At 39.6% G+C, this 72089-nt stretch overlaps 1 protein-coding gene and 2 pseudogenes across 3 annotated transcripts; all 3 read right to left on the minus strand.

Moving 5' to 3' along the window:
• Positions 1-1421: 1421 nt before the first annotated feature.
• PI4K2B (phosphatidylinositol 4-kinase type 2 beta) lies at positions 1422-39013 on the minus strand. Of its 3 annotated transcripts, none has more exons than XM_035293943.3 (10): positions 38603-39013; positions 28011-28165; positions 25534-25734; positions 24287-24418; positions 21474-21612; positions 20030-20097; positions 16900-16999; positions 12244-12377; positions 11603-11662; positions 1422-3789 (listed from the first exon to the last, which is right to left on the minus strand). In XM_035293943.3, the coding sequence occupies exons 1-10, from the start codon at positions 38862-38864 to the stop codon at positions 3616-3618; spliced, it is 1425 nt and encodes a 474-aa protein (XP_035149834.3). In that variant the 5' UTR covers positions 38865-39013; the 3' UTR covers positions 1422-3615. The 3 variants fall into 3 exon arrangements, with proteins under 3 accessions (XP_035149834.3, XP_002745984.3, XP_008991768.3); XM_002745938.6 differs by having other exon boundaries at positions 21474-21627; XM_008993520.6 differs by having other exon boundaries at positions 21474-21627; positions 38170-39013.
• Positions 30092-30185, minus strand: LOC118152423 (U2 spliceosomal RNA; annotated as a pseudogene).
• On the minus strand, positions 31340-31434 carry LOC118152422 (U2 spliceosomal RNA; annotated as a pseudogene).
• Positions 39014-72089: the final 33076 nt, after the last annotated feature.

The raw sequence follows: 72089 nt of genomic DNA on the forward strand, positions 1-72089 counted from the left end.
CAAATTCTCGGTTCTTTGGCTCTTAGGACCATCACAAATCCCCCTTCCCTTCTCTCTGCTTGATCCTCTAAAGCTGCTATTACCACGTAATCTTGTTGGTATTGATTTTATCATTTTTAAGAGATGAGGTCTCACTACGTTGCTCAGACTAGTCACAAACTCCTGAGCTCAAGGGGATCCTCCGTTTCGGCCCCCCAAAATGCTGGGATTACGGGCATGAGCTGCTGTGCCTGGCTAAGTATTGATGGTTTTAACCCAAACGATTCATATTCTGGAATTCAAAAAGATAATCTTTCACCCAGCTTTAGTGAAGAAATGTCAGGGTTGGTTTTTGAATTTGTATTTAAAACTGATTGGTATTTTTCTATTCACATCCTAATGTCAGGGATAGGACAGCCTAAGCTATAGTAGTAATTAAAAGTGTAGTGACTCAACACAGCACTTCTTTCTTGCCCATGTCACAGTCCAGTGCAGTCAGGAGGTTCTCCTGGTAGCTTTCCCCAGCAGTGCCTCCTGTGCCCTGGCTGCTTCCATTTTGCAAATTCTTTGCTCATAGCCAAGTGGAAAGATAAGAGAGTGGTCAATCATGACAGTTTTCCTGCCAGGCCTGGAAGCTGCATATATCAGTCACAAGGCCCCAAACTAATTGCGTGAGAGATCTGGAAACACAGCACAGTACTAAGAATCTCTGCCACAACTCTGCACAGTTGCCCAAGCAAGTTGGTGAAAGAAGGTAGACTATAACACCTAGGATGCTGCCTGTTCTTCAAACAGCTGTACAAGGATTTAAGATGTAATCTGATCAAAGAACATGGCACCATCGTTTTTAAAAAAGGTTTTAATTCCATATAGTACAGTACTTCAACTTTTTTTTTTTTTTCTTGAGACAGAGTCTCACTCTGTCACCCAGGCTGGAAGGCAGTGGTGGGATTTCAGCTGACTGCAACCTCCGCCCTCCCAGGTTCAAGCAATTCCATACCTCAGCCTCCTGAGTAGCTGGGATTATAGGTGTGTGTCACCATGCCTGATTAATTTTTGTATTTTTATTAGAGATGGGGTTTTACCATGTTGGCCAGGCTCATCTCGAACTCCCGACCTCAGGTGATCCACCTGACTCAGCTGTCTAAAGTACTTCAAATTTTTGAAAAGTTTTGTGAGTCAAATTTCTTCAAGTATGAAAAGTCTATATTTCCACAAAAAGTCTTCAATTGCTGATAAATTTGGGGATATAAGGTGGCATATTTAATTAAGCAAAATTAAAATGTCTCCAATTATAAAGTTTTCAGTTAAATATCTTTTGGAATTATAAAGAATTAAACCATACCCTGAATATATAAAGAAAATGGTAGTTTGGCATCATTTATAGTAAATGTGTTCACAAACATTCTAAATATTCAAAATACATACAGAAGAACATAATCTTAAGACAATGATTTTTATTACTTATAGTCTACCATGTTTAACACTATAAATATACTTATTGAAAAAAACCACAATATTTAAATAAGAATTCAGTTCATGAAAGTTTACAAAATACAACCAATGTACTCTCACTTGTGATTGTATCTTAACTATCCCAACTTTACTTTTCTGGTATGGTCAGACTTTTCATGAGTATTTCCAGAGTATTTTAATTTTATGATATAAAACAGTAACAATTTATTAAGTTTTCCATTATAAAAATTAATATGGCAATTCTCAAAATACTGAAAAAACTGTTTATGAAAGCAGTACCTACATGACTGCAACTTATTTCCTTTCTCTTAGAAAACATCTTCAAAAGGCACATTTTAATTACTAGTGTTTATCTAAAGATAGTAGTCTGAGTTTTGAATTTCCAGTAACTTTTCCATTATCTCAAAATCGAGCTAATGGAGGGTTGGAAGAGGTCAGAGAACCCAGGTTTCCAGTGAACACCCTCAAGGTAAGGCAGCAGAATCCTCATTCATCTCATCCACGAAGACCAAAAGAAAGATGTAGCGGCTGGGCACGGTGGCTCACGCCTATAATCCTAGCACTTTGGGAGGCCGAGGCGGGTGGATCATGAGGTCAAGAGATCGAGACCATCCTGGTCAACAAGGTGAAACCCCGTCTCTACTAAAAATACAAAAAATTAGCTGGGCATGGTGGCGCGTGCCTGTAGTCCCAGCTACTCGGGAGGCTGAGGCAGGAGAATTGCTTGAACCCAGGAGGCGGAGGTTGTGGTGAGCCGAGATCGCGCCATTGCACTCCAGCCTGAATAACAAGAGCAAAACTCCATCTCAAAAAAAAAAAAAGAAAAAAAGAAAGATGTAATGGAAGAGGGAATGGCAGATTTGTTTTGCATCCTAATTTAACCTTCAGGAAATACCTTCTACACAAAATACTTCATTAAAACCAAAACAAACACAAGACAGTAAGCTCAGAAAACAAAAGGCCAAGACCACAAATTGCCTGGTTAAGCCTGAGTGATGAGATTGGTTTTAAGCTTCAAGAAAATGAAACTTCTGCTTCTGTAAAATCACACCTTCATCAGTTCAATTTAAATCACTTACTGCATTAACAATGTTACAAATTTCAAGAATGTCAGACATACTGATGATATTCAAAACAAAGTACAAAAATAAATTTCAAAATCAAATATAAATAACTTTATGATTATCTGCCATGCTCCCCTTTAATTTGACCCTACAGTCTACAGTGGACTATAATTATAATAACATCTGCAACTTCAAGTACAATAGTACAATAATAATAATTATTATTTTGAAGAACTTATGACCTAGGACCCCAAAATGCAATCCAATATATAGTTCGGAGTATGGCTTACTCCAGCAAGTTTAATACTAACTGAAGTACTAAATTGAACAAGGCCAGTACTCTGAACTATTAATCTCAAGTACTTGATCTCATGTAAGAAACAAAAGGGAATTTTTACGGCAATTTTGGCTTCTAAAATATTGGGGATCTACCTTAACTTTCTATTATTCCCCTCAAGTCTCAATTGAGTGTTTCCATTTTTTTTTTTTTTTTTAGATTTTTCTCCTCACTACAACAAAGTAATTCACCAAAGATACTCTGAAGTACAAAAACCAGAATGGTCCTCTATTACTTAGTCAACATAGGATTTTCTGGTCCCTAATCACAGTCACTTTAGGAGTACTTACTCAAATTCTAAAATAGCAGCTTTTAAAATTAAGGCAACATTGCTTTATTCTTACCTGTTTTTCTATTAGCTAAGTATTTTATTAAAGTTCATAAGAGCAATTTCAGACTTGGGCATCCTCAAAGGCCTTTGCAAGGTAAGAAGAGTTAACATGAACATTCTTCTCAATATTAAGTTATTGTGTTCTACTTGGAATTCTAGAGCAATTACAGTCATTCCAGCACGTGTAAAATTACCTTTTAAACTAACAACAATATAAAATACAAGTTTTCTACAAAAATGCAATATAGGAGATACAGCACTTCTTCCCTGAAACAGAAATTTAATATTTGGACAAAAAACTGTAAACTTTTGGTTACATCTAAAATATAACCTTTTAAAGACTTAAATTATTTGAGGTTTTAGCAACTGGAGTTCCTAATAACAACACAATAATTCTAAACAGTTTGTTTATCTTACTCTTACATTTACTACCAGGAGGAAAAAAATGGCTTCCTGCAATGGAAAGTCTGAGTAAAGGAATTGCTCAGGTGGACAATCCGACCCTGACTTCCACCTTGACTGCGTTCCACAATCACACAAGGCATCTGTACTAGCTGGAAAGGACTTTTCCCGTCTCTCAATGCTTGAGTAAGATTTAAGATCTGTAGGAAGAAGAGAAATTTTCACCAATTTATAAAGATAAAAAGCTTTACTTCACTGACATTTTTTAAACCATTTATTCATTATAATTTTTATTTTATCCATTTATGAACAACAGAGACTGTGATGATGAGTACTTGCTATATATATGACTGTATGTATGTTTATACACACACACACACACACACACACACACACACACACACACACAATTAGCATTAAGTAACTTTTGCCAGAAGCTAAGTTTAAAATATTCTAGAATGTGCCTATGTCCAGGAGCAATGGAATCAAAGAATAAGTGAAGAGGTCCACATACATATTCAATTTGACATTAAACCTCAATAAATATTGGTTTAAACAGTCTGGTTTCTAAATACTTGCCTTATCCATTCATTCGACAATTTTGTTGCATGCCTACTATGTGTGAGGTTCTGCTCTAAGTGCTAGGGGTACAATGGTTAAAAAAAACAAGCAAAATTGCTGCCTTTATAGAGCTTATACTTTAGCAGGGTGAGGAGTCAATAAACATAAATATGTAAATTAAACCATGTATTAGAAGGTGAAATTGCTATGGGAAAGCATGAAGCAGGGTAAACAGGTTAGATAATCTGAGAAAGTAGCCTTTCAAATAAAGGTGCATTTAAGAGTTTACTCTTAATAGGAAAAATAAAATTAGGGAAAGTAAAATACATTACATATCATGTTCAAAGATGCTCTGAGAATTTCTACTTGAGCATACAAATAAGGTTGTGAAACGCAATACATACATTAGAGCTTATTCCATTCTCTGTTCCAGTAAAATAAAATTATAGCAATTCATTTTCTTTTCTCCCTGTATATTAGGAAGATTTCCTTTATTGTATATTTTAGGAATTTTAATATATATATCTTCTGCATTTCACTGGTTCTTGTAAAGACAAGTCAATAGTGATAAGCATAAACATTTCAACATCAAGTCATACTAATAAATAAACTTCATAATACTTTAAATAGTATAAACTACACGATTTATTTATTTATTGTAGAGATAGGGTCTTGCTATGTTGCCAGGGCTGATCTTGAGATCCTGGGCTCATGCGATCTTCCCACCTCGGCCTCTTAAAGTGCTGGGATTACAGGCAGGAGCCACCACACCTGGCCAAACTAGCTGGCTTTAGTTTGTAGAATATTTGGAGTATTTACCACATCAGGAAAACAGATCTTTACTAGTAACAGTGTTATAGATTATATTTATGTTTTAAGATCACTTTTAAGTTCTTCCTTTAAATTTTTTTTTTTTTTAAGACAGGGTCTTGCTCTGTCAGCCAGGCTGGAGTGCAATGCGTGACCACAGTTCACTGCAGCCTCCATCTCGTGGACTCAAGCAATCCTCCCACCCCAGACTCCAGAGTAGCTGGGACTACAGGCACATGCCACCTCAGCTAATTTTTGTTCTTTTTGTAGAGACAGGGTTTCGCCTTGTTGCCCAGACTGGTCTTGAACTTGTAGACCGGAGAGATCCACCCACCTCAGCCTCCCAAAGTGCTGGGATTACAGGCATGAGCCATCACACTCAGCCTCCCCTTAAAATTTTCTAAATTGGCTATATCTGGATAACAAGGAAAAAAGAATTTATGAAAATTGAGTATATTATAAGCATTGCTCCTACCATGAAAATAAAAGTGTGCACCAGCACGGTTACGGAAGGAGATGTTTTGGTTAGTTTCTTCCTTGGGTTTTAAAAATTCTATTGCAAAATGTTAGTCTAAACATATCAATTTAAGTAACATCTAGTATTTTCCTGACTCTAAGAACAATATGTGACTCTTGCAGAGAACATGGAAAACAGAAACCCTGGCCACATGTGGTGATTCACGCCCATAATCCCAGCACTTTGGGAGGCCAAGGTAGGTGAATCACTGGAGACCAGCAGTTTAAGACCAGCCTGACCAACATGGTGAAACCCCATCTCTACAAAAATATACAAAAAATAAAAATCAGTCAGGTGTGGTGGCACACCCCTGTACTCCCTGCTCTCCGGGAGGCTGAGGCATGAGGATCACTTGAACCTGGTGGCAGAGGTTGCAATGAGCTGAGATTGTACCACTGCATTCCAGCCTGGGTGACAGAGGAAAACTCTGTCTTAAAAAAAAAGTATAGGAAAACGAAAGTAGCTCTACAAATTATCAATTTTCAAATCGTTACATAATTTGCAAAAATTAAATCCTGAAATTAACCTGTTAATATTTCTCCGGGAATTCAGAAGACACTTGATAATCCTGCATTTATTTACTAAGGAAACACTTACTGAGCACTCACTGTGTTGGGGAGAAGGGACCAAACGAGGGAAAAGCCAGGTAAGTCCCTTAAAGAACTCAAATTCTAGAAGCAGCCACATAAACAAATAATTGCAATACAGTGTGATGAACACTCTAACTACAAAGGACCTCTGCCCTGACTTTAAAATCTGATTCCCTCCCTCACATACCACCTATTTTTTCATTTCTCAAACAATAACAAATCTATTACTATAAGTTTAAAATCAGAGAGGATTATTTAAAAAAAAAGAATGGAACAAATTCTGCTGGCCAGGGGAGACACTAGATTTTTCCACCCATACCATATTGACAGCTTGATAGGGATGTGATGGCTGTGGTCCAGGCAGATGGTATCAACCTGTGGGCTTCTACATGTCGACTTTGCTTTCCTTTAGATTAGTTTGCTGTTCTTAAATTCCAGTGGGCCTGAGAATTACTGCACTACATACATCAAACCACATATATTCTACTTTACTACAGATTTTAAGCTATCTTTCGATAGCAAGGTACCCCATATGCTGATTTAAAAACTAAATTTCTGAGTAAAATGTGACACCAGCATATTCCCAGAGAGTGCTGCAAAAATCAGAACAACTCCCTGTTGGCAGGAGGATTTTAGGAAGACTGACATGGAGGTTGAAAGAAAAACTTCTCTAGATGAAGAGGGACAGGCATCGAGGATGGAGAATTGCATGCAAAAGGGCACCACTGGGAAAGGGGAAGGAAGGGCAATTCCGATTTGCCATGCCCAGGGGAAGGGGCACAATGGCAAGAAATAAAGACAGAGGCACTGTTTGGAGCCCGACTGTGAAGGGTGTTGTCAACTGTGCTGAAAGCCTGGACTTGAGCCTGTATGTATGGACAAATCATAGGAGTTTGAAATAACAGAAGACATGCTCAGATTTGTTTTTAGAGATTGTTCTTGTTTCAGTGTGGAAGAGGAATGGGAGAAGAGGTGAGGTCAACTTAGAATGTCAATAAATCCAGAGAAGAGATGATAAGGGCCCCAGGCAGAAACAGTGCCTAATTGTTGCCAGTGGGCCAGGCTAGCAGTCCCCCTTATTTCACAGACACATGTTACTAAAGACCTTTGAGCCAAACTGATTCCACCTCAAATGTAAACTACTCTGTGGAGGTGTTGTGAGGATAAACAATAATAAGCATCATCAAAGTATCCAGGAAGGAGTCAAGTACCAGGAGGCACTAAAAGGTTAGTTTCACTTTCTTTAACAAGTATTATTAAATCTGTAAATGAGATTCTGGTATATAAATCACTGCATATAAGTTCACTGTATTTTCAGAAAACGTTTTAGTTATTATTTCTGCATTTTTTTCAGTTCACATTTCTTATATATTGTGAGTTTCAGTGTTTCAACTTAGAATATAACATGAATTTTACCCTGATCATGACCTATTGCTATTTAAGATACAATTCAAAACATGGTTTATCTTTAACTTTCAGAAACATTACTACCAGCTCTGATGTTTTTTTTAAAAAAAACCCTTCATATTTGTTTCAGTCCACATCTTTATGTGAAGAATGAGAGCATGTCATTGATTACATGTGTAAAATTAAAGGCTTACTACAAACTAGGGCAAAAGGCTTGGTTGTAGAAAGCATAATCCATTAAGTTAATAAGCAAAACTGGAAGGGAAAGGGATTTAAATTATATTTATAAATGACGAAAATAACACAAGTATTTTGACTCAAGGAATTTGCTGAAGTAACTATTCTGTCTTTTGAATATAGGTGACTGCTATTTGTTTGTTAAGCCTCATTTCATGAGTGCTGATTTACTTTAGAATACAGAATAATTTTTTTTTTTTCTTTTTAGAGACAAGGTCTTGCTCCGTTGCTCAGGCTGGAGTGTAATGGTGCAATCATAGCTCATTACAACCTTGAACTCCTGGGCTCAAGCCATCCTCCTACTTTGGCCTCCCAAAGTGGGATTACAGGCATGAGCAACCACGCCTGGCCAAATACCTGATTTATTTAGAACTTCGTTTTTTTTTTTCTTAAGAGATGAGGTCTTGATCTGTTGCCCAGGCTGCAGTGTAGTGGCTACACACAGGTGTCATCACGGTGTACTACAGCCTCTAACTCTTCAGCTTAAACAATCCTCCTGCCTCAGCCTCCCAAGCAGCTCGGACTGCAGCCGTGAGCTACCACACGTGGCCTTTGACCAACTTTTTTAAAAAAGCAAAAAACAGTCAAAACCAGAGAGCTACATAATCATGTACATGGTCAGGGCATATTATCTTTTTGGCTATCAGAAAGTTCAAAATCAAATTAAAATTAAAAACCAAAAAAAAAAAAAAAAAGAAAAAAGAAAACAAGTAATAACCAAAGTATCATCATTTCATTTCTTTCTCTCCTAAGATCCTGACCCCGTCATCTTAATATTTTATTACATTCACTTCTATAATACCTTATTCTTTTGTGCATGAGATAGGATATGAGTAAATAAACCTAAAACAGAAGACAACCACAGATACTTCTTTGTAACAGACCTTAGAACTGGAACATTCCCACACTTTCTTAGATGAGCTTTTTTTTCTTTTTTTTTTTTTTGAGACAGGGTCTTGCTGTGCTGCCCTGGCTGGTGTGCAGTGGTGCAAACTCAGCTCACTGCAACCTCCACTTCTGGGCTCAAATCATCCTCCTGCCTCAGCCTCCCAGCAGCTGGAACTACCTGCCACCACGCCTAGTTAATTTTTGTATTTTTTTGTAGAGATGGGGTTTCACCATGTTGCCCAGGCTGATCTTGAACTCTTGAGCTCAAGCAGTCTGCCCTCCTCTGCCTCTCAAAGCACTGGAATTACAGGGAGGAGCCACTGTACCCAGATGGGCTTTAAAAAAAAATTTAAATTTAAATCCACAGGTGCTAACTTTAAAACACAATTAAAGCTTACAAAATTATTTACAGCTTTTATTTACCTCTTTATTTTAAATCAGATTCCTAAAATAAAAATAAACCTTTAGGAATAAGAAAGTTCGAGAAGATAAAACATATTGATATGTCAAGTCAAATTGTTTCAGGCAAAAAGGTCAAATCAAGGCATAATTACCTTTGCTTAAAAATTTAGCTCAAATAAGTTTTGGGATGGCAAAACGTTGCGACATAATTACAATCACTGATCACTGAATCCTTTCATTATGGCCTGAATTACCAGAAAAAGCCTCATAGTGAAGCTCCTTGGCTGTCATCTCCTCATCTACTGAGCAAAGCTGCACCCCACTGTCCAGCCCGGCCCTCTGCAGTAGTCCTTAACCTTTTGGGCAGACATAAATATTTTTGCTGAGATGTAAATCCGATCTTCTCCCACACTCAGAAGGTACATATTAACAAAATTTTACACATAATTTCAAGGAGTTCATAGAAGAAACCCAGAATAAGATCTCATTTTCAAAAATGTCTGTCTTATCACAGCCCTTCTTTGATGCCTAATTTCTAACTGCTCCAATCCCTTCCTTGTGGAATGTATGCTCTGGTGTTTAAGGCCCTCTATACTCTGGCTCCATCCTATTTCTCCAGGCTTTGCTTACTACTTAAAACGCATGACTGAGCAAAGCAGTGCATACATGTGATGGAGCAGAGAGATGCACGAGTTAATCACGACCTGTCCCTTTTCACCGAGCCCTGGCCTCCTCTGCAGAGCAACACTCCATGAGAGCAGAAACTTGGTTTTGCTTACTGCTTTATCTCCAGCACTAGTTCTTTCAATAAATATTTGGTGAATGAATGAGTCTCTGACTTAATTATATATACATGTTAAAGTTATATAATATAATAATCAGTGCAAAAACTTGATCCATCTTCTTTGCTACAGATATTGTGGCAAACCTACCTTAAATTAAATGTATATTTTATGAAGAGAATGTTAATTTATAGGACACTAACAGACAATGTTTACAGTATAATTTATTTCTGTTTCAAGCTTTCGTTTTGGAATACAAATACTATTCACAAAGTCCAAGAAGCAGAAGTTATCTGAGAGTGAGTCCAGCCTGCAGCCCCACATCAGCAGACTTCATGCCTTGCACTTCTAATCTTTAACTAAAGGTGAGGAGGAGGTGGGTCAGAGAGAGGATTGAGTTACAATTAGTTTTTTCATGTCACAATTGACACTCAATCTTGGTGACATGGTTATTTACTGACTGCTCTAGCAAAGGCCAAAGAGGTTCTGCAAAAATAATAATAATAATCATCATCATCATCATCTATTGGCAACAGAACGTGGTACAGAAATATCTAAGTGAGTGGATCTGAGGAAGAAATAGGTAGTGTTACCCAAGAAAATAGCTATCAGAATGGGAACAAACAATTCGCAGCAGGGGAAACAATGGGCTCAATAAACAGTATAGAACAAGGTCAGAAATACCTAATTTATAAGATAATAGAGGGAAGAAACTATTTCAATCAACTTCATTTCTTCTTTTTTTTTTTTTTTTTTTTGGGGGGGGAGGAAGGCAGGAAGGGAGGGAAGAAGGACGGTAGGGATGAAGGAAGGAAGGGAGGAAGCAGGGAGGGAGGGAAGAAGGACGGTAGGGAGGAAGGAAGGGATGAAGGAAGGAAGGAAGGAAGGAAGGAAGGAAGGAAGGGAGAAAGCGGGGAGGGAGGGAGGGAGGGAGGGAGGGAAGGGAAGGAAGGAAATCAAGCAATGAGAGAGACATTGCCGACCTGGATCTAGAGGTTTACAAGTTGATTTCTTTTTTTTTGAGAGAAGGAAAGAAAAAAAAAAATAAGTAAAGGAGAGGAAGAAAGAGGAAGAGAAAGAGGGAGAGTAAATGAAAATATTGCTTTATTTTGAAAAAAATTGAGTATTAATAATGGCCAATCAATGTTTCATTTAAACTTATGGGTAGGTGTGATGTGGTATTGAAAAGAATGTATATTTTGTGTATTTGAAGTGGAGAGCTCTATGAATATTTATTAAGTTTACTTGTTCCGGATCTGAGTTCGAGTCCTTGATATCCTTATTAATTTTCTGTCTCATTGAATCTAAGTCTCGTATCTGGGTGTTAGGATCGTTAGCTCTTGTTGTTGCATTGATTCTTCTTTTTTTTTTTTTTTTGAGATGGAGTTTCACTCTTGTTACCCAGGCTGGAGTGCAATGGTGTGATCTCGGCTCAATGCAACCTCCACCTTCTGAGCTCAAGTGATTCTCCTGCCTCAGCCTCCCAAGTAGCTGGGATTATAGGTGGCTGCCACCATGCCCAGCTAATTTTTTTTTTTTTGTAGTTTTAGTAGAGATGGGGTTTCACCATGTTGGCCAAGCTGGTCTCAAACTCCCGACCTCAGATGATCTGCCTGCCTTGGCCTCCCAAAGTGCTGGGATTACAGACATGAACCACCATTCCCGGCTGAATCAACTTCATTTCTTATCATCTGAGCTATTTTGGTGCAGCTTAAGAAGTAGTATTAAAAATTCTGTCTCTAGGTCACAGTGGTGAAAACAGTTGACTACTGTTTCAAAGAGATTTTTTTCATTATGAACAAATAAAAAGGTAACTTACCTGACCCCTCATCACAGACATCTGACTTTCAAAAGTGGCTTTGTCAAATCCTTTGTCAGTCTATCACAGCAAGAAAAAAACATTATAATTGCCAAAATAAAGACTTCAATATACATATTTGAAAACAAATGAACTCTTCAACCCAGCAAATAAGGCTATTAAAAAGCTTTCCTAATTGATAGAATAAAACAAAAAGGGTATTTGTACCTGAGGTATTTTTGCATACTCCCAGAATGACACAATTAGACTTATTTACTTGTACCCCAACTTGCTCCAGAAAGGATTTAAGATGACTTTGAAGCCAATGAATTTAGGCTTTTTAAGAGAACGAAATCACAGCAAGTCACCAAATATGTATTAGAATTTATAGTTTTCTTGTAAAAATTCAACTTTTGAATAAAATAGCTAATAAAGTTTTAATGTAGTCTCACTTCAAAGAATGCTCATACTAAGTACAACTTTATGAATTCGTGCTCCTGGAAAGTAAGACTGCTAATTCCTCTCTGTCACGTCAGGTTCTACGGCAAGCAGCAATACAAGAAGCAGTAAACTGCAAATTAGATCTATTAAGCAAAGTCTCTTCTATTTTAAGGTTTCATTTTTTTTTTTTTTTACAATAATCAAACTAAGCATTAACTTACCTTAAAAAGTTCATAGAGATCTTCACATAAATCTTGCACAAAGTTCATGTCGGAAATATATGGTAGAATCAAGTTTCTTATTTCTTCAGAAAAAGGAACTTTTGCTTGAGGAAGCCAAGCCCAGTGAAATGGATCTAACAGAGAAAAGCATTCTCCTAATCAGTGGGAGGAAACGGTTTATTTAGACTCACATTTATCCTGGTTCTTTCCTACAACTTCTAGGTTCTCCCCCACAAAAAAAGACAGGAGAAAGAACTTAATCAGAGTAAAACTACCCATTGCAATCCAAATTACTCAGATTTGGACAGCCAATTCAGATAGTAAACTAGTAATGTCTCTGAGTTTTAGAGAGTAAAGAGTAAGAGTCTGGATAATGAATCTACTTCAAATAGCTCTATGTCAAAAATCTATCTGGTTCCTGAGTTCAGAAACTGATGAATAGCTATACTTCATACACAGCCTTGTATTTTTTTTTATTATATATATTACTCTGTCACCCAGGCTGGAGTACAATGGTAAGATCTTGGTTCATCGAAATCTCCATCTCCCAAATTCAAGCGATTCTCCTGCTTCAGCCTCCCAAGTAGCTGGGATTACAGACATGTGGCACCATGCCTGGCTAATTTTTGTATTTTTAGTAGAGATAGGGTTTCACCATGGTGGCCAGGCTGGTCTCAAACTCCTGACCTCAAGTGATCTACCCATCTCAGCCTCTCAAAGGGCTGAGATAATAGGCGTGAGCCACTGGCCTGGCCTTATTATATTTCTTTAAGAGATTGAGTCTTGCTGTGTCACCCAGGCTAGAGTGCAGTGGCATGATTATAGCTCACTGCAGCCTCGAACTTCTGGGCTCAAGGGATTCTCCCACATCAGCTTTAGAAGTAGTTGGAAATACAGGCGCGTATCACCACACTCAGGCACAGATTGAATACCATGGCTGAGGTCTCCCTGCTCTGCACAGCTACAAATCATCAGGAATGACCACTTAGAATGACCACTTACTTGTATACAGAAGGTGTTCTGAACTTTAAAATCATTAGGAGGTAAATAGGTGAGTCACTTTAAGAGATAAAGGATTCCATGACTCTGAGCTAACTCTAGTTGTCCCCCAAAAAGACCATTAAAATTTACACTGTGCCAGGACTAGAAAGATTTGTACAGGTATAATCTTCTAGAGAGGGTGCATATGCAGATTCCTACAAGAGTGGAAGTTTTTTGATATTATGATCATCCACAGAGCTACTGTGAGCATATCCAATGAGAATCCCCAGCTTTGGTGGATCCTACCACTTTGAAAGCCCTGAAGAAGAAACCTGCCTTTGGAGTCATTCTTCCTCAGTCACCCAGGCTGGGGTTCAGTGGTGCAATCACAGTTCGCTATAACCTCAATCTCCTGGGCTCAAGCAATTCTCTCGCCTCGGCCTCCCATGTAGCTAGGACTACAGGAGCGCACCTCAACGCCTGGCTCTCACTGCTTGATCTATCTCACTGCACACAGTAGGAGGGTCACTTTTCATTCTAAAGAAAGCCTTTCCCCTAGCTCACATCTCTTTGTAGATATGTCCAATTTTCTTTTTAGTTTTCCCTGAATAATTTCATAGAAGGCCCTTATTTTTCACCTGCCTCTACATTTAATCCCTACACTCAACTTCTAGTACCACCATCTAAACTCCCTCTCCTAAGATCCCCAATCACCAGACCTAAGGGTCTGTCCAAAGGCTCCCTTGCAGTTGTCATGCTACTTAATCTCTCTGTAGCAAGTAGCACTGTCTTCTATCATCTCCTTTACAAAATTCTCTCCTCTGTGGCGTTGGAGATGCCACTCTACGTCTACTTTCTGTCTTGTAAGCTATCCTTCTCTTTTTTGCTAGTTTTCCCTCCCCTCTTTCAATGTTGTTGTTACCCCTGATTCCATACTTAGTCCTTTCTATTCTCTATTTATTTAAGCATTCATAAAACATTTATTGAATACTTATGTGCCTGGCATTGTACTGGGCAATAGTGTTTGTTCTCTGTGATTTTCCTGGGTGATAGCAAACACTACCTTGGCTTCCACCAACAAGATGACAGTTTAAAAGCTATTTTCCCTCTCTCATATCCCAGGAATCCAAAAAAAGAAAAGAAAAAGAAAAGAAATAAAAACTATATGCCCACTACCAATTCCTTTTCAAGCCCCAACTTTCCTTTAATCCCCAACTGCATGTTTGATAAAATTTCCTAGATGTACCCTTTAAAAATGCAGTTTGCATAAAGGTTCCAAACCATTAGGAGGAAATAATAAAATGGAACAAAGACATTTCAGATCAGTTCAACAAAAGATAGGAATTCATGCTTAATAGGAAAAAAAATAAGACGGCAGGAAAAGCTTAAGCATATCAGTAGTTTGATGAGACTTAAACTACAAAGTACACCTATTAAAACACTCAGACTGGGTTAAAAAAACAGTGAAGTATTCTTCATAAGTCACATATCTAAAACAAAATGATAAAAGTTAAAAATAAAAGATTAGCTAAGTGTGATGGTGTGTGCCTGTAGTCTCCGCTACTCGAGAGGCTGAGGCAGGAAGACTGCTTGAGCCTAGGAGTTTGAGGCTGCAGTGAGCTATAATCATGCTACTGCAATCTACCCTAGGTGACAGAGGGGGGCATGCCATTCATTCATAAATTCATATATACATATATGCAGAGAATAATACCAGGTATATGCTAACAAAATGAAAGGAGGTATAACAATGCTACAGAATGCCAAATAAGAAAAGCAAAAACCACTGAGGTATACATAAAGTGGGATATATTTCACATTAAAAAAAAAAAAGACACCAGGAAGATAAACCACTAGACCTCTACATATGTTAAATACAAAGCAAAAATTGCATAGAAATGGAAGAAGAAACTGACAAAATCACAATCACAGTGATCACTAATTTCCTCTGAAAATGAACAGATTAAATAGAAAATAACTCAAAGATATATGACCAGCAGCCTTTAGGTTAGCAGACAGAATTTTGTGCTCAAACATTCTTTTCAAATACAGTCCTCGAAATAGGCCATATACAGGATCATAGAGAATGGCTAACAAATTTCAAAACAGAATTTATACAGGCCATACTCACAAATCACAAAGAATAATACTAGAAAATAACAATGAACAGTTTCTTAGAAATAGCAATAATGGACAGTTAAAATAAACTGACATAGACATTTTAAGATCAAACAAAATACTTCTAAATTATTCCAGTCAAAAAGAAAATCAGAAAATATGTGTACATAAAGCAGAGCAATAGAGCAGCACCTGTGCCATCCATGGTTTAGCCAAAATGACATCCAGAGGACAGTATGAGGCCTAATATGGATTTACAGGAAAGCAATATAGCATGAACATAATAGAAGAAAAGAATAAACATAAATCTGTAAAAGAAAAAGCAAACTAACTAAAAGCCTGATTTTTAAAATAAAAAGACAATTATCGGGGACAAAATATAAATAATGAACTAAATGGAAGGACCAATGCTTAATAACAGACGAGTCTTTGGCAAGCCTAATGAGTAAAAGGTTCATTAATAAATAGGAGAAATTTTAAAAAGATACATTATGGATACAATGATATTTTTAAAGTTTTATTTTATTTATTTTATTTTATTTTACTTTATTTTTGAGACAGGGCCTTAGTCTAGTGGTGTAATCTTGGCTCACTGTGACCTCCACCACCTCCCAGGCTCAAGCAATCCTCTCACCTCCGCCTCCCAAGTAGCTAAGCCTACAGGCATGGGCCACCATAACTAGCTCATTCTTGCATCTTTTGTAGAGATGGCGTTTCACCATGTTGCCCAGGCTGGTCTTGAACTCCTGAGCTCAAGGGATCTGCCAGCCTCAATCCCCAGAGTATTGGGACTACAGGCGTGAGCCACCATGCCTGGCCCATATATTTTAAACACATTCAAATATCAGAAAACTACTATAATAAACTCCCATATTAATTCAATTATTTTTTTCTTTGCAAAATTCGCTTTTTTTATTCCTCTGGCTCCACAATACCACAAGTATTTTAAGGCAAATTACAGGCATCATTTCATTTCACTCCCTAAATACTTAGTATGCACAGAGGAAATTTTTTTTAATTATAAGAGAATTCTAATAAAATGCTACACCAATAAATTTAAAACTCAAGAAATTATGGACAATTTTAAGCAAAATAAAGGTGTCTAAAACTGGTTCAAGAAGATGCAGAAAATGTAATCATTTACCACAAGAGAGACTGGGAAGGAAATGAAAGTACTCACTAAAAATGAGGTCAGGTGGAGGGAGGCCTAAATTGTTTTAAAAGTTAATACAACCAAAAATTTAAAATATAGTTCTACCAAAATATTAAAATAATTTGAATGTATATAAATTTTGAAAACTGGAACACTACTAAACTCATTTTCCAAGGATAACACAAAGCCTAAAAATCAAAACCCAGTCATCCAAAAATAAGCAAATAATTCATAGCAAGACCCTGTAGTATATATGTGCATCCCTAATGCCTAGAACTACGCCTTAATGAATAATCATATTTCATCCAGTTTTTCTTCTGCTATAGTATCTGTAAATTTTTTTTCCCTTCTCATTCTGGAAAAATAGGTAATTATAGAATCTACAGAAGGTTCTAAATACTCACATGCTCTCCATTCATCAGGATGTTTAAAAGGAAATGCTAGACCATTATCAATTGCAGCTATTTTAATAAGGAATTCTTTATCATTGATCCATTTTGATTCCTGTAGAGGAGAAAAATGATACGTTGCTAAAAGAACCTTTATAAATATTCCCAAAAGAAAAATTATTTTTAATAATTATTGAGGTTTAAGAACATGTTCTCTCTGAAGAGCCTATAAAAATTAAATGTTACCAGAAAAAAATGCAAATTCACACAAGTATGGAAGACACTGTCTGAAAAAAGTATATTGCCTAATCACTATTTTTTAAAATTTGATATTATACATTTACTCAGTAATGGTTTCAATTTTTTTCGCTTTAAAGGGCTTGGAAATATTGAGACTTTAAAAAATGATGTTCTAGATAATTTACTGCTGGATTCATTGCTTAAATGTGTGATGCAAAATATTACTGATTTTTTTAAACACCTTAATAAAATCACCTTATTAATACCTAGTCTTTCTTAGGGTCCCAAAGAAATAAGTCAAATATAAAATGTTTCTAAATGAAACTCCTTCAAAGACCATAATTAAATATAATAAGATCTAGTAGAAAGAACCTCAAGATATTCTTGAATGTTGGTGATACTGTTTGGCTGTGTCCCTACTAAAAATCTCATCTTGAATTGTAATCCCTGTAATCCCCATGTGTCAAAGGTGGGACCAGGTAGAGGTAATCAGATCATGGGGACAGTTTCCTCCTTGCTGTTCTTGTGATAGTGAGGTCTCATGAGATTTGATGGTTTTATAAGCGTCTGGCATTTCCCCTGCTGGCACTCATTCTCCTGCCGTCCTGTGAAGAGGTGCCTTCTGCCATGATTATAAGTTTTCTGCTAATTTAAAAGCACTACAGCGAAGTCTGATGTGATGTATGCCAACTTTCTTTATTTTTTTTAGTTTATATCAAATGTCTTACACCTTAATGAAAGTACACAAAATACTCAGAGCAAAAGAATTCTCAGCAAAATCTAACTGCTCAAGATACACAAATAAAATAAATTCGGGAGCTTATGTTTATTTATTTATCTTTAATTATTTTATTTTATTTTTTTGAGACAGGGTCTTGCTCTGTCACCCAAGCTGGAGTGCAGAGGCACAATCACAACTCACTGCAGCCTTGACTTCCTGTGCTCAATCAATCCTCCCACCTCAGCCTCCCAAGTAGCTGGGACCACAGGTGTGTGCCACCATGCCCAGCTAATTTATTTCATTTTACTTTTTCTACTACCTTAAAGTCTTTTACCCCTAAATGATTCTTTTTTTGAGACAGAGTCTTGCTCTGTCAGCAGGCTGTAGTGCAATGGTGTGATCTCAGCTCACTGCAACCTCCGTCTCCTAGATTCAAGCAATTCTCCTGCCTCAGCCTCCCAAGCAGCTGGGATTACGGGTGCCCACCACCATGCCCAGCTAATTTTGTAGTTTTAGTAGAGACAGGGTTTCACCATGTTGACCAGGATGGTCTTGATCTCCTGACCTCGTGATCTGTCTGCCTTGGCCTTCCAAAGTGCTGGGATTACAGGCATGAGCCACCACATCTGGCCTAACTGATGCTTTAAAAAAATTATTTTTTTAATTCATTGTAGACATGGGGTTTCAAACTCTTGGGCTCAAGCAATCGTCTTACCTTGGTCTCCCAAAGTGCTGTGATTACAGGCATGAGCCACTGTGCCTGGCCTAGGAGCCTATACATACGTACATTTATGTGTGTATTTTAAACCCATTTCTGCTATAACCCCCATTTATTTTTATTTCTACCATTCTTTCCTATTTACAACTTTATTGGCATATAATTTACACACAATTAACTTCCTATATTAACAAATACGATTTGATGAGCCTTGACGTACGTAAAATTTTCAAAGTTTCCTTGCGTCCCTTTGCAGTTCAGCCTTCCCTCTGCCCCAAGCCCAGGCAATTACTGGTCTGTTTTCTGTCATGAGAAAGTAGTTTGCATTTTCTAATTTTTAGCTATAAATGTAATCATACAATATGTTTCCTTTATGTGTAACTTCTTTCACTCAGCATAATGTTAAGTTTTATCCATGCTATTGCATGTATCAAGTTTGTTTCTTTTTATTGCTAAGGACTATGAATATATATTTTTAAATATCCATGATAAACATTTAAAAGTACAAACTTTTAAAAATGATGCAACAGCTTTAAGTCATTACTTAAGAACATAAATTATAAATACTGAAGAAATATTTTTAATCACTTAAAATTTTCCCAAATGTACAAACTGTTTTAAACTTGTAAAAGTATTTTTTAAAAAAGTCTCTTAAGTACATATCTAAAATTTGAACTTGGTACTCAAAGTCAATAGCAATTAATCTAAAATCTGTAACTCTGATATCAGTGTTGAGGGTCTATGCAGTCTGTTATACATGTTAAAACCAGCTTCTTATAAGTAGTAGAAGTATTTAATACTTTTAAAGCTCAGTGGACATGATTCACAGGTTAAACACACGTTTCATTTATTAGGCAATATTGTATTGTCTAATACTGAATGAAAGGACTCAGAAGAAAGTGAATTAGTAAAATACAAACATAATGAACAAAATCCCAAAAGCCTTTACTACATAAAAGCAAAATAACTTTGAGGATTCTATAAATTTCTCAAATTCTAAAAAGGTACTAAGTGGGTATTATTTTTCTATTCTAATATGAAGTAAAAAATAAAGCTGCCCAACAACGATAAAAGAAAAAACAGAACTAGCTGGGTGTGGCGGCATACAACTGTAATCCCAGCACTTGGGGAGGCCGAGGCGGGTGGACTGCTTGAGGCCTGGAGTTGAAGACGAGCGTGGTCAACATGACAAAACCCTGTCTCTATTAAATAAATAAATGCAATGTAACCAAGTGACGAAAATAAAAAGTGTGAGAAAAACAGAGTAAGTAGATTTGAAAACCAAGGATTAAGTGAAAGAAGGAGGAAATGGTGAAGAATAACTTAACTTCAAGCAATCTTTTACAGAAATTGAATATATATATTCTCAAGTTACACATAATTATAGATATTATGTATATACATATACACCTATATATATATACACACACACACACACACACACACATAATTTTAAATTTCCTTACCTTATGGTCAATTTCCTTTTCGTATTTCTGCTTTTCGTATCTGACTAACCAGTTATCATTGCCCCTATCTTTCAAAACAAACAAGAAAATCCGTTACTTCATTTCTATGGACATCATGGTTTAATACCAATGAGAAACATCTAGTGCTCTCCTGATTTTTGAGACTTTCACTGGTTATCACAGCATATTAAAGGTCTCAATTTAAGACAGAGAAACTAAAAAAACAAAAACAAAAAAACCCATAAATGTGAGCTAACATTTATTGAATATTTTATCTAAGCTGACATTGTTATAAGTGCTTAGTATGTAATATTCACATAATCCTCAAAACTATCCTGTGAAGTGATACAATTATTAAATCAAGGTTATTAAAATCAAATAGCTTTTCTTCACTTTAGGAAGAAAAAGCATTAACCCCTATTGCTGGGCAAATTTCTAAGCAGGCTCACCTCATGCCAGCATAGAAGTGGTTTAGACTATACAAATATGTGTGTGTGTGTATATATATTCTTACTATATATATTCTTATAATATTCTTACCATATATATACACACACACACATATATACAGTTAAGAAGGTAAATCTAGAAAATTATTTGATGCTTTTCCAAAAACTAATATAAATAAGAAAACACTTTGAACTGGTAGTCCTCAAACTTTAGAATGCATCAGAATTACCTGAAAGGTACCTTAAAACACAGCCTGCTAGCACCCACTTGCAGTTTCTGTTCCAAAGTTCTGGTGTGGTGTCTGAGAAGATGCATGTTTAACAAATTCTCATGCCATGCTGACCCTGACAGTCCAGGGACCCACATTATCCAAGCTGACCCCTGCTTTGGATAATGTACATCAAGCTTACCCAACCCTTGGCCTGAAGGCTGCAAGCTGCCCAGGATGGCTTTGAATGTGGCCCACAAAAATTAGTAAACTTTCTTAAAACATTATGAGATTTTTTTTTACAATTTTTTAAAGCTAATTGGCTGTTGTTAGAGTTAATGTATTTTATGTGTGGCCTACAATTCTTCTTCCAATGGCCCAGGGAAGTCAAAATATTGGACAACCCTGGTCTACATCATTGCTCCTTGACAGCACAGGAAAGTGTATTTATAGACTATACTAACAGTTACATAATGTAAAAATAAGCACCTAACGTAATTTATACAATGAAGCCTTAATTATTCACAATATGCAAATAACATTCCTAATATCTGACTTTGCCCTGTCCCTGGGAAACTCCTCCCTAAAGTACAGGAACTGATCTAGGAGCCTCCCACACAGGATTAATTCTGCCCAGGAGAGTCTATTCTCTATCTGTTTCCCAAGGCAGACAGAGGAAGTGGCTTCAAGACTTCTGCAACAAAAGTTTACTGCTTTAATTTGGATAACAAGAATATAGTTTGAAAGTGAACAAGACTTGAGTGAACAATGAGAGAACTTCAATACCTGTATTTCTGATGATGTAATCCAAAATAACTAATCTTTCAAATTGTGACTGAAATTGTTTTCTAATATTCTCAGGCAAAGGGTCAGCTTCAAATTTCCTAAGCCAATATTCAGCCTCCTTGTAACCTTCAACAAATAACTGAAAGGAACCAATCTACAATTTTAAGAACTATAGTTAGAAAAGAAAGTACAAGAACAAAGGGATTAATATTTCTATTTCTCAGCAGTACTGTCAAAAATATGTAAATACAATGCGAAAGAAGATTTAACACTAATTTAGATAAGCCACATTTATCAAGAAAACTATTTTTATACACTAATTTTAAATAATCACATGAAGAGTACATAGCAAATAAGAAATGCTTAACCCTAGACTTTCAAGGAGCATAGCAGCTATTTTGGAAGAATTTTAAAAAAGAATAGACATGTGCCTTCAAGGTTATATTCTGAAAAAGAAATGCCATTTTCTAAAAATATTTATTAAAATAAATTTAGTTACGGAGGTCAAATTTTAAACTTATCCTGCTTATTTAATAACAGTGCAATTTTGTTCTTATTGAAGAATCTTTCCCAGCTTCTTTTTATGACATAAAATACAGTAAATAATGTTTAAAAAAATTTTTTTCACTTTTTTAACTGTTAAGCTCTTTCTTTGAATTCTAAATAATTAATTTTATTTTTAAAACATGAGATGAAGCCAGGCATGGTGGCTCATACCTGTAATCCCAGCACTTTGGGAGGCTGCGGCAGGTGGATCACTTGAGGCCAGGAGTTCGAGACCAGCCTGGCCAAGATGGTGAAACCCCTTCTCTACTAAAAATACAAAAAATTAGCCATGAGTGGTGGTGCACACCTGTAGTCCCAGCTACTCAAATGGCTGAGGCAGGAAAATCACTTGAACCCAGGAGGCGGAGGTTGCAGTGAGCCAAGATGGCGCCATTGCATTCTAGCTTGGGCGACAGAGCGAGACTCTTTCTCAAAAAAAAAAAAAAAAAAGGACAAATTCCTTAACCACATAGTAAATACCCTGTCTTAAACTTTAAAGAACAAATCTACTAATCATAACCTTGATAGTGATTTTTAAAAAAGTCCTTTCCTTGAAGATATGACCTTTGAGAAAGTTGTTTCTGTTACTAAGATTACTAGTTAACAGTAAACAATTTGTTGGAGAAGGAAATACAAATTTAAGTAGCATGTGATACAGAGGTAATAGGTAACCCTAGTTTGCTTCAAAAATACAAACAAATCGCCACAAAGAAAATCTGCTTTTTTTTTTGAGACCGAGCTTCGCTGTTGTTACCCAGGCTGGAGTGCAATGGCGCGATCTCGGCTCACGGCAACCTCCGCCTCCTGGGTTCAGGCAATTCTCCTGCCTCAGCCTCCTGAGTAGCTGGGATTACAGGCATGTGCCACTGTGCCCAGCTAATTTTTTGTATTTTTAGTAGAGACAGGGTTTCACCATGTTGACCAGGATGGTCTCGATCTCTTGACCTTGTGATCCACCCGCCTTGGCCTCCCAAAGTGCTGGGATTACAGGCTTGAGCCACCACGCCTGGCCAGAAAATCTGCTTTTTATCCTAACACTTTATGCTTTTGTTGTTGGTATGAAAGTTTAACAATTTCCTAAAGGTGTTCTTTAAAATACTTATAACTAAGTACTAGTAGTCACAAATATGGAAATAACATCCTCCTTTATTCATACATATTTCAGCATGTCCAAGGAGGAGCAGGCCTTTAAAAACTTTCAAACTTCCTGCCGACTTAGAGTAAGATTTATCTTAAAAGTTAGGTTAATGATTAATTCCTACTCAAATTCTTATTATCTAGATAAATGTACAGAAGCAAGAAAATCATAAGACCAATATATTTCTAAAAAACAAATCTTAAAGCTTTTTCTAGAATGCCTTTCCCATTAACCCTTATTTAGCTGGCTGCTTATCATGCCTCAGATTTAAAGGTGATAAGAGAAACTAAATCTAATGTGTAGTAAATAAACATAGATGCCACCATTTACTTAACCTTTACTTTATACCAACTACTTGACATGGATTTCTTAGTTTTATCCTCACAACAACCTAAGAGGTAGTTTTTGTCATTCTCATTTTACTGAAACTGGGGCTTAGAGAGTAAGGAACTTGGCCAGGCACCGTGGCTAACACGTATAACCTCAGCATTTTGGGAGGCCAAGGTGAGAAGACTGATTCAGCCCAGGAATTAAAGACCAGGCTGGGCAACATGGTGAGACTCTCTCTCTTCAAAAAAATTATAAAACTAGCCAGGCATGGTGGTGTGCACCTGTGGTCCCAGCTACTCAGGAGGCTGAAGTAGGAAGATTATTTGAGCCCACGAGGTCGAGGCTGAAGTAAGCCCTTTTCACACCACAGTACTCCAGCCTGGGCAACAGAGCGAGATCCTCTATCCAAAAAAAAAAAAAAAAAAAAAATGAGAAAGAGAGAGAAAGGAACTTGCCCAAAGCCTCAGAGCAAACTAGCAGAGGCTGGAATTAAGTCTGATTCCAGACCTGCGCTTTTGTCCATTACTTTATAAGCTTTCATGCAACCTCTGAAATGTTTCCCATCCCTCTAAACTGGGTTAGGCATACCTCTTCTATCATCTTAGAGCTCCCTGAACTTACCATCATCTAAACAGCCTTATCATACTATACTGAAATTACCTATTTACTATAAGCTCCTGGAAGATGAAAAATCTGTGCTATTATTATAACCACAGCTAACAGCACAATGCCTAGCTCCTAGAGCTCAGGATGTAGGAGCCCAATTGCCCCCTAAATAAAGCTTATCAGAGAAACTTACCTTAGGAGGGAGTCCTATCCTATGAAACTTTCTACCCACTTTTGGCACTTTTTCTAAAGCATACTTTTTGCCTCTTGATTTTGCACGGTCAATCGCATTGTAGTTAAATGTCTCACTGACAAGCCAAACCACCTAGAAACATATAGTTTAGAAAAATGGTTAGAATTTACATTATAGTATCTCTATTCATATACACCAGGAAACTCACTCTAGTAATGAAAATTAGCAAAGTTTAACCCTATAAGAAAGGCTCCGGAGAATCTAAAACAGAAAAGACAGGGAATTTTGCAAAGCTTTGTTAAATGAATGGCACATTATTTCTTCCTGAGAGTGGTATAAAAGCCTTTTAGAGGCCTAAAATTTGCCAGTGGTCAAAGTAACAACATTGAAACGCAGACTTAGGAATAAACGTTTTAAGGATGAAGGCATCAAGTTAAAATTTAGAAAGGATGCTAGGTTGGCTGGGTGCAGTGGCTCATGCCTGTAATCCCAGCACTTTGGGAGGCCATGGCAGGTAGACTGCTTGAGCTCAGGAGTGAAACTAACCTGGGCAACATGAAGAAATTCCACCTCTACTAAAAAATACAAAAACTAGCTGGGTGTGGTGGTGCACACCTGTATTACCAGCTACTCAGGAGGCTGAGGTGGGAGGATCACCTGAGCCAGCAGGACGAGACTGCAGTGAGCCACAATTCATGATTGTATCACTGCACTCCAGCCTGGGTACCAGACCCTGTCTCAAAAAAAAAGAGAGAGAAAGAAAGAAAAGAAAGGATGTGGATGCCAGGCACATGATGGCATATGCCTGTTGTCCCAGCTACTCAGGATGCTGAGGTAGAAGGACTGCTTGAGCACAGGAATTCAAGGCCAGTATGGGCAACACAGCAAAACTCTGTCTCTTTAAAAAAAAAAAGAAAAAAAAAAAAGAAAAAAATTTTTTATAAAGGCTGAAAGGACAACAATAGTAGTCTTAAAGCACATTGGTTCTCTGCCTTCAGTAGGATCTCTGGATCCCTGATGATTCTCTTTCTGTTAGCATCATCAGATCGCACGGGAACAAGACACATTCCCTTAAATACTTTGTGTGTCTACACTAGAATCAATTTACTAGTCACTCATGATGCTTGGACAACTATCAAAAAAGGGGCTCCACTTTAGGTTCTACCATTAGGAATCATGACTGAAATATTCAGATATAGGCAGGTTGTAAGTCAAAAGCCAAAGGTTAAAAACAAAGCCTTGTTTACCTTTGTTTTAGGTACGATACCCAGATGAAGCTTTTTGTCCACAAGATAGGCACCCGCTTCAGAAAGGTACCCCTGATTAGGAATCAGGCAGCCTCGGCCAAAGCAGCAAGGGCAGCAGACCTTATGGACATATTTGGTCCATTTTGGATTGAGTTGACCATAAGGCTCTTCTGATTTGGGTTTAAACACACCAGTAATTTTCTGTAGCAAAAGAGTAATAATCTTATTAGACTTTTTATATGTATCGATAACCATCCATAAAATGCATTCTAATACATTGTTTTCTAATGTTTCCCACTGCAGATGTAGGCATAAATCCTCAAAATATTTAGAGGATTTATAAACCTCAAATATTAAGATTTAGTTCCAATCACATTTTCATATTCATTCTCAATCAACAATCTAAAATCAAGACCAGTAGTTTTCAAACTGTACTCTGACAAAGCCCTGGAAGGTGAAGGCAAGGCTCCAAGACCCCATGCCACTTAACAGATGAATTCTCATTTCCACTGCTGGACTTCCATGTTAAGAAAGGGTTTCACTGATTTTTAAATGTTTGAAAACCACTATCCTAGGTCAAACAGTAGTATTATTCAATATCTATTAAATATCCACATTATATGTTTGCTGTTTACTTTCCCCACATTAATGTACATTCCAAAAATGCAGGGACTTTGTTAGGGCTGCATTTCCAGTACTCAGAAGAGTACCTGTTGCACAGTAGACATCCAAGTATTTGTTAAATTAACTAATCCAAGGACAAAAACCACCTCTAAAATACAAAGGTAATGATGAGATATAGTGACTATCCATGCTGTCAGATTCTCCTACCCTAATTTTTTTCCAGTTATTTTTCAGAAACCAATTTAAAGTAAACTCTTGGCCAGGTGAGGTGGCTCACGCCTATAATCCCAGCACTTTGGGAGGTGAGCAGATCACCGGAAGTCAGGAGTTTAAGACCAGCCTGGCCAACATGGGGCAATCCCATCTCTACTAAAAATACAAAAATTAGCTGAGGGTGGTAGGCATGCACTTGTAATCCCAGCCATTCAGGAGGCTGAGGCAGAAGAATCACTTGAATCTGGTAGGTGGAGGTTGCAGTGAGCTCAGATTGCACCACTGCACTCCATTTTGGGGCAACAGAGTGAGAATCCATCTTAACAAATAAATACATTAACTAAAGTCTCTCCTATTAAAAAATATTTTTTGCTCATGAATGTCTAAAAGTCTCTACACTCTAATTGTTTGATACAATATATTCATATTAAATTTAGAAGCTGAATTATTCTTAGACAAGAACAAATCTTATAATTTCAAATATATAATTGCTTTATAACATAATAAATACAATGCAATAAGGGCTGAGTCACTGGTAAAAAAGTCAACAAGATCAAATTAAGAAATAAAGCTCAGAATAAAGATTGAGAGACTGGCAATACGTACAAATACATTTTAATCTAAAAAAAGGGACTGTGCTTTAAAATCATTTTAAACCTATAATAACTTCAGTCTTTGCCCAAAAAATGGGTGAAATTATAAACGTTCTTCCCCCCGAGAAAAGAACTGCTCCTTATGCATCATTCAGAAAGCTGTTAGAAAAAATAACGTATTTTTTAAAAATTCTAGATTAAATGGAACAAAGTGCCACATCAATTTCTCTTTTCTGGTCTAGAATCATCCTGTGGTTCATTTCACTTTCACATTCCAATACTTTCAAACTTCAGATGGCTGAGCCTTCTTCCCCTGGTAATATGCCAGAAAAGGTATTCATATACCTTTGAAAAAAAATCAAGTATGTTGGAAATGACATTAAACAAGTTTTGAAGGTTTAAACTTCCACTGTGTTTGACCAATAAGGCAGTAGATGTCTATAAGATAAGGACTTGTGAATATACACACTCAATAAGGCTACAGCTGAATATATATATTCAATAAATGCTTGAAACCAAATATAAAATAACAGAATCCCAAACTGTGACTTGAAATGATTAGCTCTGTTTCCAAATACTAGAGTGCTTTACTAAAAGTAAAAAACTGAGGCCAATCACAGTGGCTCACATCTGTAATCTCAGTACTGCAGGAGGATCGCTTGAGCCAGGAGTTCAAGACCAGCCAGGGCAATACAGGGAGACCCGTCTCTACAAATAATTAAAAACGTTAGCCCAGTATGGTGGCACGCACCTGTGATCCCACCTAGTTGGGAGGCTAAGATGGGAGGATTACCTGAGCCAAGAAGGTCATGGCTACAGTGAACTATGATTGCACCACTGTACTCCAGCCTGGGTGAGAGAGAGAGAGACAGAGACCCTGTCTCAAAAAAAAAAAAAAAAAAACTATAAAAACTGACATTTACTTTGTAAAAGAGGTTACAATCACATTTAATAGGGAAATATCTTTAGAAACTCACAATGATTTCATATTTAAACTCGTATATACCGAAGTTTCTATTACACATAGTAGGTCTGTGAAATTCTCACCCTCTTGGGATCCTTCACAAAGTAACTTCCACTTGAACCTTGAGAGATTCTTTCTGGAAAAATTCCAACTTCTATTGCTTGCTCTGCTCTCAATATAATCTCAGCAAATTCTGGGTCATCCAAGTATGCATTCATTTCTGAAGTACCAGTAGTTACTGCATTAAGAAGAAAGACCAGCTATGAGAATGCTCATGATATGGACCTGTAATGTGGATTAGGTTGCTGGCATTAGGATATAAGGTACATAAAATGTAATCAAGGTTTGTATAGACTGCTCTAATCATCCTTCCTCCCCACTGCCTAACAACCCCCACTTCTCTTAAACTCCCAAATAATAACATGGGGCAGGGGCTAGGCACAGTGGCTCACACCTGTAATCCCAGCACTTTGGGAGGCAGAGGCAGGTGGATCACCTGAGGTCAGGAGTTCAAGACCAGCCTGGCCAACATAGCGAAACACCGTCTCTACTAAAAATACAAAAAATTAGCCAGGCTTGGTGGTGCACGCTTGTAATTCCAGCTACTGGAAAGACTGAGGCAGGAGAATCGCTTGAACCTGCGAGGTGGAGGTTGCAGTGAGCAAAGATGGCACCACTGCACTCCAGCCTGGGCAACGAGAGTGAGACACCATCTAAAAATAATAAAAACCTGGGGGGAAAGTTCACTGTTTTTTGAAATAATACTAATACCTCTCATTTCTTTGAACTTCTCTCCTGCTATAATTCTAATTCCCCAGTTATACCTCGGATCTTGTCAATACCAATAACTGCAACCTCACCACACTTTCAATTTCGAGCGCCTCCTATCTTCCCAGTTCAGTCCCTCTAGCGCTCCAGGTCCAAATGTTCTGCCCTACTAGAAACTAGGACTGCTCCATCATGTCACTGGACTTCATCTCCTTCATTGTCCTTGCTTTTGTCTTCCTTGGCCAGCTTAAATTATGGCAGGTCATCACAGAATCACTCTTTCTTCCTCCCTTCATCATGGTCACCTGCAAAACTCCCTGTCCTAGTTAAACCCAACTGTCTGCCGATTCCAAGGCCTGCAACGGGACAGTGGAATTAAAGAAATGCACACAAGCTAATTCCTCTCCTAAAATTCCCAACACCTCCTCTCCCATCCTCTCTCTCAGGAGAGGATCTAGCTTCTTACTTCATTAAGAAACAAGAAGGCTAGCCGTAGTGGCTCATGCCTGTAATCCCAGCACTTTGGGAGGCCAAGGAGGGCAGATCATGAGGTCAAGGTATCGAGGCTATCCTGGCCAACATGGTGAAGTCCTGTCTCTACAAAAATACAAAAATTAGTTGGGTTTGGTGGCGGGCACCTTGTAATCGAAGCTACTAGGGAGGCTGGGCAGGAGAATCACCTGAACCCCAGAGGCAGAGGCTGCAGTGAGCCAAGATCACCCCACTGCACTCCAGCCTAGTGAAAGAGTGAGACTGTCTCAAAAAAGAAAAAAAGAAAGAAAAAAATAAGCAATCACAAAAACTCTGACTAGCCCTGGCACTGCATTTATCTACCCACTACTTAACTTTGGAATGGCCCAGTTTCAGCTCATGGTCCTCTTCTCTCCATTACCAACACTGATGACTCCCAGATTTGTAACTCAAGCCTGGACTTCTGCCCTAAGTCTCTACTTCAACATCTCTACTTGGATGCTTAACAGATATCTCAAACTTTACTACCCAAAACTCCACACCTCACCTTTACTATACCTTCCAAAGGCTTCATCCCTATGTTTCCCTATTGCTGGCACCTCCAAATCTTCTAGTTACTTAGGCCAAAAACCTTATAATCATCCATGATCTCACACTCTCACCCTCTACATCCAATCAGCAAGCCATATTGGTTCTACCTTAAATAAATACCCAGAATCCAACCACCTCTTGCCACCTCCATTCCTTCCACATGATTCAGGTTACTATCAGCTCTCACCTCGATTATTCTAAGAGCCTCCTAAGTGGTCTCCCTCTCTCAACCCATGGCCTCTCTATACCTAACAGAGAAGCTAGTAATCCTTTTTCTCTGTAACTTTTAAGTTGAGAGGTACAAGTTCAGGTTACATAGGTAAACTTGTGTCTTGGGGGGTTGTTGTACAGATTATTTCATCACCCAGGTATTAAACTGATAAGAACACGTACTACACTTGATCTTAGCCAAAAGAGCGAGAAGCCAATCACCCAGGTATTAAGCCTAGTACCCATTAGTTACATTCCTGACCCTCTCTCTCCTCCTACCCTCCACCTTCTGAAAGGCATTGTACGTTGTTCCCCTCTATGTGTCCATGCATTCTCATCATTTAGTTCCCACTTATTAGTGAGAACATGTGATATTTGGTTTTCTGTTCCTGTGTTACTTTGCTAAGGAAAATGGCCTCCTGCTCCATTCATGTACTTGCAAAGAACATAATCTCGTTCTTTCTTATGGCTCTGAAAACATTTCATGTCACTCTTTTGAACCAAGCAGCCCAATTATTTCCCATCTCACAATTAGTCCAAGTCCTTATGCCCCCCAAGACCCTGACCCAATCTCTAACTTCCACTTTGTTTTTCCATTTAGCACTTATCACCTCATCTGTGTATTTATTTTGGATGCTCCAGAAACTCAGGAAACACCAAGACAAGGATTTCACGGCTGTATCCCCAGAACTTACACAGTTCCTAGAACATAAAAGCACTTAATAAACACTTGCTGGATGAATTAATAACTAATCATTTAAGGTGGCAGACAAATCAAAGGCTATTCACATTTTAATTTAGAAGTCATTTCAATGGTATACGTGTTAAGAATATTCAAGATCAATGATCCACTTTCTTTAATTTAAAATTTATCTTAATTCAGACAGAAATAAAACCATTATTTATTACTTTCTAAAAAGTTGTGCTAAGAGGTTGGGCATGTAATCCCAGCACTTTGGAAGACCTAGGCGGGAGGATCACAAGAGCCCAGGAGTTCATGACCAGTCTAAGCAACACAGCAAGAACTTGTCTCTAGTCTAAAAAAAGTTCCATTTATAATTTAAAAATTAAATCACTATTTAAAGTTTGTGATAAGAAAAATACTATAAAAAAGGCTAGTGGGTATATTTAACCCATTCAAAGGAATAAAAATCCAAGTATTTTAGCCATGTCTACAGTTGATAAATTTTTCAAATCATTTTATCTTTTCCTTGAAAATACTTAAGAATGAAGGGAGGAACTCTGTCTTTCTTGTTTACTTGGAAGAGGGATCAATATTTACTGGGCACTAACATTTATTTGAGAAAATGAATGTGCCAGTAATCATTATCATTAGTGGTTGCCAAGGACATGCATAGGTAAACTTGTGTCTTGGGGGTTTGTTGTACAGATTATTTCATCACCCAGGTATTATACTGATAAGAAGAGATACTGTACTTGATCATAGCCAAAAGACCAAGAAGTAATCACCCAGGTATTAAGCCTAGTACCCATTAGTTATTTTTCCTTATCCTCTCCCTCCTCCTAATCCCCACCTTCTGAAAGGCCCTAGGTATTTCCTCTAGGTCAGGGTTTCATAGGTTCTTAAAAAAAATGAACTTGAAGTTATTTATTTCAACCTTGCTCAGGTCTCCTGCAGTTTTACTCTCTGTCTTGGACTTACCATTTAGAGCAAAACAAATCTACTTATTCCTTTATTCCCAGTAATAAGCCCTCCAAAAAGTTGAAGATCAATTCATGTTCCTTTAAATCTTCTCTGTTCTCCACCTCCTTTCATATGGGAGTTTTTTCAGGTTTTCAGCATCCTAGTTGCCCTCCCATTTCACGCCGCAGTATTTCAATGTGCCTCCTTAAAACAGGATTGCTGAAACCACATAAACCACTGCAGAGAATAGGGATACCTCCCGGTCTTGACACTATTTCAAAATAAGAAGCCCTGTAATAAAGCATTAGTTATTTAGGAGTCCTGTCATACTACTAATTAATATGGAAAGGGCCAAACTCTTAGACCACTCTTGGTCTCTTCAATCTGTACTTGAGTTCTTTTGGACACAACGTGCAGACCTTGACATTATTACTATTAAATGTTGCCAAATTGGTTTATGGGTTATGTTTTATCAGTTCATCATAGACTCTGCCTTTGTTGCTCTCATTGAGCCCACAGTCATCCTCAGAATACTTAATAATTCAGTTTCAACCAAAATCAGATTAATCAGAAACATTCCTGTGAAAAAAGCCAGGATCTTCTCATTTCCTTCTCTTTGTTTCTGCCCTGTTGAGCACCTCTTTTGGATAAATGGGATAATATCTTCCCCACAGTAAAATGGGCATTGTTATTTGAAAATGGCCTAGATTTACCACCAAAATCTAGAAAGGCACTTTAAAAATAGCTGGTCCTACTAATTTCTGTCCAAAAAAAAGGTCACATATAAACTATTCTAAATTCAAAGAAACTCATTTTTAGTAGATGATAATTTTTCCTTAACTGATTCGTAACTGACAATTACATTCTGTGATCTTTTTTTAAAAAAATTTGATACAGGGTCTCACTGTCACCCAGGCTGGAGTGCAGTGGCATGATCACAGCTTACTACAGCCCCAATCTCTCAGTTCAAGGAATCTTCCCACCTCAGCTCCTGAGTAACCAGGATCACAAGTGTGCATCACAATGCCCAATTTTTTAAAGTTTTTTGTAGAGACAGTGCCTCACTAGGTTGCCCAGACTGATCTCAAACTCCTGGGCTCAGGTGATCCTCCCACTTCAGCCTCCCAAAGTGTTAGGATTGCAGGCAGAAGCCACAGCTCCTGGCCTTCATTCTAATTACTTAAATGTATGTTGGTAATAAGTTCACCTTGAAGCACCCTCCCCAAGGCATCAGGCATTCCACTGCTTCAAGCTGGATGGGCTGTGGATGATCTGGTCTGAAGGTTTGTTCTCATTTGGTTTTTTAGTAGCTGAGAGCATGATTAGCTACATTTTCTTTCTTTTTTTTTTTTTTTTTTTCAATTAAAATTATTGTTACCCCTTTAAGGAATAAAGTATGGATACTCAAATTCATGTTCTGAGGAGAATCTCAATTTTACCTCTATGTACCCCCCTTTGGGTGACCTCTAAGAAGAGGTGGTGACCTTCTAGTCAAGGCCCAGTCCTGTTCAAGCTCCGAGCTTTTTGCATGTGTGCAGCTCACCCTCTGAACTTTCACCCATGCGCTTCTGATAAATCTGCCACACTTCCTTCCTGTCACTAATTCTCATTCACACTTAGGATGCTGAAACAAAATGACCTACGTTCCAAGAAGAGATATTTTTTGTTGGATCTCTTCTGGGATACATTTTCTGATGTATCCCAAGTGCCTAGAACAGGTCCTGGCACATAGTAAGCCTTCAATAAATTCCTTTGAAAAATTAACAAACTATCCCCTTGGCCACACTTTAAAGGACCAGGCTATTACTGGTCCTTTAAAATGCAGAAACTAAAAATGGGTTAAGAGAACTTGTTGTATAACCTTTTTTATTTAGCATAATTGAAGTATGTATGAAGTAGGCAAGTAACTCATTAAGTTTCTATTTCAAATAAATAAATCCAAATGAACTCTTTCTCTCTTGAGGATTAGAACTATAAACCTAAACCTACCCATCTTTACCACATCTTACCCACTAACCAGAATATTTTCTAGAAAAACGTAGACGTTCACTGGCAGGGTGCAGTGGCTCATGCCTGTAATCCCAGCACTTTGGGAGACTGAGGCAGGAGGATCACTTGAGTCCAGGAGTTCAAGACCAGCCTGGGCAACATAGTGAGACCCCATCTCTACAAAAAATAAAAATTAACTAGGTATAGTGGCATGTACCTGTAGTCCCAGCTATGCAGGAGGCTGAGGTGGGAGGATCACTTGTGCCCAGGAGTTCGAGGCTGCAGTGAGTCGTGATCGTATCACTGCACTCAGCCTGGGTGTCAGAATAAGATCCTGTTTCAAAAAACGAACAAATAAAAAACTTTAGGTGTTCACAAATTTGGTGAACTGAACCCAGCCTCAGGGCTTTTGGAGCTATTCATCCTTCAGGTCTTGAATTGGATGCCGCTTCCTGTAACTATTCCCTGGCCTCTACATCTAGGGCATGGCTCCATACCTCAATGCACAGCTTTCCCCATCCAAGCACATATACACAGTCTGTTAGGACTGTTTGTTTCCTCCATAGGCTGTAGCTGTGAGGGGACAGGGCAGGTGAACAGGCATCCACCTAGTACAGGTCCCTATTGCTTCCCCAAAGCCTTGATTTCCACTGGCAGCCAGTAGGCCCTCAAAATATTTGATGAATGATGCATGTCTGCAATGAATTGAAAATGACATCTGTATTTTATGCATTGGTTGAGAAATACTCTCCAACACACCACCACTCACTGTCTTTCAAAAGCTCTCTCACTTATGGAAAACAGTCAAAACACATGGAACATCTCCTCTGCTAAAACATTCCTCTAAATTAAACCAGATTATCAGTATCTTGAACCTACACGAGACAATACAGATAGCACCCACAGTTAAAACTATTTCTACTGAAATGGGCTTCAGAAAAGTTATAAGAACCATCTCTATGAAACTAATCACTTTTATCACAGATATTGTTCAGCATACAGCATTCACCAAGAGACTATGTGACAGGCTAGCCTTTGTCCATTCTGTTTTGGCTCAAATAACCAGTTTATTTTAACTTTATAGACCCCGTGTTTGTGTTTTCTCTTAAGTTAGCTGCTCAGGAATCTTAAAAATCAAATTTTTGGGCCAGGTGTGGTGGCTCACGCCTGTAATCCCAGCACTTTGGGAGGCCGAGGCGGGCAGATCACCTGAGGTCAGGAGTACAAAACCAGCTTTGCCAACATGGTGAAACCCCATATCTACTAAATATACAAAAATCAGCCAGGCATGGTGGTGGGTGCTAGTAATCCCAGCTACTTGGGAGGCTGAGACAGAAGAATCACTTGAACCAGGGAGGCTGAGGTTGCAGTGAGCCAGTATCATACCACTGCACTCCAGCCTGGGTGGCAGAGTGAGACTCCAGCTTAAAAAAAAAAAAGGTCAAATTTGTGAGTTGCCTGCATTAAGTAACTGAGGTGCATTTTGTATACTCATTCCAGGCTCCATCTTCTTCTCATCTTTCTTCCTTTAATATGATTTTCTTATTCTGTTCACATATTTATAAGCCACCATGAATCATTAAATGACTTACAAATTCACATTTTCTTTTACTTTGGCAGCTCTTTGTGAATTCTAACACTGTTTTCTGTTGCATTAACAGAAGCTAGGTGCTCCTGGTTTGTATTAACTGGGACCTTGGAGAAGTCACTTCACTTCTTTGTGTTTCTTTTTTCTTTTGAGACAGGGTCTTGCTTTGTAACACAGGCTGGAGTACAGGGGTGCAATTATAGCTCACTGTAACCTGAAACTCATGGGTTCAAGCAATCCTACCTCAGTCTCCTGAAATAGCTTGGATTACAGGTGTGCATCAAAGAGGTCTCCCAAAGTCTCGGGATTACAGGCCTAAACCATCATGCTCAGCCTCTCTCTGTACTTTCTGAAAATGAGAACAAGGTCAGCTGTGGTGGCTCACACCTATAATCCCAGCACTTTGGGAGGCCGAGGCGGGTGGATCACCTGAGGTCAAGAGTTTGAGACCAGCCTGGCTAACATGGTGAAACCTCGTTTCTACTAAAAATACGAAATTAGCTGGGCATGGTGGTGCATGCCTGTAATCCCAGCTATTTGGGAGGCTGAGGCAGGAGAATTGCTAGAACCCAGAAAGTAAAGGTTGCAGTGAGCCGAGATCATGCTATTGCACTCCAGCCTGGGCAGTAACAAGAGTGAAACTCTGTCCCCCTGCTGCCCTCTCCAACCGCCAAAAAAAAAAAAAAGAGTACTCATATCACAGGGTTGGTTATGAATATATATGAAGCATATAGAACTATACCCAGCACATTTATCTGCTATGTAGGCATCAGCTATCATCATTACTACCCAATTCACTGATTAAAATAACTAGAACAGGGAATGCACTAATCCTTCCACTTTGACACTGATCAATCCACTAACACTCTGGTTTACGCTGTTTGTAGACTTTGTTAAATGCCTTGTTAAAGGTAACAGACATATGACATTCTTCCACTGACTAAAGAACATAAACCTCTTGTGTATGTAAACAAAAGAGTTAAGCGTCATAAATGATGTTCATATTAATCTAAAGGCAAAAACTTCTTGGAAGCAGAGAAGTAGTTTCATGGAAATCAGATGGTAAAGGACAAATGAAGTTAATGGAGTCATTTAAAAAATAACTAAACTTAAAAATGGAGTTAAATTACTCAATCATGAACATTTTAGTCTTTAAAATTTTTTTAAACAGTTTTCACAGAAATTAAAGTCCCATTAAAGGTAAAACCTCCAAAATAACCAAAGACACAATTATTTTCTAACACTTATGGACCCATGGCAAAACGAAAAAAGGGCAGGTTTCCTCCTGATTTACCACTTCCTGGATATTTGACTTCAGGCAAACCATTTATCTCTGAAGTCCTATGAGCTACCAGTCCTTACCAGTTTATTAATTTTGAATCCTTGTAACAAGGATAAGGGCGAATAACAACTAACTTGCTGTGCTGTTGTGGGAATAAAAAAAAATTTGTTTTTGAGACAAAGTCTCACTCTGTCACCCAGGCTGGAGTGCAGTGGAGCAATCTCTGCTCACTACAACCTCTGCCTCTCCGGTTCAAGCAATTCTCCTGCCTCAGCTTCCTGAGTAGCTGGAACTACAGGTACTTGCCAACATGCCCAGCTAATTTTTGTATTTTTAGTAGAGGAAGGGTTTTACCATGTTGGCCAGGCTAATCTCAAACTCCTGACCTCAAATGATCCACCCACCTAGGCCTCACAAAGTGCTCACAGGCATGAGCCACACAGCAGCCACATGAGAATAAAATATTTTTTAAAAAAGGTCTTAGCAAATTGTAAGCTGTGATATAGGTAAGATACTACTTTCAAAAAAAGGTAGGAATTCTAAGAATCCATTTGTATTCTAACACTATATCCCCACTTTGACTTTTTGTGGTTGTGTTCTTTTCTACTTATTTTTTATACAGATGGGGGTGTCGCTTTGTTGCCCAGGCGGCTCTCGAACTCCTGGCCTCAAGCTATTCTCCTGCCTACACCTACCAAAATGCCGGGATGGGATTACAGGCCTGCCATCTCGTTGGTCTCTCACTTTGACTTTTTTCTAGCCTTAATACTATTTGTTTACAAAATACCTCACTTTCACAGAACAAGAGCATTCTGAAGCCTTTAGGCTCTTAAGAATTTAGTAGCTACACAAGGTAATGGGAAGGAAAAGGCAAACTAGCTATTTTACAGACTAAATTCTAAGTAATATATGCCCAAATTGCCAATGTAACTAGGCGAATGCAGGCCCATTTGTCACCTGGTTCCAGCTTGACGTTGTTTGGTTAAACATCAATGCATCCATCATCTGATATTACAATGGAACAGAAATGCACGTCAGAGATGCTGGTTAAAGCTTAAACAATCAGACAAATGGCTCCCCTTGAACTTCTCCGATTTATTTACTCTAGAATATGTCTGAATGTAACTTCTACTAGAACTTGAATGACCGATTCTATCCAAAATTCTTTAAACTCTACAGGACACATTAGTGTACCACTAACAGTACATTTAACTTCTAACAACTCCAGGAAAAACTTAGCAGTGTTAATGAAACTTCCATTTTCTATGGCTTTTAAGTTGTCGTGTGCGAAGCGACAAACCAAACGGGGTGCACACCATCTCATTTAATCCATCCTCACAACCAGCGGAGAGGTGTTACCATCTCCCTTTTACACACACGTCTGTCTCACCTCTAGCTGGGAGTTTTACAAGTCTCTGCCATTTCCATCACGTCAGTCTAACTCCACTCAACAAGCCAGAAAAACTCCCTTTATCTACAAATATCCAGGCCTGCGCAGCATACCTAAATTTAACTAACTTTCAACATCGTTTCAATTGTCCTGTTTCACCCGAGGGTATCAGTCCGCTTAATAGTGAAGAGAGGTTTTTCGTTTGGTTTTCTTATGTAATAGAAGTAAATTAAGAAAGAGAAACTGTCAGCAGGAACAGACTTTCAACTGCTTTTGCCCCCTGTGGCTAACGTCACAATAACATTTACCAGGAAAAGGTTTTGAAACGTGCCCCAGTGGCAACTGGATATTCTTGCTGTTCATCTCTCTCCTGTCATCCACTTTGCAAGTTCACCACTCCGGGAACTTTCCCGAGAGTTCAAGGTTCTTAATTCCAAAGTCAAGTCCAAACTTGAGCAGTGACTGACGACATTTTACAGCGTTAAGTTCTCCCCAGTGTCTGATTCTAGAAGTTTAGACTCACTTTGCAGGGAGCACTAAAGAATCGGTTTAAGGACAGTCACTGGCCTTAGGAAAGGGGGCTCCTGGAGAAAGAGCGAGCAAGCGAGGTGCCCGCGGTCTCCCCAGAAAGCGGGGAAAGCCCGTCCACTTGGGCCAGCACGCACGTGGGAGACAGGTCAGAGCCGGGCAGCCGGGGCAGCCACCCCGGGGCCCGGGGAGTGGGGCAGGGCCGGTTCGCACCTGAACCCGAAGGGTGGCTCCGGTCCAGGTCAGCGGGCGAACTCCGGGAGACACCCATGTCCCCTGGCGGGAGCGGTATCTCCTCATCACCGGCCTCGCCCTCCTCCCCGGCGGCGTCCAGCAGCCTCACGGCGCTGCCTGGGGCTCCTCTCCGCGGGTGGGCCCAGGCGATCCGCGGCAGAAGCGGCTCCCGCTCTCCGTTCTCCTCCGGGCTCCCGTCGTCCGCGGACGCCAGCCGGCCAGGCTCGGAGGGATCCGCCATGGACTCCCTCTGCTCCCTCCGCGCCGAGACCAGATCAGAGCAGCCAGGTGCCCGAGTCTGGGCTCTGCATGACCGGGAACAGGAGAGACCGGGCAGGACGGACGCCACCTCACTAACGATCCAGGCTGCTTGGTGCCCGCCCAGCGATTGCCCCGCCCTGCTCCACGGCCGCTACGCCCCACCTCGTGCCTCCGCCGGGCGCCACCCCTGCGCCTGCGTAGAAGGGCCCTTGGCCGCGGCGGGGGGCGTGTGGGAGTAAACAGGGGGCGGGACTTTTGATGGGCCAGGTGGGGCGGGGCCTCCACCTGCCTCCGGGAGCGCGAGGAGAAGCTGGGCAGAGCTCGCGGTACTCTCAGTGGAGGGCGGGAAACTTAGTAATTTCTAAAGAGGTGCCCTCCTGCAACCAAAAGCGGCCTCTCACTCCACGACAGAATTCTCTTAGAGTTTACCATAATCTTTAACTATAGATTTAGTTGTATGACATTTCTTTCCTCCACTAGACGTCCGGGAGGGCAGGGACTTTGTCTTTGTTCAGAGATTTTTGATAGTGACAGTTTGTATGTTCTCCCTTTCTCTTTTTTTCTGACTAATCTAGCTAGAAGTTTAACAATTTTTAAATCTTTTCAAAACGTCATGTTTTGTTTTCTGTTCTCTAGTTCATTAATTTTCTGTTATCTAGTTCATTGCTTTATTTTGCTCTTTATTACTCACTTGAGGTTTGATTTCCTCTTCTTTTTCTAATTGCTTAGAGTTGAAGATGATTGATTCTGGATCTTTCTGCTTTTCCAATGCAAGTATTTAAGGCTATAAATTGCCCTCTAAGCACTGCTTTAGCTGCAGTCTACTTTTTTTTTTGTTTAGAGACAGCATCTTGCTGTGTTATCCAGGCTGGAGTGCTGTGACATAGTCATAGGTAGCTCCCTGCAGCCTCAACCTCCTGAGCTTAAGGGATTCACCCACCTTTAAACTGTAGAAGACACAGTAGCTCGAACTACAGGTGTGCACTACTACACCCTGATAATTTTGTAGAGACAGGGTCTCACTGTTGCCCAGGTTGGGTCTCAAACAGTCATCCTGCTTTGGCATCCCAAAGCACTGGGATTACAAGCATAAGCCACCTTGCCTGGCCTGCTAATTTTTGTATACTGTGCTTTCGTTTTCCTTCAGCTGAAAATAGTTTTTAATTTATGATTTCCCCTTTGACCCTGTAAAGGAAAATAAAAATCTCAGAACCACCCCCACCCCAACTTGTTATGTCAAAGGGAGAGTAAAGCCTGGAGACTGAAGTCATCCAACACTACAATTCTTTTTACAAAGGAATACCTGTTACTTGCATCGTTGTATAAAAATTTTATACATTAGCCAGACCCTCCCCAAAATGCAAAAAAAAAAAAAAAAGGCCTCATGCATCTCAGCCTCAGGATGACTATCCTCAACAAATTGATCATAAATAAATTATTTATTGGCCCTTATTTCAAGATGTATATCCTTCCTTAAAACAAGGACATATCGATTGTAACTACATCTGCAACCTAAATCAAATAACTAAAGTCTTTCACACTGATGATTTCAATTACAAGCTTATCTTCCCAGATGCAAAACAAGGATAAGATCAATCATTCCTTCACCTGAGATTTCTGCATAATTCTTTTACTCCATTTTCTTTGAATGTTCACCTTATCTTATGCATAGCATAGAGTTACTGGGCACTAATTAAAATCTAGCAAAAATGTAACCATGTGCCTCAGCACCAACAACCCTCTTCCTTGATGCCTTCTCCCCTTTAAAGAAATGTGTAAATACTGAGCCTCCGGGCCTCTCTGGGAGAGCACAGGCCACAGTGTGCTTTTCCTGGGTATGCTCTCAAACTCTGGCTCAACAAACCTCATTTGTCTGAGACTTTTACCTCAGTCTCTCATTTTGGTTGACAAGCCACTTGTTGAAGTGTGTTGTTTAATTTCCAAATATTTAGGAGCTTTCTTAGATATATATATTTTTAGTAAGTAATTTTTATTTTTTTAGTAGAGATGTGGTCTTACTGTTACCCAGCCTGGTCTCAAACTCCTGAGCTCAAGCAATGCTCCTACCTTGGCCTTCAAAAGTGCTGGGGTTTTACAGGTGTGAGCCATTGCAACCAACCTAAGATTTCAGTCTTTGGAAATTGACTGAAACTCATTTCATAGCCTGTCTTCTTATCTACCTTGGTAAATATTTCATGTGCACTTTAAGAGGAATATATTTCTGATTCAAATAGTAGAGACTGAAAAACTACATACATATATATAATAAAAAGAATGTGTATTTTGCAACTGAATAGTTCTGTAACTGTCCATTGATTCCATTAATATAAATATCAATTCAGTTAAATATTGATAGTGTTGTTCAGATTAGTTTTATCCTTATGAATTCTTTTTGTTTAGTTCTATTATTTACAAAAAGGAGTATTACAATCTATGATTGCAAATTTGTCTATTTCTTCTTTTAATTTGGTGAGTTTTTTGCTTTGTGTATTTTGAAGTTGTGTTATTAGGTGCATACATAGGATTTTTAAATCTTCAGTTAGGTTTTTATGTCATACTGATTTCACCGTTTTTTTAAAATTAGGACTATAAACTTTCCTCCTTATCTCTATTAATATTCTTGGGTTGAGATATATTTTGTCTGATGTCAATATAACTACCCTATCCTTCTTGGGCTATTTGCTGTATAAATCAGTTTCCATTCTTTTCAATTAACTTGTGTCTTTATACATCTTTTCTTTTTTTAAACACCAACTTGACCCAGATATGTCTTTATATTTGAGGTATATGTATCTTATCAATGTTGTGTGTGGAAACACACACACACAAAAGTGTATGTATCTCCTATAGATAGCTTACAGTTGGTTCTTGATTTTCTAAAATCCAGTCTGATAATACCTGCCTTTTATTTTTATTTATTTATTTATTTTGAGATGCCGTTTTGCTCATTGCACAGGCTGGAGTGCAATGGTGTGATCTTGGCTCACTGCAACCTCCGCTCCTGGGTTCAAGCAATTCTCCTGCCTCAGCCTCCTGAGTAGCTGGAATTATAGGCATCCACCACCATGCCTAGCTACTTTTTATATTTTTCAGTAGAGACAGGGTTTCAGCACACTGGCCGGGCTGGTCTTGAACTCCTGACCTCAGATGATCCGCCCACCTCAGCCTCCCAAAGTGCTGTGATTACAGGCATGAGCCATCACACCTAGCCTGTACCTGCCTTTTAATTGGAGTTTTGGGTCAATTTACATTTAATGTAGTAATGATATGGTTGGATTGAGATCTGTTATTTTGCAATTTGTGTTTCATTTGCTTCAACCTTTTTTGTTCTTCTATTCTTCCTTTCCTGCTGTCTTTTGTGTTAATTCAATAATTCTGATTATTTCATTTTCATTCCACCATTGGCTTTCTGTTATACTTCTTTATATTAAGTTTTAGTGCTTACACTAGGGTTTTCAATATGCATCTTTAAATTATCTCAATGTACTAAAAGTCCACATTGTACTATTTGACATATGAGGTAAGAACTTAGCAAAAATATCATTCCATTTATGCCCATCCTTTATGTTATTGCTGTCATGTATACTAGACCTATATATTTAAATACAGTGAATAAATTTTGCCTTAATTGCTTTTTTAGAGAAATTAAGAAAACAATTTAAAGTCATTTATATTTACTCACATAGTTACAACTTCCAGTGTTCTTCCTTCCTTTTGTAGATTGGAGTTTCTATCTAGTATCATTTCCATTCCCTTTAAAGAATTTTTCAAAACATTCTATAAAGCAGATTTGCTGGTTGATATCCCCACCCGATATCAATTGTGTTTGGTTGTGTCCCCCACCGAATCTCACCTTGAATTCCCATGTGTTGTGGGAGGTTGGAGGTGATTGAGTCATGGGGGCAGGTCTTTCCAGTGCTGTTCTTGTGATGGTGAGTCTCACAACATCTGCTGGTTTTAAAAACGGTAGTTTCCCTGTGCAAGCTCTCTTTGCCTGCTGTCATCCATATAAGATATGACTTGCCCATCCTTGCCTTCCACAGTGATTGTGAGGCCTCCCCAGCCATGTGAAACTGTAAGTCCAATAAACCTCTTTCTTTTGTTAATTGCCCAGTCTCAGGTCCTTATCTGCAGCATGAAAATGGACTAATACACTGGTAATAAATTTAAGTTTTAATTTATCAGAAATTGTCTTTATTTTATCATCATTTTCAAATACTATATCCTCTGGATACAGGCTTCTGGGTTGATATTGCTATCCTTACCCATCCAAGTTCAACCGTAAAAATGTCATTCCATTGTCTTCTGGCCTTCATTGTTTCTGAATCATAACCCTTCACTTACACACTCAACTGTACTATATCATTTTCTCTAGCCACCTTTAAGATTTTGTCTGGTTCTTTGGTTCTTTGATTTTCTCTGCTTTCCAATAGTTTAACCATGATGTTTTTGGTATAATTTTCTTTACAAATATCTTGATTAGGTTTTGCTTTACTCCTTGGATCTGTAGATTTATGTTTTCCACAAAATTTGGAGAAATGCCATTCTTTTTTTTCTAGAAGCAGTTTATTACCTTAAAGCATTTAGCAAATCTGACCTGCCTAATTTAGACCAAATGTCTTTATTTTACCAATAATCTTTAAAACTCTTAATTTCCCAAAGCTTACTAAAGTCACATTGTTACAGGCTGTTAGACAGCATGAGCAGGGCAGGAGAGGGCTCTTCTCCCACCCACCAGGAATGTCGGGTGATGGTTAAGCAATTATCACATTGCCTCTCCAAAAGTCATACATTGGCCAAGCTTGGTGGTTAACACCTGTAATCCCAGCATTTTGCGAGGCTGAGGCGGGCATATCACTTGAGGTCAGGAGTTCAAGACCAGCCAGGCCAACATGGTAAAACCTTGTCTCTACTAAAAATATCCAAAAAAAAGAAAAAGAAAATTAGCTGGCATGGTGGCGGGTGCCTGTAATCCCAGCTACTCAGTAGGCTGAGTCAGGAGAATCAGTTGAACCCGGGAGACAGAGTTTGCCTTGAGCAGAGATGGCACCACTGCACTCCAGCCTGGGCAGCAGAGCAAGATTCCATCTCCAAAAAGAAAAGCTCCTTTCTTTATAAATTACTTGCTCTCCAAATATACAAAAAAAAAAACAAAAAAAAAAAACCTCCTTTTTTTTTTTTTTAAATAAATTACCCAGTCTCAGGGTGTATCATTATAGCAGTTTGAGAATGAACTAATACAGAAAATTTGTACCAGTGTTATATTGGACTGAGCACAGAAAGTCAACACCAGGACAAAAGTATCCCAAATTGCAGGGATTATTGCAGGCAACCACGGAGGACTCATGTCTCTCCAACCCGTGGCAGAGAAAGAAGGGTGACAATACCTTTTTATACCCATAAAATCACCTTGGGGGTGAGGGGAGAAGATGGGGTGAGGGGAGAAGATGGGGTGAGGGGCTTCAGACATTCCAAAGGCCAGTGGATTCAAATCACTTTCTGGGCGGAGATGAGGGTGAGGGGGTTCCGGACATTTCGAGGGCCAGGGGACTATTTGACATTCTGATTGTTATTTAAGGGGTTCACAGATGCTGAGATTAACATTCGTTTACACATCGTCTGGGTAGGGGTGGGATCCATAGATTTTTATTTATTTGGGGCCAGGATGGAATTATCTGGGGGTGCTTACTCTGGTAAACAAAGGCCAGCAATTCTGGCATTTACAGATAAGAGGAGGTATGCAGCTTTACCTCAATTTGCATCCTGCAAATGATCTAGCAGTTTACAGAAGCCAAGGTTAGCAGTCATTGTGAGGAGAATGGAAACAGTTTTGTTCTTTATAAAATGGCATTGTACAGGTTCTAACTCTAGGCCAGCTATATCACACCAGGATAGTAGGGTACTGCTATAAAGATAATCAAAAAATGTGGAAACGACTTTGGAACTAGGTAACTGGCAGAGGTTGGAACAATTTGGAGGGCTCAGAAGAAGACAGGACGATGAGGGATGAGGGAGTATCTGGAACTTCCTAGAGATTTGTTGAATGGTTTTAACAAAAATGCTGACGGTGATATGGACAATGAAGTCCAGGTTGAGGTCTCAGATGAAGATTAGAAACTTTTTGGGAACTGAAGTAAAGATCTCTCTTGCTGTGCTTTACCAAAGAGACTGGTGGCATTTTGCCTCTGCACTAGAGATCTGTGGATATTTGAATTAAACTTGAAAGAGTTGATTTAGAGTATCTGGAGGAAGAAATTTCTAAGTAGCAAACATATTCAAGAGATAACCTGGCTCTTTCTAAAAGCATACAGTCATATGCATTCACAAACAGATGCTTTGAAACTGGAACTTATGTTTAAAAGGGAAGCAAATCAGCAAGGTTTGGAAAATTTGCAGCCTGATCTTGTGGTAGAAAAGAAAACCCCATTTTTTGGGGAGGAATTCAAGCTGGCTGAAGAACTTTGCATAAGTAATGAGGAACCAAATGTTAATCTCCAATACAATGGGGAAAATGTCTCCAGGGCATTTCAGATCTCTTAGCAGCAGCCCCTCCCATTACAGGCCCAGAGAAAAAACAGGTTTACAGGCCAGGCCCAGGGCCCTGCTGCTCTGTGCAGCCTCAGGACTTGGTACCCAGTGTCCCAGCTGCTCCAGTTCCAGCTGTGGCTAAAATGGGCCAAAGTAAAGCTCAAGCCATGGCTTCAGAGGGTCTAAGTGTAAGGGTTATTGCCGAGTTTAAAATGAGGAAACAGGCCAGTATAAGAAAATTAAATGCCAATTTATTCAGCTCCCAGGTGAGGTTCTCTGGTCCGAGGAAAGGGGGCCAGAGAAGTCGCGCTGACTTCCTGGGGTGGGGAGTTTTTATGGCTATGAGGAACAAGCAACTGTTGGGTGCTCTGATAGGCTCCAGGGGAGCGGGATTGAGATGGGGCAGGCCGCCATTGGTTGGCGGGTTGTTGGGCGGGTTTTCCGGTGCCGGCCAGGGTTGCATCTGCCAGAGCCTTCCAGGGGAGCCATGCGGCAGAGCTAGGTGCTGAGTGCAGAGCCTGGTGCTGGGTGCAGAGTCAGGTGCTGAGTGCAGAGGTGGGTGTGTCCAGCCTTCCGGCGAGGCAACTGGCCTTACATTAAGTACCAAACTTTGGCAGTTTCCACATAGTGTTGGGCATGCAGGTGCACAGAAGACAAGAGCTAAGATTTAGGAACCTCTGCCTAGATTACAGAGGATGTATGGAAAAACCTGAATGTCCAGGCAGAATTCTGCTGGAGGAATGGAGCTCTCATGGAGAATCTCTCCTAGGGCAATGCAGAAGGGAAATGTGGGATTGGAGCCCCCATGCAGAATCCCCATTATGTCACTGTGTAGTGAAGCTGTGAGAAGAGGGCCACCGTTCTTCAGACCCCAGAATGGTAGATCCACTGCCAGCTTGTACCATGTGCCCATAAAAGCTGCAGGCACTCAATGTCAGCCCGTGAAAGAAGCCTTGGGGGCTGTACCCTGCAGAGCCACAGGGACGGAGCTGCCCAATGCCTTAGGAGCCCCTCTCTTACATCAGCATGCCCTTGATATGAGATATAGAGTCAAAGGAGATAGTTTTGGAGCTTTAGGATTTAATAAGTGCTTTGCCAGGTTTTGGACTTGTATGGAGCCTATGGCCCCTTTGTTTTAGCCAATTTCTCCCATTTGGAATGGGAACATTTACCCAATGTCTATATCCCATTGTATCGTGGAAGTAACGAACTTGCTTTTGATTTTACTGGCTCCTAGGTGAAAGGGACTTGCCTTGTGCCAAATAAAACTTTGGGCTTGGATTTTTGCATTAATGCTGGAATGAGTTAAGACTTTGGGGGACCAATGGGGCATGATTATGTTTTGAAATGTGACAAGGACATGAGATTTGGGAGGGGCCGGGGGAAGAATGATATGGTTTGGCTCTGTGTCTCCACTCAAATCTCATCTCAAATTGTTATCCCCATGGTTGAGGGAGGGACTTGTTAAGATGTAATTGGATCATGATGACTATTTCCCCATGCTGTTCTCATGATACTGAATGAATTCTCATGAGATATAATGGTTGAAAAGTGTTTGACAGCTCTCTTCTACCTCCTGCTGCCCTGTGAAGAAGGTGCTTTATTCCCCTTCACCTTCCATCATGATTCTGTTTCCTGCGATCTCCTAGCCATGCAGAACTGTGAGTCAATTAAACCCCCTTTGTTTATAAATTTATATAAACCTCCTTTGTTTATACCCAGTCTCAATTAGTGTCTTTATAGTAGCATGAGAATGGACTAATACATTGCTTCTTCCTAGCTTCTGGTGGCTCCCAGTAATCCTTGGTGTTCCCTGGCTTGTAAACAATCCCTCCAATCTCTGCTCTGTAGCTACATGGTCTTCTCCTCTCTGTGTATTTCTGTGTGTCTTCTCCTCTTCTTATATGGAAATCAGTCATTGGATTTAGCTCCCGCCTTAGTCCAGTATATGACCTCATCTTAAGTAATTACATCTGCACAGACTCTATTTCCAAATAAAATCAAGCTCTTAGGTTTCCAGTGGACATGAATTTGAGGAAGAAGCTATTCAACCCATTATAAAAACTTATTGCAGTAACTTACACCTGTTATTATCAGCTAGATGGTCTCATCAAAAGCTTCAGTGTGTCACTAGTATAACTTTCCTAGAATCTGTAACTATCAAAGAAAGAGAACCACTGAGCAAACCTAAGAAGTAGTCACAGCAAAGACAGAGTGAGCACAAGAAAACCCACTTCCTGAATGTGACTGGGAATGAAAAGACCATGATTCCAAATTCTGACACCAAAAGCTCTTTGTTGCAGGAAACCTTCCATAAAATCTGCCTATGAAGCCCTGTATGCCGAACATAGTTCCACAAACTCTGCAGAACATCTTGGATGTCTCAGAGCTTTATCATCAGGGTCCCTTCCTCACTGGGTGTGTGACAGGCCCACTCCAAGACAGGGTAGGGAGAGAACAAGGTGTACAAATTTCTAAACATCCCAGACCCATGACAGTGCCCCAGCTACACTAACAAGATGACAGTTTTCTTCTGCTAAGCTTTCCTAAGAAGCTGGCTTCAGAATAAAAGAAAACTTAATTTGTCCAAGGAAGCTCTGGCAGTGGAAACTGTCACTCTTGACTTTGAGGAAACACTCCATAGTAGCTGCAGAATAGTTTCTGCTCCTTGAATTAGACTTTTTTTAACTTCTAATCTCAGAGTTGGTATTATTGGGCAATGGATTAGATTAGATGCAAAAGAACATTAGAAGTACAGTCATAATCATTCCTGTTTGATAAGAAACTTTCAAATGGCATATTAATCTATTAATTGTCAACGTGTAGAGAGCTTTGCTAATGACTTCATCTATGGGTCCATACATTGGCCCCCCCTTACCCTATTGATTCTACTTCTGAAATATCTACTGAATCATCCACTTTTCTTTCTCCCCACCATTACCATCATAGTCCAAGCCATCGTCATACCTGTCTTGATCACCACAACTGTCTTTTAACTAAACTCTCACTTCCGCTCTAGTCCTGCAAATAGTTAGGATGCCATGGGCAGCAAGAGCAGAAATCTTGATTCCAGTTGGCTTAAAGAAAATTCATTATCTTGCATAGAAGGATAGCCAGCAATAGGGCAAGTATGGGAGTTGGGTAACTCAGCAGTTAATCATTGTCACCAGATTCCCAGGTTCTTTCTGTCTTTTAGCTCATCTATACCTGGTTTGCCATCTTTACTCTCAGTCATCTTTACTTTCATGGGTGAAAGATTGCTGCAGCTCTTGTCAGTAGCTTCACACCCAGACATGTTCAGGTGCAGAAACAGATTGTCTCCTAGTGCATTCCTACAAATGAGGATACTTTTCCCAGAAGATTCCCACAATAGATATCCCCCTCAAAGCTCACTGGCCAAAGCAGGTTCACATGCACAGTACTAAACCAATCAATTACTAACAAAGAGAATGAAACCATCCGTACTGATTTGGACCAATCAGGATTTATCCCCAGAGTTGGGAATACAATCTTATTTCTCTGAGTTATCTGGAGAAGAGATGAGCACCTTAACAAAACTACAATTTTGCCTGTGAGAGCTAAGGGAGGAAAAGATACTGGACAAGAAACTAAAGGTGTCATCAAGCCCCTCTGCCACAAATCTCTTTTCTGTTGAGCAAGCTTGTCCAACTTGCAGCCTGCATGCGTCCCAGAATGGCTTTGCATGTGGCCCAAAACAAATTCATAAACTTTCTTAAAACATTGTGAGGTTTTCCTGTGACTTTATTATTATTATTATTATTTTCGCTCATCAGCTATTGTTAGTGTATTTTATATGTGGCCCAAGACAGTTCTTCCAGTGTGGCCTAGAGAAGCCAAAAGATTGGACACCCCTGCTACAGAGCAGCCAGAATAATTTTCTCAACTTGCATTTCCAATTATGTTCTTTCTCTGCTAAAGCTTCGGTGGCTTCCTATGGTGCATAGAATGTAATCCTGAAATCTTATTTGGGTTTACAAGGCCCTGTGGGCTCTGGACACTGCTCTCCACACTAATTATAAGCCAGTCCTTCTGGTCTCCTCTCCATCTTAGGGCTTGTGTGTATGCCTGAATTTGGACTGTACAGAAACAGAACCAATAGTAATTGCAAAAGCCTCAATTACTTTTACACCAACCTATAAAAGGTTTATTTTAAGGAATTGGCTCATGTGATCGTGGGGGCTGGCAAATTCAAAATTTGCAGGGCAGGCATGCAGTCTGGAAGCAGAATGCCTTTCCTGAGAAACCTGTTTTTGCTCTTTTGGCCTTTCAATAGAGTAGATGAGGCCCACATTGTGGATGGTAGTACCCCGACTTAAAATTAACTGATTGTAGATGCTAACCATATCTACAAAATATCTTCACAGCAACACTTGGATTAGTGTTTGATTAGACTGGACACTATAGCCTAACCAAGCTGTGATGTTATTTTACACATATATATTTTTTCATCCATGTTTCCCGGCTTATAACTCCCATTGCCATTGTAACAGTCTTTTGTTATAATGTTGGTGTGTTTGCATGTTAGGCCTCAGAAAATAGAATTTGTCTCTCTGATCTTCTTGCCCTTCTTTCACCTGCCCCAAGGCAGGATTCTAATCATTCCCCTCCTTCCTCTGCCCTATACCCCCAACTTCTTCCAGCCCTATAACCTGGAGGAAGGAATGCTGCCATTGTGTAGCTTCCATAATAACTGAAGAGGACTGGTTTTGGAGAGCTTCTGGATAGCTAAACACATGAGGGTTCCTGGAGGGTGGGGCTTCCAAGGCATGGAAGCCCCGTGTCCCTTCCCCATACTTCACTCTATATGTCTCTTTATCTGTATCCTTTGAGAAATCCTTTATAATTAGCTGATAAATGTGTTCCCCTGAATTCTGTGAGCTTTTCCAGCAAAATAATAGAACCTAAAAGGAGGGTTGTGGTAACCCCAAGTTGAAGCTGGTCATCAGACATTCCAGAGGCCCAGACTTATTACTGGTGGAGGAGAGGCAGTTTTGGGAACTGAGCCCCCAGCCTTGGGATCTGATGCTATCTCTTGGGAGATAGTGCTAGAATTGAATTAAAGGACCCCCAGCTGGTGTCTGCTGCTTGGTGAGAAGGTAAAACTCTCCACATTTGGTCACAGAATTCTTCTGTGTTGGATGTTGTTGTGTTGGTGTGAGAGCAGAGGATAATCATGGTTTTCAAGAGATCCCCCTTAAGAGATATCACCCTCAAAGCTCACTGGCCAAAACAGGTTCACATGGCCATTGCTAAACCAATCAGTTACTAACAAAGAGAATGAGACCATCTGTATTGGCTTGGACCAATCGGGATTTATCCCCAGAGTTGAAAATATAATTCCGTTTCTCTGAATTACTTGAAGGAGACATGAACACCTTAACAAAACTAATTTTGCCTGTAAAAGCTAAGGGAGGAAAAGATATTGGACAAGCAACTAAAAGTGTCAAAAATTCTTTGCCACAAGTTTCTTTTCTTTAGAGCAAGCTTGTCCAACCCTAAACACAAATTGACACGTAAAGCTGTTAGATATAGTGAATGCCAAGTTTCTCTTCAAAGAATCAGCATGTCAGTAGTTCAGCTCTCTTATTCTTTAATTCTACATTTTAAAGTTTAACTTCTTTATAGTTTCGGTGAACAACCTTTTCTGCCAGTTCTAACTAGTAGTTCGCATCTTTTCCCCAGGTTCCCTGCTCCATCCTGACTCAACCCAGTCACCTGCTCCAGTCACCTGTTCCGGTCACCTGCTTTGACCCCTGGCTACCTGCTCTGACCTGTCCGTAACCACCCTTCCTGCCAAGCTACCTACCCCACCACTCTGGCTCGAATCCCTGCTCCCTTTAAAAATAGCCAATAGGGATTAGTATAGACTGTGAGGTCTAACCCTAGCTAATAGGGGAATGACACAGCAGTAGGGGTGACCTCCATTAGGCATAAGTCCCCTTTCCCTCCCTTGTCCAGGTATGTGCTCACCATTGTTCCATCTGTGAGCTGTACCCTTCTATAGAAGTAAACTGCCTTGCTGAGGAAATTTATATTCCAGTGCTACTTCTTTGGCGGCACTGAAAATTCTGCTTATAATAAAGTTAATGAAGGAAATAAAAATATTTCATCTGAAAAAAATGGCTCCCTGGCATAATATTTTAAAGTAAAAATCCTTAAAGATCAATAAGCTCTGGAAGGAACTTTCCCATATCTACATAACGATAGGACTGACCCACCAAAGAGAGCAGCTGCTCCTGTTCACCTCCTTATTATCTTAGGATCCATTACAGGAAAGAAGACCAAGAATGTGACCACACCTGAACAGACCTTATTCAAGGTATTGACTCTCAAAAAATCATTTACATTCCAAAGAGAACTATTTATGAGTTAATTCTGTTCTCACACCCAGTCATTCTCCCTGGTAATCATTTATTGGCTCTCAATGAAATTCCTTTTCTCCCCATCCCATAATCCATTTCACCAGGATCCGGGCCTCTATTCTTTCTGTAAACTCAAGTTGGTGCATAAGCTTCTATACCTCATTGGGAGGTTGAGTCTTCATTCTGAAGGCTCCTGTGTATACGAATTAAATAGATTTGTATTCCTTGTCTCCTATTAATCAATCTGCCACATGTCAGTTGATTTTTCAGCTAACCTTTAGGAGGCCAAGGGCTTTGGTCCTGTAAACCAAAAATAAAAGCACCTCCAACAGACTGAGTGAACCCCTCCTCCTGACCAGCAGGCCCATCTGGGCATTAATATTAAGGGAATTCCAAAGAAACCTGAAAAACTGGTTCATGCTATGATGGGAAGAGGAGGTCGAATGTGCCTCATTATACTCTCCTTCCTTTGGAATTCAGGCCCATATGACTAGCATTAATATTCAAACAGAGATCTTAAGACTGACAAAACAGATTCTTTTTAGCAATAAAACATCAAATTCCGGCTGGGCGCGGTGGCTCAAGCCTGTAATTCCAGCACGTTGGGAGGCTGAGGCAGGTGGATCACAAGGTCAAGAGATCGAGACCATCCTTGTCAATATGGTGAAACCCCGCCTCTACTAAAAATACAAAAAAATTAGCTGGGCATGGTGGCGCGTGCCTGGAATCCCAGCTACTACTCAGGAGGCTGAGGCAGGAGAATTGCCTGAACCCAGGAGGCAGAGGTTGCGGTGAGCCGAGATCGCACCATTGCACTCCAGCCTGGGTAACAAGAGCGAAACTCCGTCTCAAAACAAAAAACAAAACATCAAATTCCAACCTGACTCTAATATAGCATCACATCACTGATGGTAGGCCTTGAAAGAAATTATTTTACCTCAATATATATATATTTTTTCTTCTTCCTTCCTTCCTTCCTGCCTTCCCTCCCTCTTTCCTTCTGTCTTTTTCTGTTTTTCTTTCTTTGTCTTTTTCTTTTTTTTGAGAAAAGGTCTCACTCTGTTACCCAGGCTGAAGTGCAGTGGCAAAGATCCTGGCTCACAGCAGCCTCAACCTCTGGGCTCACGTGATCCTCCCACCCCAGCTTTCCAAGTAGCTGGAACTGCAGGTGTGCACACTATCATGCCTGGTTAATTTTTTTGTATTTTTTTTTTTGTAGAGACAGGGTATCACCATATTGCCCAGGCTGGTCTCCAACTCCTGGGCTCAAGCAATCTGCACAGCTCAGCCTCCTAAAGTGCTGGGATTACAGGTGTGAGTCACTGTAACAAGCTCCAAAATCTGTTTCTTTGACATATTTTGAAACAGCCCTGAAAAGCTGTCTCTTGTGGGGGAAATTTACATTCTGTAGAGAATCCTCTTCCCTTTCCAGGTCTTTTCTGATCCTAAAGAGATTAGCTGAGAGTCTAGCACCTTTCAAATGTCTGAGTAGGAAACATTTGCCATCTATTGCTTCTAAGGGCAGCCACTTAAGAGACTTCATCTACATAATAAGAACCTTGGTCTCCACAACCCCTTGTCTTAACCTAGACACCCATTTATATTTATTACAGGTCTTTAGATAATAACTGAACTCTTTCAACTGTCAATCAGATAACTTTTGAATCACATGTAGCCTGTAAGCCCCCACTGGAGTTGTCCCACCTTTCTGAACTGAACCAGTGTATACCTTATATGTAGTGACTGAGATCTTCTGTCTCCTTGAAATATGTAAAACCAAGCTGAACCACAACCACCTCGGGCACATGTTCTCAGGATCCTGAGGCTTTGTCATTGGTCATAGTCCTCACATTTGGCTCAGAAAAAAATCTCTTCAAAGATTTAATAGAGTTTGGCTTTTTCATCAACAGCCTCACACTATAACATGGATTCTTCTTTTCTTCTGTCCAGCCAGAATGAAAGGGGCGGTGCGTGTCCCAAAGATGCTCCCAGCTCCCTCCGGTTTCCAAAGAGGTTCTTGGCCTTGCTAACTCTGAAGAATGGGGAAAGGGACCGTGGAGGCTTGGTGAGTTTGCCATTGGAATAAATATTATGGACCCAAAGAGTTTTGCAGAAAAGCGATTTATTAGACAGACAGAGAGAGAGAGAGAGAAAGAAAACAGCTCCCATGCTGCCTCCCGTGGGTGGGGACCCAGAAAAGGAATCTATATAGGTCAGGAGCAGGTGAATTTTAACCCTTGAGTTATTCCCTCCCCATTCATGTTCTCGTCCAATGAGAGGGTTTCTTTCAAACTTCCTCTGAAGTGATTGATCTTTGACTCTCATACCAAATTGGCTACTTGGTCCACAACTCTTGAGTTATAGAGCCCCCTCCTCCCAGAGCTTTCCGATGGCTTTTTGGACAAAGAAACCCACCTGGATGTCTCTACCTAGCTCGCGCACGGGAAACCCAGACAAAAAAGTTTGCATTTGAAACCACTCGGGTTCCCAGATGGAGGCATGGAGCCGCAAGCGCCTGCCTTTGAAACCACGCCCCGTGCAGACCCAGGAAGAGAAATTTTTCTTTAACACAGTCCCTCAAAAGGATGCCCACAACCTCAATGTGGTGGACCAACTTTTCCTCTTTCAGGTCTTAATGTCCCCTAGGAAGACCTCTGTGAGGGTCTCCTGTCCTATCCAGATTAGGTACCCTCTTCTGACGCCAAAGGAAACTCTCTACCTCTAACATATCTTAACATTATACAATTTTGTAATAACCTGTTTACCTCTCTGTACTGCCAATTACTACATTAACTCTGAAGAGCCAAAATACCGTGGTTACTTCACTGTTATGCTCCCATTAGCCAGCATAGAACTTGTCTCATAGTAGACACTCAGTAAATATTTATCAAATGAATGTATCTCATCCAACTCCATTTTCTGATTGAAGTAATGATTTAGAGATGATAGGTTCCTTATCCACGACTACATCAAAAATAGTAGTTGAGCTGGGTTAGAACTCACAACTCAACTCCTGCCTGAGAACCTGGGCTCTTCTCCACTTTGCTACTCCTCTTTGTGCTGGAAGGTTAAGATTCTCCAGATCTGGTAAGGTTTATTTTTTAGAGGTGTGTGTGTGTGTGCGCGTGTGCCCGTGCACGCGCGCGCATGCACTCAGCTCTCTTTTGTATTAAAAAAAGAGAGGCAAACTCAGTTTCCTGCAAGTAATAGGATTTTGGGGGGGAGTTTCCTTTTTTTCCTGTTAGGCGTATCCATGATAAGGGTGATAGAAAGCTCAAGTGACAAGAATTGCCATCCCGTCAGGCCGGAAGGAAACCCGACCAGGAGCTAGTTTTCTCCTCATTCCTGAGCAGCAAAATGTCACCCGTTCCTGCCATCCTGCGGACTCAGCTCTGGCCTATTGCTTCTGTTCTTCTTGCTGCTATCTACCAGTGACCAGCCTTCTGTGCGGGCTTTCCTGATGGCTGCTGCTGAACAGGAAGATGAGCTTGCACGAGCCTTCTCTTTGCAAGTTTTATCATCTCTTATTGCTACTCAACTGATTTTCTCCTCTATATTTTCTAATTCTAATTTCTGACTACGCTACTCTGGTTGGCTCCTTTGGTTACAGTCTTTTCTGTTTGGGTATGGTTTTTAATACCCAGCCACCCCATAGGTTAGCCCGTGGGCTGACTGCTTTTGCAATCAATTGGCTATGATGTGGGAGGACCAAAGGCTGCAGATCACCTGGAATATAACATGCTTTTTGCATGGATATTGTAAAGGAGGCATTTTTTCTTTCCTTGTGACTGAGAGTGAGGCAGATAACATCACTGACCTGTCTAGTACGACAAAAAACAAACAAGAAAAACCTCAAACGACAGTTTTTGGGTAACAGTCCAATGCATTCTCTCGTGGCAAGGTATAGTGGTATCTTGAAAAGGCTCAGATGCTTTCATTTCAGGCATGTGGTGGGTTCCAGTTTTCTTTTTCAGGTTAAGGGACTAGGGAAAAAATGCCAGGGGAGGTGTGAAGAAAATGGAAAGTAAATAACTCAGATTGTGACATTATTTGACTAAGACAATAACAAGTGAATTTAAATGAAGCTAGATCTCAAAGTGATTTCCATGATAACAGACAACTAAGTTTTATTTTTCTTTCTTTTTTAAAATATATTTTAATCTAATTTGGTAGAGTAGGAGAAAATAACTCAATGTTCTGAAAATAAATTTCCCAGAGAAAGCCATTAAGGCAGCCCTTTTGTTTCCTGTCATACTCTGAATCAGTTACAAGGACAAACTCTATTTGTTTGGGTACATTAATTTTGCTCAACGGCCTTTCTATAAAATGAGCATCAAATTGATGGGACTGGACCTCAGTAGAGAAGAAGTTCCAATTTTCTCTGGATGGATTGTTCTGGACGTGCAATGGAAAATTATTATTAATAGCAATTCATGTTTACTATCCAGTGAGCACAAAAGAAAGATGGAGTTTAGAAACACAGCTGTATCTGACTAAGCACTGAGCACTGTAGGACAAATCACTAGGAAATGATGAGCTGATCTTTGTCTTCTGTGTGGCTCGTCTATGTGGGCCATATTTGGTATGCTGGAACACAGATTTTCTCTGACTGTGTCTTGGTTCAGTAACTTCAGGGAAGCAAGATAGGTTTTTTAATATGATCTAATCATTTGGGTTGTCTTGTTGCAGGTACCATATGGTGCTGATGTGTTGGATGCCTCCAGGTTTTAATTTCAATCATTCATCTGGACACATGGTGAGAGGCTGAATAGTCATGCTTTCTTCCCTCATGGAGTTTATATTGTGATTATGTCTGGTTCCTAGACTTTCCGATTCTGATTCAGCCTTCAAAGTTCAAACCAAAGCAGAGGTATTCAATGGCTCTTGATTTTCCTTCTCAGGTTAAGGAGTTGGGAGTAAAGCATGCTGAAAGAGTATATGAAGAAGGAAATTGAAAGAAGCAAAATAGGCTGGGCATGGTGGCTCATGCTTGTAATCCCAGCACTTCAGGAGGCAGGAGGATCACTTAAGGTTAGGAGGTCAAGACCAACCTGGCCAACATGGTGAAACCTTGTCTCTACTAAAAATACAAAAATTAGCCAGGTGTAGTGACGCACACCTGTGGTCCCAGCTACTCAGGAGGCTGAGGCAGGAGAATCACTTGAACCCTTGAGGCAGAGGTTGCAGTGAGCCAAGATCATGCCACTGCACTCCAACCTGGGTGACAGAATGAGACTCTGTTTCAAAAAAGAAAGAAAGAAAGAGAGAGAGGAAGGGAGGGAGGGAAGGAAGGAAGGAAGGAAGGAAGGAAGGAAAAGAAAGAAATAAAGAGGAAAGGAAGGAGGGAGGGAAGGAAGGAAGGAGGGAGGGAAAGAAGGAAGGGAGGAAGGAAGGAAGGGAGGAAGGAAGGAAGGGAGGGAGAGAGGGAGGGAAAGAAAGAAATAAAGAGGAAAGGAAGGAAGGAGGGAGGGAAGGAAGGAAGAGCAAAATAACTTCATCTTCCTGGGGCTCAGTCAGAACCCAGCAAGTTCCTGGAGATAGTGGGGTATGGAGAGTTGCTATAATCCATATTTCTCATAAATGTATAAGACTTTGTCATTTGCATTCTATACGCTAAGCTCATTTCTGATTCTATTTCTCTTCTCTTCCATGGAAATAAACAAAGACCTACTCACATGAAAGTAGGCAAAAGCTCCTTATTTACAGCTTGTTATAGCAAGGGAGTCAGCCATCATAACTTGTGTTTGGCAGAGACTCAAAGACAGGTTGAAGAGTGGGAAGGTTTCATAGTAACAAAAAAGGGAAGACTTCAGGTATACCCTAATAGGAGGCTGTTGGCATGGAGAAATTGGAGGCAGCCAACCAGAAAGAGGGCATCCTATGTGATTGATTTGGGTATAATATTTGGCTTTCTCTGGTTGGCCTTGAGTTGGAATCAGGGATTAAAATTAGGGAAGCTGGCAGTCATTAATCAAGTCTTGGCCATTTTGGGCCAATGGATACAGGGATTATTGTTTAGCTTCCTGGGCTGTTTGCTAGAGATAATGGTTTGGTTACTACAGATTGTGGGTCAGGGAGTTTTACTTAAAAAAAAAATTATATATATATATACGTACACACACAAGTACATATGTAAAGAGAAAGACAGGGAGGGTCTCACTCTGTCACCCAGGCTGGAGTGCAGTAGCACAATCACAGCTCACTCCAGCCTAGACCTCCTGGGCTCAAGTGATCCTCCCACCTCAGCCTCCTGAGTAGCTGGGACTACAGGCAGGCACCACCATTCACAACCAATTTTTTTTTTTTTGTATTTTTTATAGAGACAGTGTCTCACTATGTTGTTCAGCCTGGTCTTGAACTCTTGGGCTCAAGCGATTTGCCCACCTCAGCGTCCCATTGTGCTGTGATTATAAGCATAAGCCACCATGCCCAGCCTCTGAGTTCTACTCTGATAGATGGTCTGGCTATTGTCTTGTATATTCAATATCTCACTTATCATTTTACCCAGGTTGCTTCATGTATTTTAACTTTTAAATCCTTTATCTTACACATGTCTATGAATAGCCATCCATTTTGCAACCTCCATAGTACATTTTCTAAAAATCTTTAATTACAAAAAGAATACATGTTCATCAAATTAAAAGTTTTTAAAATGGAGCTAAACAAAAGGAGAAATAATTTCATAAACTCCCACCAACCACATTTCTGCTGACAATTTGCTTTATGTTCTTTCTATGTGTATATGTCAATATAATCTGATAGCACTTGTACATTTGTAACTTATAAATAGTTGTCGGTGTGTGCTCCCCGCCTCCGTCCCCCACCCCGGCCTGCTCCCCCAGTTGGGGATTTGCAGAGATAGAGAGTGTTTTTCATTTAACCCTTATTCTCCAAACCTTACATGGTATGTCACACCTGGAAGCATGTTTAATAAGCATTTAGCACAATTGGGAAACTGGGAAATTTGATGTGGTTAAACCCAGTGGATGGATGGATAAATGGATGAATGGATGGTTGGATAAATTGTAATACCTTTAACCATTGTCAATTCTATTTCCCGTAACTAATGATTTAAACATCAAACTTTTGAACGAACATGTTGTAGCCTCTTGACAGCAGTGGAGAAAATTCTGACTTCCGCTCTCAGCTTAGCTATTTCTCCCATTTGTCTGTGACTGATAGCCAATTACCAAATGACAGTGTCAATCCCTTTCATCCATACGTGCATTCAACATTTTTATAAAACTGCAATCTCCCTGTCACGAGTAGATAGATCATTTTCATTTTTCAATTATTTGAGCTTCAGTTTAGGACTTTGCTTAATGGTTTTGCAAGACATTGATTAGAGAGGTCTTTTTCTTTCCTGATTAAAAGCGTGTATGATATCTTCTCTCTAGCTATCTTTTATTTGTATCTAGCAATTGTGAATCTAAATGTATGACTATGGTGATCTGTCACATACTATATTATGTGAATTTTTCAGGAAGCAAAATAATTCTTAAAAAAATCATTTCAGAAGATTGTCATTAGTCAGACTAAGGATATTGGAAGTAAATCTTATGTAAAATAAATTGTTTTCAATAAAACATTATCATAGAAAATCACTGTTGCCAACTCCTATTCAATATTCCTCCTATTATAATATCCCTGTATAATATCTAGAGAGGAGTTTCTACATAAATTGTCTCTACAGCTGTTGTCTTTGGGGCTTAGTCTTTAAAAAAACTACAGTTGGTCATAGCATGAAGAAGAGTACAAAATCAGCTGTCTGAGCCCCCTCTCATTCTAGCTCTGTCTCTTTCAGGTTTTACGATCTCGGATGTGTTATCTTTTCTGCTGGAGTCTTAGTTACCTCCTCTGTAAAATGGGGATCAAATGTTGTCTTGTAGAAGATAGTCATTCATTGTCTCATTCAATGTACACTTACTTATGTGTCCAAGCCCTACTGTAGGCAGCGCTACTGAGTGATAGCATAACTCCATGCACAATATGTTCCCATTGTTTTTGATGCTCTGGGGATAAGTAGGATGGAGGCAGGCAACCAGCTTCTTCAAATCTTCAAATCTTCGGGAGTGAAATTGGCAACTCAAAGATATAAGCCAGTTCCAGGTAACAAGCTGTAGTTGGAGGTAGAAGTATTGAGGTTCAATACTTTGGTGATTTGATTCTGGGAAACTGAACTGTTCCCTTTCAGTTCTTTCCTGGGCAAAATGTAAATAATGGTTTCTGCGTCACTTACTGTCCAGAATTCTCCAGGCGGTTATATCTGTTAGAAGTTTGCATTCATTACCATAATCAAATGAGATCATCCAAAGGCATATGTCTGCACCGACCTTTGTAAACTGTAAATATATAATTCGTGATTAAAATTCTTACTTTTTTTTTTTTTTAACTCAGGTTGGTTTGAGAAAGTCATGTTTTTCAGTTTTTTGGTTAATGTTTCCCAGATGAGTTTTGAAACTCTTCCCTGCACCTAGCCTAGAGTTTATCCACAGCATCAAATGTTTATTGACATTAACTAGGAAGCATTTCAAAGATCCTGAGATATCTTGCCCTAAGCAATTGAATTGTATGTAATCTCTGGGGGCGGATCAGTTAAAAAAAAACTCCCCAGGTGATCTGAATGTGCAGCCAGGGCAGAGAAACACAGCCCCAAGAAATAACTTTCCAGTTTAGCACCTGAAGTTTGGCCAGAAAACATCCTAAGCTTTAGAACTGTTCCATGTGGGCGAGTAGTGGTTTATCCAACCTCCCTCTCACTTTTAGAAAAGTGGAGGCTGCAGCCATTCTGAGTGCTTGGGCAAGTGGATAGGAGATCTGCCTCCCGTTGCAAAATGCCATTGCCAGCATTTAATATTTTCAACAGTAGCAATAAAATCACTGTTTATAATTGAAGTGCTTCACAGATTCCAGCGTGCTTTCAAATGCATCAACTCATTGAAATTTATTTCGCTCCCACCAATGTAAAGATTTTCATAGGAACTTTAGAAAGTATAGAAAAGCTGAAAGAACACATCAAAAAATCTTCCAATCTGACTACTTAAATACAGTCATATTTTGTAAATTTCCTTCTAGTTTTTTTTAACAAATTAGTTAAAATTTTTATCATAAGATTATATTGTTTAATGTAAAAAAGTTAAATACAGAATTTATAAAGCAAAATATGAAACTCCCAGTCCTCCCTTCAACTCCTCGTCTGTCCCAACTCCTACCCCACCTTATAAAATTACACTCTTCAGAGTCAGAAGTTGTTAATGGTCTTTATTTGCTTTTTCAATTTAGATGATTTTTATTTTTTTCATTAAAAAACGATTTCCATAGGTTATTGGGGAACAGATGATGTTTGATTACATAAGTAAGTTCTTTAGTGGTGATTTGCGAGATTTTGGTGGACCCATCACCCAAGCAGTATATGCTGCACCCTATTTGTAGTCTTTTATCCCTTACCCCCTTTCTACCCTTTCCCCTTGAAGTCTCCAAAGTCCATTATATCATTATTATGCCTTTGCAACCTCATAGCTTAGGTCCCACTTATGAGGGAAAACATATGATGTTGGTTTTCTATCCCTGAGTTACTTGACTTAGAATAGTAATCTCCAATCTCATTCAGGTTGCTGCAAATGCCATCAATTCATTCCTTTTTATGGCTGAGTAGTAGTCCCTCACATATACATACCACAGTTTCTTTATCCACTTGTTGATTGATGGGCATTCGGGTTGGTTCCACATTTTTTTGCAATTGTGAATTGTGCTGCTATAAACATGCATGTGCAAATATCTTTTTTGTATAGTGACTTCTTTTCCTCTGGGTTGATACCAAGTAGTGGAATTGCTGGATCAAATGGTACTTCTACTTATAGTTCTTTAAGGAATCTCCACAGTGTTTTCCATAGTGGCTGTACTAGTTTTACATTCCTCCCAGCAGTGTAGAAGTATTCCCTGATCACTGCATCCATGCCAACATCTACTACTTTTTTATTCTTAGATTATAGCTATTCTTGCAAAAGTAAAGTGGTACTGCATTGTGAGTTTGATTTGCATTTCCCTGATTGTTAGTGATGTTGAACATTTTTTCATATGTGTGTTGGCCATTTGTATATCTTTGTTTGAGAATTGTCTATTCATGTCCTTAGTCCACTTTTTGATGGGATTGTTTTTTTCTTGCTAATTTGTTGACATTCCTTGTAGATTCTGGATATTAGCCCTTTATCAGATGTATAGATTGTGAAGATTTTTCCCCCCCTCTTGGTTGTCTGTTTACTCTGCTGACTGTTCCTTTTGCTATGTGAAAGCTCTTTAGTTTGATTAAGCCCCAGCAATTTATCTTTGTATTTATTGCATTTGCTTTTAGGTTCTTGGTCATGAAATCCTTGCCTAAGCCAGTGTCTAGAAGGGTTTGTCCATTGTTATCTTCTAGAATTTTTTTAGTTTCAGGTCTTAGATTAAGTCCTGAATCCATCTTGAGTTGATTTTTGTATAAAGTGAGAGATGAAGATCCAGTTTTATTCTCCTACATGTGGCTAGTCAATTATCCCAGCACCATTTGTTGAAAAGGATGTCCTTTTCAACAGATCAGATCAGATGGCTGTAGGAATTTCGGTTTATTTCTGGGTTCTCTGTTCCGTTCCATTGGTGCTATGCACCTATTTTCATACCAGTACCATGCTGTTTTGGTGACTATGGCCTCATAGTATGGTTTAAAATCAGGTAATGTGATGCCTCCAGATTTGTTCTTTTTGCTTAGTTTTGCTTTGGCTATGTAGGCTCTTTTTTGGTTCCATATGAATTTTAGAAATTTTTTTATAATTCTGTGAAGAATGATGGTGGTATTTTGAGGGGAATTGTGTTGAATTTGTAGATTGTTTTTGGCAGTATGGTCATTTTCACAATATTGAAAATGAGCTCATCCATGAGCTCCTCCTCAGCATAGTACTGGGGTCCTAGCCAGAGCAATCAGACAAGAGAAAGAGACAAAGGCATTCAAATTGGTAAAGAGGAAGTCAAACTGTCGCTATTTGCTAATGATATGATTGTTTACCTAGAAAACCCTAAAGACTCCTCCAGAAAGCTCCTAGAACCAAAAAAAAGAATTCAGAAAAGTTTCTGGATACAAAATTAATGTGCACAAATGAGTAGTTCTTTTTTTTTGTGAGACGGAGTTTCACTGTTGTTACCCAGACTGGAGTGCAATGGCACGATCTCGGCTCACCACAACCTCTACCTTCTGGGTTCAAGCAATTCTCCTGCCTCAACCTCCCAAGTAGCTGGGACTACAGGCGCGCACCACCATGACTAGCTAATTTTTTGTATTTTTAGTAGAGACGGGGTTTCTCCTCATTGACCAGGATGGTCTCGATCTCTTGACCTCCTGATCTACCCGCCTTGGCCTCCCAGAGCGCTGGGATTATAGGCGTGAGCCACCGCGCCCGGCCATGAGTAGTTCTTCTATACACCAACAGCAACCAAGCTGACAATCAAATCTAGAACTCAACCCATTTTACAACAGCTGCAAAAACAACAACAACAACTACTTAGGAATACACCTAACCAAGGAGGTAAAGACCTCTATAAGAAAAACTACAAAACGCTGCTGAGAGAAATCACAGACGACGCAAATTAATGGTCTTTACATACAAATACTTTCTGGTTTTTCCTTTCTCTGTGCATAAGTTTAAAAAGTTTCATTTTTCATGGTTGTGTTCTTAAAAGTATATGCAACTTTTATTCAGTTTTACTCCAATGAAAATTACATCATAAGCTTTCTCGAGCATGATTTTTAATGGCTGCTTAACATCCTATTGAATATATGTATTATAATTTGCTTAATTATGTACTGTTGCATATTTAGTTTTTTCTAGATTTTTACTATTATAAATCCTGCAATAACTGTCTTGCACATACAGCCTTTTCTGTTCTATTTAGGCGATTTCTTTTTTTTTTTTTAATAGAGAAAGGGGTCTTGCTATGTTGTCCAACTTGATCTTTTAACTCTTAGCCTCAAGTGATTCTCCCACCTCTGCCTCCTAAAGTGCTGGAATTACAGGAGTGAGCCACCATGCCTGGCCTCTTTCCACAGTTTCTCTAGATATCCATACTCCAGAAGAGCATTCCCAGGTTGCATCAGTGATTCTTTCCATGACCCTGGGAAGTTGGCTATGTAGGTAACTACTCGTTGGATAGTAACGCAGAGAAAGGAGCAGGGGTTTTGAGGGTCAGGCAAACCCATATTCAAATCCTAGCTTTGGCCGAGTATGGTGGCTCATGCCTGTAATCCCAGCTCTTTGGGAGGCAGAGAAGGGTGGATCACTTGAGGTCAAGAGTTCAAGACCAGCCTGGCCAACATGGTAAAACCCCATCTCTACTAAAAATACAAAAAGTATCTGGGTGTGGTGGTACACACTTGTAATCCCGGCTACTTGGGAGGCTGAGGCATGAGCATTGCTTAAACCTGGGAGGCAGAGGTTGCAGTGAACTGAGATCACACCACTGCACTCCAGCCTGGGTGACAGAGCAAGACTCTGTCTCAAAAAAAGAGAAAAAAAAAATCCTAGCATTGCCATTGATCAGCTGTGTGACTTTGGAAAGTAACTTAACCTTTCTGACTCTCATATTGTGCACTTGTGATCCAGAGACAATAATGCCTACTTTATGGTGCTACTGTATTATGAAGATTATTTTGTAAGCCACTTATGGAGACAACTTCCCTGAATTAACATGGAGTAAAAGATATTTCCTGTACTTCCTTGAAAACAACAATGTTTTCGGACCTTTAAAAAATTGAAGTGTGGCTTATATATTGTAAAGTGCACATATTTTACACATATAACTTGACAATTTTTAAGCATATGTATAAGCCAAAGTAACTACAATTCAGGTCAAGAGATAGAACATTTTTATCACCCAGAAGATTTTCTTATGCCTCCCGCTTCCTCATCAGTAACTGTTTTCCTTCTCAGAGGTAAGTGCTGATGTCTGCAAAAATGGATTCGTTTTTTTGTCTTAAACTTTATTATTTTTTTCTTTTATTTCTTTAAATGAAGTCTCTTACAGATTTATTTCCTCAACAATTTTGTCCTTATAGTAGCATTGACTTTCACGTAGATGACAAGACTTGTCAACACAAATATAAAGTTTTCTGTAAGTAGCATCCAGTAGTTAGTCCTATGCTGAATCCAAAACTTCTTACTTTGCATGTCATTCTTTCCAGTGTTCAGTTGCACAGTGGAAAGAGAAAAGGATGGAAGAGCAGAGGAAGAGAGGGTGCTATTTTATCAGGGACAATCAGAGTTTAACACAGTTGGGGGAGGCCTCAGGAAACTTACAATCATGGTAAAAGGCAAAGGGGAAGCAGGGCACATTCTTCACAAGGCTGCAGGAGGGAGAGTTGTCTTAACCTTTATTTAAAGGAATCAAACAGTATATAATTTTGTGTTTCTGGTATCTTTTGTTCAATAACTATGTCTGTAAGATTTATCCATGCTGCTGTGAGTTTTAACAGTTTGTCCTTTCACATTGTGTCATATTTCAAGCTCTGAGCATCCCACCATTTGTTTATCCATTCTGCTATTGATGGACATTTGTGCTGTTTCCAGTTTGGATCTATTATGAACACTTTGGCACCTGTCTCTAGCAGACACAGAATACTCATTTCTTTTGTGTATATACCTAGGAGTAAAATTGCTGGGTCACAGGGTAGGTGAATATTTAGCTTTGGTAGATATTTCCATTATTGTCTGTGAAAACACATTTTAAAAACTTAAAGTCACTTAACTATTTATTTCAGTAAATGGTAAGTGCTACTATGCATCAGGTAGTTTTAAGTCCTGAATTGGGGAAGTTCCAGGGTTAGTCAATTGAGAGAATCAAAGATGTTAGGGACCACTTTTTTCTTTTCACCCTCTTTAGAGTGTTTTAAGAGTACGAAACTTCATCTTCTCCTTCCTATCCTCATGATCTTAAGATGGTTTCTGCATTTCAGGTATTATATTAATATCATTACAAGACCTCATCCACAAACAAAAAGGAGGTAAGAAGGAGGGGAAGAGTTCTCCTTGTGTGTGTGTTTTATTTTATATTTGAATCAGAAAGAAAGCTTTCTCATAACATCCCGGCAGGCTTTCCCTCTGGCCCATTGGCTGGGTTGGGTGATAACCCATGTCGTAGCAGCAAAATCCGGATGAAGAATTTCCAATGACTGGGTGCAGTGGCTCATGCCTGTGATCCCAGCACTTTGGGAAGCTGAGGGAGGAGGATCGCTTGAGCCCAGGAGTTTGAGGCTACAGTGAGCCAAGATAGCACCACTGCACTCCAGCCTGAGGCATAGAGCGAAACTCTGTTTCAAAAATTTAAAAAGTTTCCAGCATTTTCTATTTTTTTTTTTAGTTTCCAGCATTTTCAACTTATTTAATGAGAAGCATGTTCAGCCAGCAAAACGAAAGAAGAAATGTGGTTATAGACAAGCAACCAACAGTATCTGCCATAGCTATTTTATAGCTGCTTAAACTTGAGTAAGTAACTTACTCACTTTCTGGCTTTTCCATCAGAAAAATGGGAACAATAACAATTGCTTTAAAGATTAGGGTCAGTATTAAGTGAAACAAAATAACGTGGTGTGATAGGTATCAAATAAATGCTAATACCCTCCCTTTACACTATTCTTACTCCTATGGTGCTCAATGTTTGTAATTTCATCAATTGTCCAAATGAAAGCCCAGTTGAGAAAAATGATGGGAGTATTTCATGTTGTGATATGTGTATGGTATTTATATGTTATATGGCTAGAGAAATTGTACTTTATTATTTTAGGATGCAAGAGAGAATGTGGAAGTCTGAATCAGTTACAGGGAAATGTATTGCAGTTAAACTAATTGTTTGCTTCACAAATACGTGAAAAAACATGGTCATGTGAAGGATATTGGATACCAAATGGACTTTATTTTTAACTGTTTGTTTTAATAGCTCATGAAAATATGGTGGTGCTTTTATGGCTGCAACGAATTTTAGGAACAGGAAACTTCACTGCAGCTTTTTAGTCCTAAATCTTTTTAGTGGAGGAATACGGGACTTAGAATGCTGGTGTCTCTGCATGCATCCTGGTGCAATTCCTCCTTCTCTATTCACTCTTCTCTAAAAATTGGAGGCTGTGAGGATGGGAAGAAGGGGTCATAATTTCAAGAGTTGTTGCCTAGGAAAGTATTATCATCCCTCATGAGCTTCATTTGCTTTTCTCAAGTTGATTCTCTCTCTCTTATTTTTTTTTTTTTTTGAGACAGAGCCTGTCTCTTGTCACCCAGGCTGGAGTGCAGTGGCACAATTGTGGCTTACCCAGCCTTGACCTCCTGGGCTCAAGGGATCCTCCTGCTTCAGCCTCCTATGTAGCTGGGACTACAGGCCTATGCCATGTTATCTGGCTATTGTTTTTTCTTTTTTGTAGAGACAGGGCCTTGCTATGTTGCCCATGCTGGTCTCAAACTCCTAGCCTCAAGTGATCCTCCTCCTTCAGCCTCCCAAAGGGATTACAGGTGTGAGCCACTGCACCTGGCCAATTCTCATTTCTTAAATACACACCTTTCCCTCTTTCTGTGTGATGGCTTCTTTGGCATTGAGAATTCTAAAGGGGGGAAGATTTGGGAGGCTCAGGCAACAGGATTGCTTGAGGCCAGGAGTTTGAGGTCGTAGTAAGCTATGATTGTGCCACTGCACTTTAGCCTGGGTGACAGAGTGATACTTTGTCCAAAAAAAAAAAAAAAATCAAAGAAAAAAGAGGGGAAGACTTTGTGGGTGTAAGGACTATTTTATTTCAATATTAGAAATTCAAGCTTAACTTTTTATCCATAAAAAGGAAATTGATTAGCTCATACAACTCTAAGAATAGAGAAATCTAGGTCATACTGATTTCAGGCATGGCTAGATCCACGAGCTCAAAATTGTCAAAGGATTGGTTTGCCTGTTTCCTGTCTTGCCTGCTTTCCTCTACCGTGGCTTCATTCTCAGGCCAATCTCTAGAGGTGACAAAATACCTGCCAGTAGTTTGTCTTCTTGGCAAAGTCAGCAGAAAAAAAATACCTTCTTTCTCTAATAGTTCCAGGAAAGGTATCCACTCTTGGAGCACAGCTAAGGACAGGGCTGATTCTGAGCCAGAGGGCACCAGTACAGGTAATATGACAGTTTCTAGTTGGCATCAGATTGGGCAGTGCTTATGCTCTATCTCTCGTTAACCATTTTGAAGTAAGAAGTGGCAAATGATTTATCCTATTGGGCTTTTGGTAACTTTGATTTCATTCATCTTCATCTTTACCTTTCTTTTGCCTTTCTAAAATCTCAGTAAGGGGGTGAGTGAGAGTTGATCCTAATTGGGGTAATAAGAGCGATATTGTCACAGTGGTGGTGATTGTGCCTTTGGAAAGTGGGGACTTGATTATATCAGTCCTAGTTTTCTATCACAAATTCCTTTGTCTTCTTTTGTTGTCTTAAAGAGCATGGATGATAGAGCTAGATCTCCTGGTCTTAAAACCAGGCATCTCAGCTCTGCCCTTATGAGCTGTGTGACTTTGAGCTGTTGCTTAACCTCTCTGTATCTCAGTTTCTTTACCTGTAAAATGAAGACAGCAACAGAAAATTGTTGAGATAATTAAATGAATTAATATATATAAAAGACTTATGTGATAGACTGGATTTTTAATTACCTATATGTAATCAGCTATGGGAAGAATGTACCTCCCCATCCCATTTGAAGTTAGACTTGGTCTTTCTTCTTTAAGGCAGTATCTCACTCTGTCACCCAGGCTGGAGTGCAGTGGCACTATCATAGCTCACTCCCTGCAGCCTCGACCATCTGGCTCAAGAGATCCTCCCACCTCAGCCCTCTTGAGTAGCTGAGATGCTACTGGTATGGTGCATTGCCACCACACCAGGCTGATTTTTCGATTTTGTGTAGAGATGGAGTCCCACTATATTGCCCAGGCTTGTCTCAAACTCCTGGCCTCAAGCAATCCACCCACCTCAGCCTTCCAGACTGCTGGGATTACACGGGTGAGTCACAGTGCCTGGCCTTAGGAATTTCTTAAAGGAAGATTTACAAATGGCCAATAAGCACATGAAGGTACTCAACCTCAACAGCCATCAGAGAAATGCAAACCAAAATTACAATGAGATACGACATCATACCTGCTAGTATAGTTATAATAAAAAAGCCAGATAGGCTGGGTGAGGTGGCTCATGCCTGTAATCCCACACTTTGGGAGGCTGAGGTGGGAGCATCATTTGAGATCAGGAGTTCGAGACCGGCCTGACTAACATGATGAAACTCTGTCTCTACTAAAATGCAAAACTTACCCGGGCATGGTGCTGGGCATCTGTAATTCCAGCTACTCAGGAGACTGAGGGAGGAGAATCACTTGAACCCAGGAGGTGGAGGTTGCAGTGAGCCGAGATCCTACCACTGCACTCCAGCCTGGGTGACAGAGCAAGGCTCTGTCTCAAATAATAATAATAAAAAGGCCAGATATTAACAAGTATTGATGAGTATGTAAAAAAATTAGAACCCTAGGTGCAATGGCTCACACCTATAATCCCAGCACTTTGGGAGGCTGAGGTAGGAGGCCTGCTTGAACTTAGGAGTTTGAGACCAGCCTGGGCAACATAGTAAGACTCCCATCTCTATATTTTAAAAAATAAATAAATAAATAATTTAAAAGAAACCTAGAACCCTGAAACACTGTTGAGAGTATACAAAATGGTGCAGCTGCTCTGAAAAATTGTTCAGCAGTTACTATAAAAACTGAGAAATGATGTGTCAGTTACTCTGAAAGTTAAATATAGGTCTACCAAATGACCCATAAATTCTACTCCTAGGTATAGACCCAAGACAATTGAAATGATATAAATTGGTATGATATTTCTGGGCTATAATCCTATTTGACCCATAAATTCTACCTCTGGGTATATCTTCTAAGGAAATATATATTTTCTATTTTTTACCCAGGCCATCCTCAAACTCCTGGGCTCAAGCAATCCTGCCACCTCATCCTTCCAAGTAGTTGGGACTAAAGGCAGGCCCCACTGCACACAGCTCTAATAAAATATATTCAGACAATAGTGCAAAATATATGTATAAGATGTTCATTGAGGTATTGTGTAATAAATTTGGAAATAATCTCAAATATCTATCAATAATAGGTAAGTTATGACACAGTTTCTATTAGGCAGTGGAATAACTAGCACTTATTTAAAGGGATTTTGTTAATGGCTGGGTGTGGTGGTGCACACCTGTAATCCCAGCACTTTGGGAGGCTGAGGTGGGGGGTTCACTTGAGACTAGGTGTTCGAGACCACCCTGGCCAACATGGTGAAATCCCATCTCTACTAAAAATTCAAAAATTAGCCAGTCGTGGTGGCAGGCACCTGTAATCCCAGATACTTGAGAGGCTGAGGCAGTAGGATTGCTTGAACCTGGGAGGTGGAGGTTGCAGTGAGCTGAGATTGTGTCACCGCACTCCAGTCTGGGCAACAGAGTGAGACTATGTCTCAAAAAACAGAGAGAGAGATAAGAGGATTTTGTGTTACTGGAGCTGATAATCCTTTTACCCTGTAATTGTTATACTGTTTTGGAGATGGAATGACAGACTAAGACACTTTTTCTTATTCACTTACCTCTGGGCCCAGTTCCTAGAAGATTCTACATATTTAAAGTAACAAAGGTGAATGTGCAATGTTTGCAAGTTCCTTTTCTACAGCTCCTGGTTGTTGGAGGCTATGCTGAGTTGCTTTCTATGTTCCTACTTGACAATTGGGACTGAAAGATGCCCTTTAATGTCCCAAGTGAGAGAAGAGAATTGTGATTAGGAGTGACTAAGGTTAACAATTTCAGCCTGGAGGAAGGTGAATTAAAAAGGTAAGAAAAGCTCCCACCTTGGAAAGGCAAGCTCCCCAGGCCTGCGGAAAGAGACCTGAAGGATACCAGAGCCCCCTTGTCTACTCCCAGCTCACTCAAAGAGCTTCCCCGACTAGAGACTCAGCAACATTTGGTATCCTACATTTTGGCAGAGGGTTGCAAAGAGGAGGGGCGAATGCCTAAACTCTATTTAGCACTGAGTGGTCTTTGTGGCTTTCAGTCCTGAAATTTCTACCATGTTCCAGTAAATCTAAGTACAATCTAGTCCCAGGGTCAGGGTGAGGTAGCCAGCCTAAATTTTGATAGTTCTTAAGGCATCTATTTATTGAAAGGGAAGATATCTATGATGTTAAGTAGAAAAGGAAAGCTGATCACATTAGGACATAGATATATTCGTATGCTTGACCATGTTCACATGTGCATGAAAACATCATATTGTACATTTGAAATACATGCAATTTTAAAAGCTGAAAAAGAGTATATATTGTGATTTCTATTTTTTATATTAAAACCATACAAGTTGTTTGTATAGAGAAAACATTTTGATGGACATGTGTCCAGCATGGTAACAGTGCCTATCACTGGATGGTGTGTTTTGGAGGTGATCCTTATTTTCTTCTGTATACTTCGCCAGCATTTTATTTTTATTTTGCAATGAGCATGTATTTTATAAACAGGAGAAATAAAAGATGCCTATGTGAGAGGGTCAGGTAGCTATTACTGGCCTCAATAGGTAGACTTTGGAGCCTGGCAGATCAACGGTGACACGTAGCAAAGCACATAACACAGGGGTGGTTCCCGACTGCAGAGCAGAGGGCGCTACTTTCTGCCTGACTTTTACCTCTCACCAGACTCTTGAGGTCATGCATGTTTCCTGTGTTATACGGAAGTTAAAGGAATGTCAGAACCCGGTCTGCTAAATGGAGGATTGCTATGGGCTGAATTGTATCCTGCCCCTTCAAGTTCATATGGTGAAGTCCTAACCCATAGTCCTTGAGGATGTGGCCCTTTTTGGAGAGAGGGACTTTACAGAGGTGCTTAAGTTAAGATCAGGGTATGAGGGTAAGCCCTAATCCAATGTGACTGGTGTCTGCTGTGGGAAGTTTGGATACACAAAGAGACATCAGGGATTAACCTACCCAGAGGAAGGGCCATGTGAAGACACAGCAAGAAGGTGGCCGTCTGCAAGCCAAGGAGAGAGGCCTCAGAAGAAGCCAAACCTGCTGACACCTTGGACTTCCCAGCCTCTAGATCTGTGAGAAATAAATTGCTGTTGTTTAAGTCACCCAGTCAGTGATATTTTGTTATGACAGCCCTAGCAAACGAATACAAGGATATTCACCATTTTGTGTTTTTGTGCATTGAAACATATACATGTTTCAGCCTCAACATTTTCACAGAT

Source organism: Callithrix jacchus, chromosome 3 (genome assembly GCF_049354715.1).
Source record: "Callithrix jacchus isolate 240 chromosome 3, calJac240_pri, whole genome shotgun sequence".
NCBI classification, from domain to species: Eukaryota; Metazoa; Chordata; class Mammalia; order Primates; family Cebidae; genus Callithrix; species Callithrix jacchus.

Bases quoted from the DNA above. Each gene is read 5' to 3' on its own strand.
- PI4K2B (XM_002745938.6), bottom strand. From the start codon at position 38,864: ATGGCGGATCCCTCCGAGCCTGGCCGGCTGGCGTCCGCGGACGACGGG. The intron at 11,663-12,243 runs GTAAGTTAATGC...TTGCTGTGATAG, and splicing joins ATCTCTATGAACTTTTTAAG to ACTGACAAAGGATTTGACAA. The intron at 3,790-11,602 runs GTAAGTTACCTT...TTCTTCCTACAG, and splicing joins TGTCTGTGATGAGGGGTCAG to ATCTTAAATCTTACTCAAGC.